Below are 72089 nucleotides of genomic sequence, written 5' to 3'. Positions count from 1 at the left end.
AGATGATAACATTTGGCTCACATGTTGACCTACTCTGATGTAAGATTCTGTTTTTGAGCATTTTTACAACATAGCTAAAATTTGCTTTATATTTCAAAAGGCTTCTGGCTGTCTTTAATAATATTTCTGTATATGGTGATTACTGACATACTGCTAGTGCAATTTGAATCTCTGAATTTTGCTGGCTGGTGAGCGTGTGCCACCAAAACATTTTTTTCTTTCCCCTGCAGGCTAATTTCCTGGGAGTGAGATTTTAAAGATAGCTCTGTAATTCTTCCAGGAATCTTAAATGTGGTTTGACAGCTATACCTATTTGGAATAGATGATGGGCCTGTGAATGCTATGACAAGCAGCAAGACTTAAGGTAAAGTGCTAATGAGATACTATCTCTCATTTCAGGTTTCAAAAGGGTTAGTGGCAGACTGCTTGATAAAAAAAAAATCAATTTATGATGCAGTACATCGAGCAATCTCAAAAATATAAAAAGAAAGCTTTGAGGTCTAAATTTCAACAAATTTTTATGTACTATTTGCTCTCGCTTATTATGTGCTAATGCTTGAATGACTGTAGAATGTTCTTTCTTCCTGAAATGTGCTAAATGCTTAGCATTTGAAACTTCAGCCACATATGTGATTTTGTTCTGATTAAAAAAACAGTTTATCTCATTCCTGTTCTCGCTTTCAGAATGTTTTATGTAACACATAACACTACATTTGAATTGCTTGACATTGCTAAGAGCAAAAGCGGCACAGAGTAAGGGTAAAGCCTGATAAAGAAACCTAAGCTTGTGTATCAACACCCCGTGTGAGTAGGCATGGGCCCATTTTTTTTTATAAATCTTTGTTTTGACCTCTTTACATTCTATCATTTTCATTTCTAAATTTTGTTAAATTTGCTTTTATTTGGGTTACCTGTAAACTTTATTGTTATATTTCCTACAGCATATTGTATTCTGTTTGTTGGATGGTCTCCACCATTTTGCATGGCTACAGCCATATTCTTTACAATCACTAAGCCTGTTGTCTCTTATGTGGTGTGTTTTGTCATCTATCTTTCCCTATTTAAGATGGTAGCATGTTGTAATAGACATCCAAGTATTCAGATTCACTTTCAAAATTCAAAAACTTGTGTGTGATTTAAAGCAAATAAAACAAGTTAGCAAGAGGATCTTAATTTGGCTTAGCTTTTCTGTAATGACGACGTTCCGTACTTTTCTGACTTGAGTTTTGAACGTATTTTCGCTTGCCACTTTTGACACCTCCTAACTGCTGATCTTTTTTCTCTCACCTGTTTACTCTTGGCACTTTCAGTGCGCATAACACCGGGCAGTAAATCCTCAAAGGAAGACTGACAGGAAAAAGCCATTGTAGAGTATATAACAAGGGTGAGCACTTATGATGGAGGGTAAACATCCCAAGAAATTTCAGGGATGTTGTGTAGCATTTCATATGTGTGTTTCTGTCTGGTTTGTGGTTTTGGAATGTAAGGATTTCATTTCTGACCTTAGTTTTTTTTAGTTCTTGTTTTTTGATTGATGTTATTTTTCACATTTGTCTACTTTATGTACAGTATTTACGGGTTACCATTTTGTCTAATCATTGTCAGTTTCCCATTCTCGCTGCTGCTTGAGCTAGGATCTTTCAGCTATAAATAATATTCCTTGGTGGATTTTTACTAAACAACTTTAAAAATCTTAGTGGTAGTTAGCTTCCTTCTCAAGTAGGCCCTAGAGTTGTATTTTGGCTAAGACTTATTTTCTGCTTACGATCTTTGGATTTGTGTGGTGGCCCGGGGTAAGAGACCCCAACAGCAATTTATTTTGGTTTATCGTTTAAGTTTGTTTCAACCCTTTGGGACCTCCTGGAGCACAACAAAATAGAGAGGGATCACACACACATGTAGCGGCAAGTTCAAATACATGTTTATTGAATGCACAGAGTTTTTCTATCCAGGTGGCAATTCTCTCCCCCCTTGGTCCGGGCCCCCCTCCCAACACACCCGTGGTGGACACAGCAGTTCAAAATAGCAAAACACGACACTCAGTTCTTTTTCACACAGCACTCAAGTTATATCACTCTGGGAAAGCACAACACACTATAAATACTATTAAGGGGTGGGGGAAACAACATAAAGGGGGCAAACAATAACCCAATACTCAAACATTAAGAAATAAATAAATAAACTTAAACAGTTCTTGGGCCTCTGTGCTCTCACCACGAAGCCCTCACTTAAACCAAAATAATCAAATACCAAAACCTCTGGCAGCGCCCAATGTCCCCTGTGCTCAGGTGCTCAGTTCCCATGTCTCACAAGTCCCAATTCTCTAATGCTGAACACATTCCCTACATTCCACATCGGAGTCCAGTTGCAGCAATCCGGTAATGGCGTCCTTCCTTTCAACCAGCCGATTACTGTTACTGCACCACACTGCTGTCGCCGTCTCTCCTCCGTTGCATCACGGACCCTACGGCAAAGAGCCAAATAACCCTCAGACCCTCTTTTCCCCCTCCTCAGCCATAAGGCCAATGCACACACTTTCAACTAGCTATTAGCCACTTCCCTTTATGCTGACTGAGGATCGCGGGGGTCTGAGTCGCTCTCTCTCCGTTCTGGTCCACTCGCCATTCGTTCCATCAGCCTGGTTCCACTCCCGATCTCTCTCGCCGTCACCCGATCAGCCTCCGGGTTCTCATTCACTCGCCTCGATCGGGTACCTGAACACACAAAGAGAAAAAGGGACAAATATCCCGAGGCCGCTACCCCTGCCACCGACGCCACTTTTCCCTCCGTACTTGGACCACCGCGCCATAGTCCACTCTCTTCAGGTCCAGTCGACATCGCCCTTGCAGCCAGCAGCAAAACCACTTTACAAAAAGTCCAAACGTTTAGTCCCTTCGCAGCATTTCGGGACACATTTTCCCCAAGTGAGCACACCCAACAAAAAGCAGCAGCCATCTTAAATCCTGCCTCAACCCCGCCCCAACTAGCTCATCAGTGATCATCCAGCAAATCGATTGCGTTAGGGGCGGGGTCACACAAGACCCGCATTGCTGTCCAAGGCGCTGCCAGAGTAAAACAAATTAAAGAAACACACACATAATATTTACACAAAATATAACAAAAAAATTATGGCACTCATTGCGCCGGGACACAACATTTGCATTACTGCTCGTTTTGTGTTTCTGGCTTTGATCCCGGTTTGTCTCTGGCCACGTCTTTAGGCACACAAATTATTATCAGTTCACAATAACCCAAGACAAGGTTCTAGTGTCCATAACGGCCTGAATTTCTGAGAGATAGTAAAGCCATTTAGAAACCTTTCTAAGATGGCAGCAGAGATATCTCACCTGGTACAGGTATGGTCCTTCGCTCCAAGAGATACCACAGCTATTCCAGAAGCTGCCTATTACTTTTTTTCCTTTTAAGGTCTAGTCAGAGGTGCAAGAATCACCACAGAAGGCACTTCAACCTAATAGCTCTTTTACTTTAGAGGCCAATCCATGTCCTAGAAGAGTAGGCCTAGCCTGGAAGTAACCCAGAATGAGGTATAAAGCTCATTTCCCAGTAGTCCTAGATTGGGAAGGGTGGTGAGCAAAGTCTCTTGAGTTTTAGGGTTTAAAGACAATGCAACCTGTGTAGGTGGGCTCAGTGAGTTTTTATTTGCTTTCCGCACGCTTGACATTGTGTTTATTGTTTTTCATTTCTCTTTTGTTCTTGAAAAATTGTTTGATACAGATCCTTATTGTAGCTGTCATCTAACACAGTGGTTCTCAACTTTTATTCCTACACAGGATATGAAGCTTACCTTACCTTGTTTTTAAAGCATAATAGAAAATTAATAGTCCATCTAAAAGTACAGACTTTATTAAATAAAATTTACTTTTTATTATTGCCTGAATTTCTTAATCATAAAATAACACAAGGAGGCATTTCTAGGGATAAACAATAACCAGTAATTACCAAAATACACAATTTCTCACAGTAGATATTTTTGTTAATAACAAAAGCTGCTCTCTACTCACTTGATTTACGTATTACTTTTTAAAATAGGAATAAAATGATGACATATTTCTAATAATAATACATCAAAAGTAATTTTTAAAATGTAGAAATAGTCACTGCAGACACTTTTTCATGACTTAATTATTTTCTTATCCTATGAATGCAGCACTGGAACATTTATATCAGCAATAGCCACATTTAACATGAGAGCAAATACAAATGTGTTTTCTCTCCACATACAACAATCACTTCAGAAGAAAGGACTAGAAAAAACGTTAATGCCCTGGCACTGGCAAACAGCTTTGGTTTTATATTTGATTTGATTACATTAATGTTTAAGTTGAGATTTAAAAGAAATATTTTAACTGCTACTATGTAAAGGGAATACTGCTGTTAAAAAGCACCTTATTTGTTTAAAGTGTTTGCAAACCAAATACACTGCTTTTGAGCTCATTATTAAATTTTGCACATAACAATGTGATTGTTGTAATATATGTACATGGAATCAAATAAAAAAATTAACTAATTAATCACATCACTATACATACTTAATTGTGATTAATCACATCTAACATTAACATATATAATCATAAAATAAGTACTTAAATCATGAAGTAAATGCACACTGAATCACAAAATAAATTTAGAATCAACACAAAAGAATTACAAAATTTTAATGGCACAGCTTAACCTTAAACAATGACCTTACACCTGAAGTTTTAACAAAATAATACTTAAGCAATTATGAGTGCCTACAAAAATAACAACAAACAAAATCTTGTGTTAATTCTGATTGGCAAAATATATAAAACACAGTCGTGTCAAAGTAAAACAAAACAATCGAAATGATTTGATTTTGAATACACTGCTAAAGACTGATTTAATTGAAATTATAAGCATCTCCTAAATCGGCATACATTAAAATTTTGTTAAAACTATGCAAACACCATCCTCAATTGTTCATCACTATTAACAGCTTAATAATTATACTCTGCAGTGTTCTTCAACTGGTACTCTTTGGAAATAACAGTGTGGCACCCCTGGGTAGTGACTTGAATGAGACACGCTCCTTATGTGGTTGAGATCCTTATGAGAAGGATGGAACTACCTGGAGAAGACATCATAAAAGCAGCTCTGCAATTGCTGCTTTGCAGACGCAGTACAATGCAGCAGCCAGGAGATGTGATGGGGGTGCAGCTGCCAGAGTGCATGTTCACCAGCAAATCTCTCAGAGCTCAGGGTCAGTGAGCATACAAGTGCTCACTAAGTGCTGTGTCTGGGAGAACCACCGTCCAAACTGATTTTTTGATGGCATCTCCATTAGTCAAGACTCTTTGGACAGTTTAGCACATGTACAGTATGACATTTAATGTTTTTGTAGTTGGTAGAATTGTGGTGTGACTCGAGATTTTTTGGGTTACTAAAAGTGTGTGACTATAGAAAAACAGCTGGAAAACAATCCTGTACCTACACCGTTGCTCCTGGCATACTGAAAAAGTTCTCTATAGTAGCTATCTTGCCTGAAAACTGACACCGTGCATTACTTGATAATGTTGTGTTCGCCGTACAAATTAGCGAAGAAACTGCAAACTAGAATAATGGTTAGGGATAATCATTACACTCCTATTTTGTAGCATTTTGTCATTATACTAGGACAGTGAGCACTGTGAGCTATCTGACAGACTGGAAAGTTAAATTCAGAGGTACTAGAGACTTATTTTAGTTTTAGTGCCTTGTAAAGATATGGTATGATATCGATTCAATGTTCTTACAGAAACATGAAATGAAAAAAAAAAGAGAGCATAACTTTTATCTTTGTGACTTTTCAATAGGATTGCACTAGAACATTATTTGCAAGACACCTTTCTCACCTATGTTTTTTTACTTGCCATCTTTGAAGGTGAGTCTCTTGGTATAACCTTTAATCATCCATATGCATCTTACAATCTCACTTCATATTTTGTGGCCAAACTGACCAGTCACCCCAAAGACAAACTGACCAATCTGATTGCTCTGAGAAACTTGACACACAGACCATAGCATTTTATTATATAGTAGATCTGGGCTATTTAAAGTAGGAAATTCATGAAAAGAATATGTAAATTGGTTATTTCTCAAAGATAACTTGTACTTCCTGTGCCTAGATATATTATTAGCTACGTTACACCGGGTACATCAGTAAATTCACATTTAACAACAATCTTTTCAAGGTAATGAAGTTGTCTGTCAAAAGATACAATGAGCCGTTTGCTTGACCTAAATAAAATGATTTCTTTTTAATCAATCAACCAATTAATCAATTTGCCACATATAAGCTAACCAAGCAAAGTGTAAAAAAAGAATGCCATTGAGCTCATCTGACATGCACCGTCCTGCCCCTACAATGTCCTCATGATCTGACATTGTTAACACAACTGAGAAACCAATTTAGTTTGACTTCATTAAAAATCAATTTCTCAATTAACGTCTGCCTTTAATTTTAGTTCAGTATCCTCCAAAACCAATTTCAGAGTTTGCTGGGATGCTCTTGATCATTTAACACAACCTTTTGTGTCCTTTTCTTTACTTTCCACTGAGCTTGTTTTATTTTATTTTTTATTTTTTGGAAAGGACAGTAAAAGAGTAACTGCACAGCACCTGAGTTTTTTTTCTTCTTCTTCTTCTTCTCTTTTAAAATGTTTCTTGAGAGCTCATAGCCCAGAGCTTAGAGCCTTAGTTGTTATTCTCAGTACTTTCTACTAGTATTGCAATGTCTGTTATTTACAGTCAGAGAAGGAGCTAAAATTTCACACAGAATTCAGAATTATGATCTTCAAAGGATGCTGGTCAGGATCAAGAAGACTCTGCCTTGTGACTGCTTATTTATTAAAATATGATTTTCATTTCTCACTGGTTTAACTTTTCTAAAATGCTACAACTCAACCTGACTAATTGGCATTGTAGATTTTGTGGTTATATGAAAAAACCATATCATTTTCAGCCATTATTGCCAAATATATAAGTAAAGGTTCAAGGCATCCATTTTCACCATGCCTGTCCGTCTGTTTGTCCCTTGACATTTCCACTGAGCACCACTTATCAGTTTCCTCATTTGTAACTCCCTTAGCACTGAGGACTGCCATATTGGTTTCTGTTCTGATTGGACATCTTTAGAATATGTCTACGCTGAAAACAGTTATTTACTTTAAACATACACTATAAATAGACCGTGGAGCCAGGCACAGAATACTTTTGGCCTATTGTATTCTGCAATGGCCAACAAAGACTCTGCTTCGTTAGGAAACTGAAACAGGCTTAACTCCCTCAACAACTCCTGGTGAACTTCTACCATAGCACTATCAAGAGTGTCCTCTTCTGTTGTGTGGCTTTTGGGTATACAAGAAAAACGCTCCGCATTGTGTGGTAAAGGTGGCTCAGGGGCTCATCAGGACTTGCCTTTTGAATTCGGACAATGTCTGTGCTAGCCGAATGGAGAAGAATGATAGCTACATTAGCAGACACAACAAAAATACCCTGGCCATTTCCTGTTTGAACATCTGGTAAGTGGTACTGTCTGGCAATTCAGTGCCTACTGCAAGGTTACAATCCTTTTTTATCATCAATCTTATGTCAACCTCAATGATGACATCTCATTTTATCCTCCTGCACTGAGCCTTTAAAAACAATGCTCTTTCACATTGTGATGAAGTCTCATTCCATCCACCCATGTTGTAAGTTTATGTATTGCTAATAAGATCTGTGTAATAGTTTGTTAATATTAATGTTTGAACATTGTTAAATATTTATGTCTTTGCACAAGGTTTCTATAATAACGCAGCACAGGAAAATTAATACTTGCCAGGTGGCTCTTTGTGATGCAACTGGTTAAGGAAACGCATGTGATTATTTCTTCAGTTTTACAATTTAAAATGCGTCTGTAGTGAGTATGCTTCATTTGTAATATTACTTTAACATCATTTTATTTTATGTATGTTTTTTTAAGTTTCACAACTAATTTCGTAGCATCTTTCAATGATATAAGAGGTCTAACTTTTGCTATGTTTCTTAAGAGAAAAAATGCTGTCCTAGTGATCTGATTAATATGCGATTTAAAATTCAGGTTACAGTCAACAGTTACCCCTATATTCTTTACCTCCGTCTTGATTTTTAATCCTAATGCATCAAGTTTATTTCTAATAACCTCATTATATCCATTATTGCCAATCACTAAAATTTCTGTTTTCTCTTTACTTAGCTTGAAAAAATTACTATTCATCCATTTAGAAACACAATTAAGACATTGTGTTAGTGAAACAACTGAGTCGGGGTCATCAGGCGCTATTGATAAATACAGCTGCGTGTCATCAGCATAGCTGTGGTAACTCACGTTATGCCCAGAGATAATCTGACCTAACGGAAGCATGTAGATCAAAAAGAGCAGCGGACCCAGGATAGAGCCTTGTGGAACACCATATAGAATATCATGTGTTTTTGAGTTGTAATTACCACAACTAACAAAGAATTTTCTACCTGCCAGGTAGGATTCAAACCAATGTAAGACACTGCCAGAGAGGCCCACCCATTGACTAAGGCGATTTCTAAGAATATTGTGATCAATGGTGTCAAATGCGGCACTCAAATCTAAGAGGATGAGAACAGATAAATGGCCTCTGTCTGCATTTACCCGCAAGTCACTGACTACTTTAACGAGTGCAGTTTCTGTATTGTGATTTTTTTTTTTCTAAAACCCGACTGAAACTTATCAAGAATAGCATGTTTATTGAGGTGGTCATTTAGCTGCATAATGACTGCCTTCTCTAAAATTTTACTTAAGAAAGGCAGGTTAGAAATAGGTCTAAAATTTTCAAAAGCAGAGGGGTCAAAATTATTTTTCTTGAGTAGGAGTTTAACTACAGCAGTCTTAAGACAGTCTGGGAAGACCCCCGTATCTAATGACGAGTTTACTATGTCAAGAATATTATCAATTAGCACGCCCGAAAAAACTTGTTGGTATTGGGTCAAGGACGCAGGTGGAGGGTCTCAGTTGAGAAATTATTTTATGTAAATCAGGTAACTCTATCCTGGTGAAATAATTAAATTTGTTTATAATGGAGTACTGGGGCTTAAGAGGATCTGCAGTGTTGGGGAGATATACTATATTATTTCTAATATCATTAATTTTTTGATTGAAAAATACAGCAATAGCCTCACAAGTTTCACTGGAAGTATTTTGGAGGCATTCCTTTTGAGCTACCTGGGTTTAGCAGACGATCAATCGTAGAGAATAAGATTCTGGGATTGCTAGCATTGTTATTTATAATCTTAGAGAAATAGCAGCGCCTCTCAAGACAGACTGTGTTATTGTATTCTGTTATTCTAACCTTCAATATCTCATAGGGGCAGCATGGTGGGGCAGTGGGTAGCCCTACTGCCTCGCAGTTAGGAGATCTGGGTTTGCGTCCTGGGTCCTCCCTGCGTGGAGTTTGTATGTTCTCCTCGTGTCTGCGTGGGTTTCCTCCAGATACTCCGGTTTCCTCCCACAGTCCAAAGACATGCAGGTTAGGTGCACTGGTGATTCTAAATTGTTCCTGGTGCATGCTTGGTGTGTGGGTGTGTGTGCCCTGTGGTGGGCTGGCGCCCTGCCCGGGGTTTGTTTCCTGCCTTGTGCCCTGTGTTGGCTGGGATTGGCTCCAGCAGACCCCCGTGACCCTATGGTTGGGATATAGCAGGTTGGATAATGGATGGATATCTCATAGTGGATAGTTAGTTTAGTTTTTCTCCATTTGCGCTCAGCTCTACGGCATGTTCTTTTTAAATCAGACACTCTTTGGGTCTTCCATGGTATAACAATGTTAGAAGATTTTTTAACTGTCTTTTCAGGTGCAACTAAGTCAACAGCCGCTCTCACCTTAGTATTAATTTTTTCTTCCTTACTATTTACCTTATCCTCGCTATTATAGTTAGCGCTATAAACGGACTAGTTGCTTAGAATGTTTGTAAATTTTAAAGCTGCTGATGAATCAAAGAAGCGTTTTTTAACAATATGCTTCTCATGAATGTTTTCTATCAATATTTCTACATTAAATAGTAAAAGAAAATGGTCTGATAGACCAATATCAATGATCTGCTTTACATCAACTTTTAGTCCTTTGGTAATTACTAAGTCTAACGTATGACCTGCTTTCTGTGTAGGCTGATTAAAGAACTGTCTCAAATCAAAAGAGTCCAGGAGGTTCATGAATTCTTTTACTTTTGGGTCACACTGATTATCAATATGAAAGTTAAAGTCGACAACTATTAGGAGCGCATCATAGCTTGTAATTATAATTGACACCAAGTCTGAGAATTCCTCAAAGAAAGACGCATTTAATTTAGGAGTGTCTATACACAGATAATACTAGAAAGTGAGAATCTCCATGAATAACAATGGCAAGATACTCAAAGGACTTGAATTTACCAAAACTGACATCTTTACACTTTAACCGGCACGAGCAAATGTTTGCTAAACAGCCGCCTTTCTTTCCCTGGCGATCCGCACGAGTAAAACTGTAATTTGGAGGTCGCAGATTCAATTAAAACAGCCGCACCATCTGAGCTAAGCCACGTTTCACTTCAAAAAAAAAAAAAATCAATTTTTCTATCACTACTAAGATCGTTGACGAAACACATCTTGTTGGTTAATGCTCTAACATTTAATAATGCCATATTTAATGTTTCGGAGGAGCAGAGCTGAATTCTATGTGCGTTATGTGCTGCTCTGTGCGTATTTTTTATTTAATTTATAATCCATTTTTATAGATTTAATACATTGTTCATCTAAAGGTGTAATTGTAATTAAATTATTAGTGTTTATGCCTAGATTTTTTACATGCATTAAGATTAGTTATTAAAGTAGTAATGCAGTGCACTTTTGCGGAAGTCTTTGTTAAAGAATTATCATGTCCTAGCAAAGCATTACGGAAAGGGTTAAGAGTAGAAATAGACAGTCAAGAGAGACTAATTACCTTAGCGATGTTTTCAGAGATGGCCCAGGTGCCGAATCAATTTGGATGCAGTCCATCCCACTTGAAGTTCATGTTCTCTTAAACACGTTATAGAAAATCAATACATAGGAGCAGCACTGGTGTTTCCTAGTTTTCATCCTCTTTCTCTGTACATTTAGCATTCGCTTGCTCAGAGGCTGATGCACTTGCTGCTTCCTGAGCAGCTCTTCTTTTCTCCACCCTAACGGCCTGCTTCTTCTCTTCTTTTGGAGGGCATCTTTTTGCGTTAAAACTGATTAAGTCAGTGTTTGTGTTGCAATTACTTTGTAGGTTTTTTTTTTATTTTTACATAAGCTGGCACTTAAGTCTTCAATCTGCCTTTAACAATGATTTAAGATATGGAGAGGTAGGGGAAGTGACGGCAAAGGTGTTAGGGGTGGATACAGCGCCCGTACGCATACACCACATGGCCGCCTTGCTGGTTGATTCTACAATAAAATAAAATAAAAACAAAAAGAGGAATAACTTTGGAGGTCAATCATCACCCCGAAAGTGGATAGGAGACGTCACACAGTATATGTGTACCAAACCTGTATGGTTTGCGAGATACAGGTGATTTAAAATCCTGGACAGACAAATGAACAGCCACAGTAGCATATTATATATAAAGATTCATAAGGGATGCATACACTTTGTGAAGCATCTTGCAATTGCAATGGGGCTCCATGGGCAGCTTAAGCAAAAATAGTGCTTCATCATTAGATGATTCTCCGATGAGGACACACCCAAACTTCAATGACAATTCTTCAAGGATGAATTCGGGCCTAAGACTCGGCGAGAGCCCAAATCGGTATGATTGTTGAAGACAATTCTGGGTATTGAAGACACAAAAAAGGCAAAATTGGGTCACAAGAGAAAAAAGATTAGGAACCCCTACTCTAAGGGACCAGACACGTTCACAGCCCTTAGTGTTTTATTAAAAAGTAGATTGCCAGTTGTTATTTTATTGCTCTTTTTGTGTATATATAACAATTTCAATTATTTTTCTTTGATATATTGCTGCTTTTATGAGAGATGTCATATCAAATTTCATTGTATGAAAGTATAAGGATAATAAAGATACCTAACTTTTACAAAACCTGCTGAATGAGATTCATGGCACTGGAAAGTGGCACGTGTTGTATGTTGGTCAAGCAGGCAATAAGATTTTCATTGTATACTGTACGATGTGATATTAAATCTGAACTGAACTGATTATAATGCATTACATATTTGTCAAATGAAAATGATAAATTTTGAAAGAGTCAATGCCTTTGGCTACCTACATGTACTCAGAAAGTGCGTAAAACCATTCTACACTCAGAACTCTGCATTTTCTATGGTGAGGAGTATGCAAGCACAAAATGAAAAATACTGAGGAAATTAAAAAATGCAGATTATGCCCAACAAAGCATAATCTGTCTTTTTAAAATGGTGCATTCTAAGTCACTTTTGTTGAGAATTTTGTTGAGAGAGAGAATATTTGGGGACAACCTGTTTGAGTGAGTTAAAGTAATTAATAACTTTTAATACTTCTTGCACACAGACATACATTAAAGCAGATACTGTGATTAAGAAATTCTGCTTTTCAGACACTGATGCTAAAGCAGATTTGTGATTTTTATCAATTTTAAATAAACTTTAAATAATGTTTAATCATCTTTATATCATTAAGAATGGTGTTTCCAGTCCTCTGATACAGAAATCTTGAATCAGAACACCCCTCCCTGCCCCACCACCTGCCCTTCTCCAGGGTGCTGCGCAGCCCCCAAGCTGCACATACTTTCTGTGATCCATGACAGTATATACCCTACAGTAAAGATCCACATTAATAAATAAAAAAAAATCTCAGATACTCTAATTAAATGCAATATACATCACGACCTCTCATGTTCTCTTAAACAGGCTATAGAAAATCAATACATAAGAGCAGCATTGGTGTTTCCTACTATTTTCAAATAGAAATATATCCAGGAGTGGTAATGAAACTCGACACATCAGGGTGCTGTTCTGTGAATTCTGCTATAGAAAGAATACATTCCTACTGGAATCACCAATTATTTATTTCTACTCAGATTCATAAGAGTGAATACATTTTTCAGTGACATCTGTGTCTCACAAACAATACTAAACACCATTATGTGTGTGTGTGTGTGAATGACATGCATGGCTTGTGCGTTCATCTCTAAAGATAGAATGTTCAGGAAACAGTCATATTGAGAAGTAAAACTATGACCCTCATTTTTTTTGCAGACAAGCATGAAACAATAACAGAAAGGACATTTATCCATATGCAGACAGTCCTGTTTTTTCATATTTAGGCAATTTCTATTGTTCAAAAATAAGTCATGAAGAAATTTCTGTTGCCTTTTGATTCCTAGATAAATGAAAATGGAAGAACACGTTGTCATACAGAATATAACCCAAGGGGTCCATGGTCCTAATAAAGGAAATGGGTTCTTTGAATGATGAAAACATTGACAACAGCAGTTCACCAGATTGTAGCTTTGATTGTGAAGGCATTTGGCAGTGACTGAGTCCTGCACTCTGCATAATTTGTCTCATAAGAGTTGGGTGGATTTAGGTTTACTATTTGGCTTTAATATTGAATATCTTGTTTTTTTCATGTCAATTTATTTGTGTCAGTGGACTTGTTAGATACAACTTACAACAGCACTATGGCTTGTTTGATGTTAGAGAGTGTTAGGTAGTGCCATTTTAATTACGTATGAAACTTGGCAAGCAACTTAAATTCATTTGCTTAAATAACACTAGTGCTGATTCATCTAAATAGTTTTAAAAAAGTCACCATAGAATCTGCTTCAGCTAACTAACTTCAAAGTTAGCTACAGATTTCAATGATTCTGTGTGTAAAAAATCATGATTTCTAGTTTTCATCTTGAATGCATTCATTTTCACTGGTGCCGTCGAGTCTATGATTCACTGTTTAACTGCTTAAACTTTTTACAGAATATCAAAAAATATTATGACAAAAAACAACACTATAAAAACTCAAATACACACAAAAAATACAAAAGAAAACTTCTGACATGGCTAAATGTAAGTTAGTAGACCCAGTGAGGCATTATAAAGGCACATTGCTTTTGGCATGTAGGAAGCCCAGAAACGTTTCTTGACACACTCCTGTTGGATAATCTGTTCTCTAAAAGTCCTCAGTGTTAGTGTGTCAGAAGGAAGGATGTGCATCATTGTTCATTTTGACACTTCATTCTCTTCTTCGCTACCACCTGAAGTGGGTCAAAAGTGTATCCCATAACTGAAGCTGCCTTCTTAACTAGCTTGTTGATCTGGTGGGTCTTTCTTGAAGTGATGTTACCAGCCCAGCACGCCACAGTATAAAACAATCACACTGGCCATTGCAGAGTTGTAGACCATGTAAAGGAACACAGCCTCCTAAGAAAGAGTCTACTCTGCCCTTTCTTATCTAGTTCCTCTGTGTTCTGAGACCAGTCCAACCTGTCATTGATGTGGACCCCCAAGAACCTGTAGGAGAGCACCCACCTCTATATCCATATATATATGTTCCAACCTCTTCATTAGCAATTTCTACTGCCCCTTCATTTCCCACAGAAGAATCAAAGATCTCTGGGGCACTATTTTGAGCTCCTTGGGAAAATTCCAGAGACCTTACTGTATCTCCACAATCATCACAGAATTCCACAGCAGGACTTCTTATGTTGAAGCTCTCAGACTCCTCATCCGCAACTTGATCTCTAGCATTCCCTACATGCTCTGATCCAACAGGGTCTAAACCCATACAGGAAGGTTCCGGGAGATCATGACCACTAGCACCTCTGGAAGGTGCGTAAATCCATTCTCCATCCTCATCATCTTCACTGTCCGAATCTTTTCCAGAACCTAGCAAATTGACAACTTCTTTATCTTGGACTTTTTGCACATCACTCATCTCCTGGTTCAAACATTGGGTTCTCTCTCTGCCCTTGTTCTCTCTCAAAGTTCTTTTCTGGGAGTTAGCATTACTGTCAACCTCAGGCAGTAATCTCAGATTCTGTTCCACTGGAAGCAGATGATTTTGGTGAAAAATTTTTACAGGTCCCTCACCATCTTCTGGCTTCACTCGAAAAATGGGTAAATTGAGCATTTGGCTTTCAACAATATATGGCAAAGAACTCCATTGATCAGCTAATTTGTGCTTCCCTTGCAATCCAAGATTTCGATTCAGTACTCTATCACCGGGAGCAAGATGAGAGTAGTTGATTCTTTGGTTATGTCTCTTTTTATTTCCATCATTCTTTTTCCCAGCAGCAGCTTTGGCCAACTCATATGCTACCCTCAATTCATTTTTCATATTCCTGACATACTTCTGATATGACTTTACTAACAAACTGTCACTTGAAACACTAAAACTTAAATCAACAGGCAGTCGGGCTTCCCTCCCAAACATCAAAAAATAAGGGGAGTATCCAGTTGCTTCATTGCGGCTGCAATTACAGTAATCCCTCCTCCATCGCGGGGGTTGCGTTCCAGAGCCACCCGCGAAATAAGAAAATCCGCGAAGTAGAAACCATATGTTTATATGGTTATTTTTATATTGTCATGCTTGGGTCACAGATTTGCGCAGAAACACAGGAGGTTGTAGAGAGACAGGAACGTTATTCAAACACTGCAAACAAACATTTGTCTCTTTTTCAAAAGTTTAAACTGTGCTCCATGACAAGACAGAGATGACAGTTCCGTCTCACAATTAAAAGAATGCAAACATATCTTCCTCTTCAAAGGAGTGCCCGTCAGGAGCAGTGACTGTCACAGAGATAGAGAAAAGCAAACAAATCAATAGGGCTGTTTGGCTTAAGTATGCGAAGCACCGCGGCACAAAGCTGTTGAAGGCGGCAGCTCACACCCCCTCCGTCAGGAGCAGACAAAGAGAGAGAGAGAGAGAGAGATAGAGAGAGACAGAGTTTGTTTTTCAAGTACAAATCAATACGTGCCCTTCGAGCTTTTAAGTATGCGAAGCAATGTGCAGCATGTCGTTTCAGGAAGCAGCTGCACAAAAGATAGCAACGTGAAGATAATCTTTCAGCATTTTTAGACGAGCTTCCGTATCGTCTAGGTGTGCGAACAGCCCCCCTGCTCAATCCCCCTACGTCAGGATCAGAGAAAGTCAGCGCAAGAGAAAGAGAAAAGTAAGCTGGGTAGCTTCTCAGCCATCTGCCAATAGCGTCCCTTGTATGAAATCAACTGGGCAAACCAACTGAGGAAGCATGTACCAGAAATTAAAAGACCCATTGTCCGCAGAAACCCGCGAAGCAGCAAAAAATCCGCGATATATATTTAAATATGCTTACATATAAAATCCGCGATGGAGTGAAGCCGCGAAAGGCGAAGCGCAATATAGCGAGGGATTACTGTATAGACATGTACAAGATGCCCAATATGACAACTCCATCTACATTTTTGTTTTGGGTCCAGAGTTCCCAACATGTCAAGCAGAGTCCGGTTAAACCTCTCTGGTTGAGGGTCACCCTGAGGATGATATGGAGTGGTTCTCGTTTTTTTCACACCCTAATAAATCCAACAACTCATGAATTAGCTGACTCTCAAAATCTCTTCCTTGATCGGAGTGTACACGCTTGGGTAGACCGTAGTGAATAAAGTACTTTTCCCACAGTACTTTAGCCACAGTGGATGCCTTCTGATCCTCGGTGGGAAAAGCTTGTGCATATCTTTTGTAATGGTCTATAATGACTAGAACATTGCAAGTGTTACTGGAATCTGGTTCAATGGAGAGGAAATCCATGCACACTAAGTCCATTGGTGCACTGCTGCTCAAATGACCCAAATGTGCAACTCTCTTTGGAAAAGTTTTTCTCTGTATACACCGAGCACAAGTCTGACAGTACTGCTCCACATCAGTCTTCATATGGGGCCAATAGAACCGATTCCTAACAAATCCATAGGTCTTCTCAAAACCCAAATGTCCAGAATCATCATGCAATGATCGTATAACAATCTGGTGAAATTTCTGTGGCAAAAGCAATTGTTTACACTTTGGTTTGTTGGGTGGCTGAATGTAGCGGTACATCACTCCATCTTCCATTTTCAACCTTCCCCATTCCTTCAAAAGTAAAGAGATATATTTGTGTTTTCTCTTGTTCACCATGTGAATATCCCCCTTTCTAAGTGCGTTCCACAGCTCACCCAACCAAGGGTCTTCCTGCTGTGAGGCTGACAGATCAGATAGGTTGAATTGGGGCAGTGATGCACTGCTTAATGTAGCTAGGTTGCAGTATGCTGCAGGTACTGCCTTAACGGAGCATCCTAAACAGTTAACAATTCTGTTGAATGAAGGACAGTTAAACTTATTAACCTCCAACAGCTGACACAGGCCTCTCACTCCATTAGAAGAAATGCTTATCCAGTCCTCATCCTCCACTGGGCTCTCATGGGTACGCCAAGACAAAGCATCCGCATCTGTGTTTTGCTTGCCAGGTCAGTATTTGAGGCTGAAATCATAGTCTTATAGAGCTGCCAACCATCGATTCCCTGCAGCATCCAATTTGACAGATGTCAGTATGTAAGTAAGAGGGTTGTTGTCAGTTTGTACCTCAAACTAGGACCTGTACAGATAGTAATGGAGCTTTTCTACCACAGCCCATTTTAATGCCAAAAATTCTAATTTGTGTACTGGGTAATTCCTCTCAGTGGGTGTTAGGCTTCTACTAATGTAAGCCACTGGCCGCAAACCCTGCCCCTGGTCTTGATATAGGACAACTCCTAATCCCTCACAGCTTGCATCAATGTGCAACACATAAGGTAGTTGAGGATCCACAAAAGCCAGTACAGGTGCCTGAGTAAGTTGAGCTTTTGGAATTTCAAAAGCTACTTCACATCTCTCATCCCATCTATCTCCAAATGGCTCAGTAGGCTTAAAGTAGACCCTTCCTGGCTCTTTCTCCTTATGTTTTTCTGCTGCCTTCTTCTTAGGCAAGCAGCCTTGCAGTAATTGGTTCAGTGGGTAAGAAACTTGGGAAAAGTCTTTGACAAACCTCCTGTAGTAACCACAAAAACCCAAGAAGGAGTGCAGTTCTGATATAGTCTGGGGTCTGGGCCATGAAATCACTGTGTCTATCTTGGAGGGATCAGTTGAGATTCCATTTTGAGAGACAATGTGTCCAACATAGCTGACAGATATTTGGCAGAACTTGCATTTATCAAGTGATAATTTTAGTCCTTCACTTTTCAGGCGATCCAAAACCTTAAGGAGGCGCTCTTCATGTTCTTCCAATGTTCACCCAAATACAATGAGGTCATCCAGATAGTATCCGCTTCTAAGGTCCAACACACTAAACCACTTGGTTCCACTAAGGCAGGCAAGAGGGTCTTCAATTCTGGGGACAGTGTACTGATCTGGAATTGTAAGTCGATTTAGGGTTCTGTAGTCTACACACATCCATATTTGTCCATTCTTTTTACGCACTACTACTATGGGTGATGCATAAGGGCTCCTGGACTTAGTAATAATATCAGCATCCTTCAGTTTTCCCAAATGCTGTCTTACATCTTCAATGTCAGCAGGGGCAAGCCGGCGAGACCTCTCCCGGAAAGGTTTATCTTCAGTTAGCCTGATTTTGTGTTGAGCACTCTTAGCACAGGCCATATCAAATTCATGACAGGAGAGAACATCTTTCCTCTCCAGCAGCTTTTGAGTTAGTCTTTTCTTCCAATCTCCAGGCAGAGAAGAATCACTAAAATCAAAGGAGTCCAAGGTCAACTGATTCTCAGCAGTCATCTCAACAGGGGAGGAAATATGTGGCACAACCTCTACTGAGAAGATTGGCATACCCCGCTTCAAAGTAACAGCCTGATCAAACATATTCCGAACAGTGACTGTGATCCTTCTTGAGTGTTCAACTGGAGTGTTCTGCACTTCTGGCCTCACCAATAATGCCTCAGGAAACCGTGGCTGTTCAGGATGATCCACTAGCAAATTTTTATTAGAAGGTTTTCCTAAATATTTTGGAATCCCCTTAACTCTTGCCATCTCACCAGGAGACAATATGACAGGCTTTGGGTGCGAAAACCACACTGTACCTTGGCTTAAATCATCTGTCTGGTCAGCTGTTATCCTCATGACCCTTTCAAATGCGTCTTTCATTACGGGATGAACCACTAAAGTGTTCAGGAAATCTTTCCCAACCTTTTGCTTGCATGCCTCAATCAGTTTTTTCACCACGGATGTATTTGTTCTTACTAGAATGGATGCTTCACCCTTCATTACTGGATCCGGACACACCAGCACCAATGCATCAATGGCCTCAGTTACTCCAGTTACAGATCCTGGAAACTCGAGCCTCAAAGACAAACAACTATCATAGCGGTATTACTGAGGACTTAAACTCCAAATCTCCTCTCATAAAAGGATTGATAGAGAAGAGTAACTTGAGGCCCACTATCAAGTAAAGCATTGGCATAAATGCCCTCTATCTGTATAGGAAGGATAGCGTTAGGCCCAACTAGCCCTGATGGGAGCACAGCTGTCTTTTTGTTTAGTTCATTGCACTGGGTGGAATGTGTCTTTTGAGAAGCTTCAGCCCGTTCCTCTACTGAGCCCCGGGGTAGTTTCCCGTCACCCTTCTCATTTTAATGAGTCGTTGATTCACTTTTCTCAAGTTCTCCTCATTTGCACAGTCCCGTTTAAAGTAGCCATCCTCTCCACATTTATAGCAGAAAATGTTTTCTCCACCGCCTGCTTTGCTTAGAACACTTCTCCCTGTAGTGGCAGTTAAGCTATGCATTTTGGGAGTGTCTGATGTCACTGGAGCAACAGCAGCAGACAGTAGACAAGCCATTTCACTGCTCAGTCCCCTAATTTCTTTCTTTAGCAGCTCAACCTCAGAGTCAGCTGAATCTGTTTTGTCAGAGGCCATGGAGGACACAGTTACACTGGCCTGAACAGTACTTCTATTATGAATTATATTCTCTTCTTCTCTCACTTCTTTTAGAAGTTCAGTGAAAGGAGGTGGTTCACAAAACTTGTGCGTCATTCTCAACCTAAGTGCCACCATGTCATCTGGAAGAGCCCCTCGAATTATTTGCTCAATACGAAGGCAATTCAGTTCAGAAGACTTCAGTCCCCCTTTTCGCAGAACACTGTGTAGTAGCTTATCTAGCTTGATTATATACACAGAGAGCTTTTCCCCTTTTTCTTGGAAGGTATTTCTGAACTTCACCATTAGATCAGATTCTCTGTGGGACCAAATGCTGTATCTACAGCCTTCAGGTAGTCACACGAAGTAGCTGAAGGATTTTCAACCTTCACAAACCTCACAATATCTGCTGCGGGCCCTCTAAGACATTTCACTAGTCTTGGTTTCTTCACATTGTCAGAACACTGCCATTCTTCGAGAATATGTGTAGTGTGTTCAGCTCATACCTCATAGTCTTCCTCCCCATTTGGTGTAGGAGTCAGTCCAGAAAATGTGCGCAGTTTCCTGTAATTCTGTGCTTCTACCGGTGAGGCAGTTTGGCATTTCTAAACTAGTGAATTAATTGCGCTAACTAACTCAGTGTTAAGTGTGAGAGCTGGGGAAGCTACATTCTGTATGTCAGCTAAAGATTTTCCCTCTTGTTTCAAGAAAGACATAAGCTTAGTATGGAACTCTTCACCTTTACTACTGCCAGATGAAGGGGATGTAGCACTAAGTACTTGAGTGGGCCATGGGCCTATTTCATCAGGAATTCCAATAACAGCCGGGAAAGAAGTCTCAGAAACCCTTTTAGAAGTCTCTACTAAGACAAATTACTCCCTACCTGTTTTATCACTACATCGACCATGCACTTTTGTCTTGCCAGTTCCCTTAACTGCGTCTAGCACCCTATACATAACTGTGTCTGTAATGTCCAGTGGCACATTGCTTAAAACAACAGCATTCTCAAGCGCAACATTGTTCTCTTTACACCAAGCAATAATCTCACATACATCCATACTGTGTACAAACTTCATCAATAAACAAACAAACAAGTTTGGAAATGGAGAAATATATATGCAAAACTGCACAGTCGAGCAGAAGTAACTTCAGAAAGGCAGAAAACACATCATGCTATACAGGAACAGTATTTATCACATTAGTGCCCACCAAAACAACCATTTTTTTTTTTTTAGTCCCGGATGAGCCCCCACAAATGTAGCCCTCCCCCATTCAACTGGCACGTTACCTATGACATAGGATGAAATTTCACTGGTGGGATCCACATTAAATACCTCCTAATAAATTTTAATAACCAATGGGTCCAATGAAACAATTTTATTTATCCCTAATTGTTACACTATTTCAAAGTAATGATTTGTAAACACTCACTCCTTTTATTAATTATTTGAATGTATTCACCATGTAAGCACTTCACACAATCATGGATAGAAAACAACAAACATACAAAATAAAAACATAAAACACATTTATTTAAACACACCGCTCATGGGATATTATCGCAGTTCAACTTAACTCAATTTTTCTGAGTTACAGCACAGGTAAGGTTCACACATAGAAATCAACAATAAATATATATGTGTATATATATCCATAAAAAAAATCGTTGTCGCGCTTAGTTGGAGCCCATATGCAGTACATAACTCCACATGTACTCACGGTGTCCTTCCAGAACTTTCACCGCACTTCTCATTTTCTTCCGTGGTTAAACACATGAATTTTACAGCTCCGTCTGGGATGACGCCAGCAGCTTCGTCTTGATGCGGGATTTATTTGCGTTCCCTTTTCATATAAAAAATGTATCTAAAGTAGGCGTCTGACTCTTCGTTTGTCTGTCCCTTTTTTTTTTTTTAAAACCAAGCTCTCTTTTTTTTCCCCGCGTTCCCATGAGCCAAACCTGCTCAATCCTCTCACGTTTAACACTCACCACAAAAAAAAAGTTTTCGTCTTTTTTTTCCCGCTCTCACGCTCTCCACAACCTTAGTACCAGCTTTCTCTTTTCTTTCCTTTGTTACATACTCGTCCAACACTCTCCTCCACCTAGCTCTGTCTCCACACACACTTCCTCACACCTTCTCTGTCTCCACACACTTTTCCCCTCAAAACCCCAAGAAAAACAAAAATCATTCGAGTACTAAGGGTGCGCTATACCTTGATCGGTAGTAAATAGTACCAATCCCATCTCTGTTCCTGTTTTCCCCAAAGCAAAAAAAAAAAAGAAACAAAACAAACTGTGTCACTGAGGCTTACTTCTGAGTTTACTATTATACCCAACTAGGCGGGTGCTACATCATATCTTTCTCACAAAAATAAACTGGAAACCAATAAGGCCTCTGAGTTAATCAGCAAAATTTCCAGAATATATCTAGAATATGCCAGGTCTCCAAATGAGGCACTTTATAGGAAAAGACAGGTTTTGCAATCACAATTTAACCTCTTGACTAATAAAGAAACGGAACAGCTTATCTTTAAATCACAAAATCATTATTATGAACACAAAGAAAAGGCCAATAAGATCTCAGCCCAACAAATCCACAAATAGAACTCCGTAATACAGAGCAATTCACAACAAAGTTTGAGATAAAATTATTGACCATAAAAATATAAGTGACACATTCAAAGAGTACTATAAATCCTAATCTTCTACTCAGTTTAAAGGAGATAAGACACAATCTAATGAGTTTCTTGATTCATTAGAGATACCACAGCTAGATACTCTTAGTGCTGCGGAACTGAATAAACCTCTGATACTTTAAGAATTACTAGATGCTATAAACTCACTTCAAAGTGAGAAAGCAGCCATCCTTGATGGTTACACAGTAGCATTTTATAAAATATTCTCAAATAAGTTAGCTCTACTGTTATTAGAAATGTTTATAGAAGCTAAAGACAAAAAAACTTCTACCTCAAACTTTTTGCCAAGCATTAATTAACATCTTTCCTAATAAGAACAAGGACCTACTACAATGTCATCATTCAGACCAGTCTCTCTGCTGAATAATGATGTTGAGATACTCTCCAAAGTTCTAGTCAGAAGGATTGGAAAGTGTTTCCTTCTGTAATATCACATGAACAAACAGGATTTGTTAAAGGCAGACACTTAACTTCAATCCTTTGACATTTGTCAGTCAGTCAGTCAGTCATTTTCCAACCCGCTATATCCTAACACAGGGTTACGGGGGTCTGCTGGAGCCAATACCAACCAACACAAGGTGCAAGGCATGAACAAATCCCGGGTAGGGCACCAGCCCACCACACGACACACACACACATACACACACATCCATACACCAAGCACACACTTGGTACAATTTAGGATTGCCAATGCACCTATCCTGCATGTCTTTGGACTGTGGGAGGAAACCCACACAGACACGGGGAGAACATGCAAACTCCATGTAGGGAGGACCCGGGAAGCGAGCCCAGGTCACCGTACTGCAAGACAGCAGCACTACCACTGCGCCACTGTGCCGCCCTGATGTTTGTTTAATATAATATATTCACCCATTATATCTAACACCCCAGAGATCTTATTATCTTTAGATTCACAAAAAGTATTTGATATGGTTAAATGGGCCTACCTATTCACTATATTCCATTAACATGGGTTCAGCCCAAACATATGTGCATGGATCAAAGTAATTTATACTATTCCAGAAACCTCAGTTCTTTGCAATCACCATTGAACCGTTGACTGTATACTTTTGAATTGCGTCAGAGATAAAGGGGATTTTTAGAGAAGAACTTGAACAGAAAATATTACTATATGCAAATGATATGGTACTATATACTGTATATATATCAGACCCACAAAATTCTGTGCCAGCAGTCCTAAAAGCATTAGCAGATTTTTAAAAGATATCTTCACTTAAAATCAATTTGAAGTGCTTTTTCCATTGAATTCCCTAGTATTTTAAGAAATTAGACTCAAGCATAACTTCATTTACTTGGAATTCAAAACATCCACACATCCAAAGGGTGACTCCACAACAATCTAAAGCAGAATTGGGCATGGCACTAACCAACTTTCAATGTTATTACTGGGTGGCAAATATACAAGCTATAAAGAACTGGGGCCTCATACATAACACCGTGTATAGAATTCACACTAAAACATGGTGTACGAACAAAAGTCGAAATGTGTATACGCACAAAAAAATTTAGATGCAGAAAACCGTGTGTAAGCCAACTTCCACACACTTCCACTACATAAATCCCAGTCTGCATGAAATGTAACCCTTCTGCACGTGCCACCACCCCTCCCAGACTCCTCCCATAATTATGCCTCTTTGAATATGGAAATCAATGTAAATATTCCCTTTACTTCAGCGTTCTGTGAAAAGACAATGGCAAAAGCACAGGGAAAAAAGAAGAAAACCAGTGAATGCCAAGTGGAGGCAAGGAAAAACGTACTGTTTGTTTGTTGAAGCAGTTGTATAAACAACAAAAGGAAGTTGATTGAAAGTTCAAGTTCAGAAAGTCACACAGTGCCCAAAATAAAAAAGAAGTGGTCAGATATCAAAGTCGCCGTGAAAAGGCAAGTTATAGCCAACCGTCTGAGTGTCATATGGAAGCTTATTAGGGTAGAGAGAAAAGAAAAAAATTGGGACACAGTGGAAAAAAAAGCTCTAAATGTCAACTTTAATCTCGAAATTTCCACTGTAATCATGTAGTTTATTTTATCATTGAAGTAGAACATCATAAATCTTTTAATTTAATAGTTTCTCAAATCCCACCGTAACTAAAGTACCACATTAAATGCTCTGTATCCTATGTGTTCTTCTATGTGCTCCATGTGTGTGAATCACTACTTGCTTCTTAAACGGGCTTTCTCTTAGTACACAGAATACATTACATTTATGATATTACAGCTCTCTGAACAATTTAAATACCATTTTCATGATGAAATGAATTAAAGCATGTATTAAACATGGGGCCACAGTGACACAATGGTAGCGACGAGCTGGCACCCCATCCAGAGATTGTTCCTGCCTTCTGTAAGATGCTTTCTGCGCCTTGTGCGACCCTCAATAAAATAATTTATTGCAGCAGTACTGTCTCTCTCAAATGTACTAACCCCCAATTCCTGTCGTTTCTTATCTTTCTCCAAGTAACCACTCGCCACACAATCAGCTCTTTAATAAATATCAATCCATCTGTAAGTTTAGAATGCAGATTCTTCAAAACTTTTAAGGAACATTGAAATATCTTTGTACTACATGTTTAATTATTCAGTTCATCTATCCATCCAGGGTCATGCCAGTTCCAGCAAGCATACAATCCCTGAATGGGGCACCAGTTCTTTGGTACCGTTGTCCACCTTGTCCACACATTTAATAACAGTATACATTATTTAAATAAGGTTAAAAATTTATCTGTATAATACAATATATATACTTTATTTCATTTCATCTGAAAAATGATATCAAGAGCTTCAAGAAGATAGCGCCTGGAAATCTAGACCGACTTAGAAGCCAGACAGCAACAATAATAATAATAATAATAAGTTTACAGTGAGGTAATTGTACTTATAAGTACAAACCGTTCAACCAGAAGCACTTGATGGACTGATGGAGTCCGTTTATATCTCTTGGGATGAAACTGTTTCTGAACCACGAGGTTTGTGCAGGAAAGGGGAGAGGTTCAAATAGACTGTGCACATGGCTGAGGCTGCAGTGTGTGCTACAAGCTGTACCCCGAGAATTCTCTCAGCTCTTGACACAATCTACCATAGAGCTTTTCGATCAGTTGCTGTAGAGCAGTGATTCCACACTCAAATACCATCCATCCATGCATCCATCCATCCTCTTCCGCTTATCCGAGATCGGGTCGCAGGGGCAGTAGCTTGAGTAGTAATACCCCAGACTTCCTTCTCCCCCTTCTTCTAGCTCTTTCAGGGGAATCCCAAGGCATTCCCAGGCCAGCCGAGAGACATAGTCCCTCTAGCGTGTCCTGGGTCTTCCCCTGGGCCTCCTCCCGGTTAGATGTGCCCGGAACACCTCACCAGGGAGGCATCCAGAAGGCATCCTGATCAGATGCCCGAGCCACCTCATCTGACTCCTCTCGATGCGGAGGAGCAGTGGCTCTACTCTGAGCCCCTCCCCGATGACTGAGCTTCTCACCCTATCCTTAAGGGAAAGCCCAGACACCCTGCGGAGGAAACTCATTTCAGCCGCTTGTATTCGCGATCTCGTTCTTTCGGTCGCTACCCATAATTCATGACCATAGGTGAGGGTAGGAATGTAGATTGACTGGTAAATTGAGAGCTTTGCCTTGCGGCTCAGCTCCTTTTTCACCAAGACATACCAATGCAGAGCCCGCATCACTGCGGATGCTGCACCGATCCACCTGTCGATCTCACGCTCCATTCTTCCCTCACTCGTGAACAAGATCCCGAGATACTTGAACTCCTCCACTTGGAGCAGGATCTCGCTCCCAACCCTGAGAGGGCACTCCACCCTTTTCTGGCTGGGGACCATGGTCTCGGATTTGGAGGTGCTGATTCCCATCCCAGCCGCTTTACACTCCGCTGCGAACCGATCCAGAGAGAGCTGAAGATCACGGCCTGATGAAGCAAACAGGACAACATCATCTGCAAAAAGCTCAAATACGTTGGGTTAAAATATTCAGTGGTGTACTGTAAAGCAGCTTGGAATAGTTTGGCTATTCTGTGCATCTTTATATGGTTACAGGTTGATTACAATCAGATGGCTTAAACTGAAAAACGATATGCGGTTAATGTCAGTGAATTTGATAAAGCCGCGTCAGGGATGTGAACCTAAAAAATAAAGGGAAGCCACCCTGGAACAGTAGCACTGCTTTGACGCTGGGAGCTGAAAACTTGTGTACGCTATGGTTTGACCTAGCATGAGAATGTGCTTTGCTTTACACTAAGTTTAGTTTTTATACATCGTGATGTGGGCATGGAAACGGGCATATACAACATTTTTGTGCTTAAGCACCATTTACACATTAGGCCCCTGGACATCGTTACAAATTGATGAATATCCACAAGCCTGGTCTGCAATAGAAATAAAATCTTGCAGTACTTCTTTATATTCCCTGCTCTGTGCTCCAGTTAATACAAACTACTGTTATTTCACTAAAAAATCCAATTACCCTTCATTCTGCCAGAATATGGAGTCAATGTAGGAAGCACTTTAAGACAGAAAAGCTTTTATCTATTGCACCGCTACATAACAACCACCTTTTTCCACCTAAACATATACAGTATTCAATGTGTGAAAAATGTCCGGGATTTAAACACTTAGAGACTTGTACATAGATAATCTTTTTGCAGCCTACAAACAATTACACTTCAAATACAACTTCTCATCAACACAATTCCTCCACTACTTTCAAGCTAGAAACTTTGTTAAACAGAACCTGCCCAATTTTCCTCACCTCCCACCTAGTTCTGTTCCAGAAGAATTATTGATCAGTATTGAAGACTGTTCAAAACTTTTTAAAAATATTGCAGGATCTATTCAATAACATTTTAGAATAAGTTTTCATTTTGGGAAAAAGGATAGCCTTCATTTTTTTGCTCCTTTTGTTGAGTAGTTTCAGTTGCTGCATCCTCTCTCTTTCTCTTGGATGGGGGTGGTTGAATTTTGCTTTGATTTGTTAAATTTGTCCTGACTGTACGGAGTGTTATCTGTTTCTAAGTAAAATCAATAAAAATATATTAAAAAGAAAAGTCATTCCAAGTTCGTCAGTCTTGCTTTGGCATTCCCTTTCTTCTTGGTCTGCTCAGTAAATATGACCTCAAGAGTCTAAAGGGGTCTCCTTTACTTTACCGTACTGCTTTCTCACATGCTGGCTTCCACTTTTCATCCATCCATCCATCCATCCATTATCCAACCTGCTGAATCCGAACACAGGGTCACAGGGGTCTGCCGGAGCCAATCCCAGCCAACACAGGGCACAAGGCAGGAACCAATCCCGGGCAGGGTGCCAACTGTTGAATAAAAAAAAATACAAAGAACCTTCCATTTTTCAGTAGGGCACAGCAAAATCTGAAAAATGTGTACGTGACATTTAGCATGCACAGAATTTAGGTTTGTATAAGCAGTTCAAAGAATCTGGTTTCGTAAGAACATCTGTAACCGCACTTTGTTCTTTTTTCTGTTTTACCATAAGCTAAATCTATATACTTGTCTGTAACCTCTGTCTAAAAATTAACTTGTTTTTGCTGAATATCTGTAAAGTTTGCACGTAATCAGATGATATAAAAGAGCTGAACTCCTGCTCTTCAGGGCAATTGCCACTGACTCCAGTCTGGGTATGTATCAATAAAGAGAAGGCTTATGAACATTTTTTCTGGTGTGAGACTCTGACTCTTAATCACGGGTTAGTGATTTTTCTTCTTCCACAGTTTTCTGGCACCCCAGATGGGACCAAAGACGATCGGTTGACTCCTTCAGCGGAATTCGGTCCGGTGATCTGACCTAGACGGCAGACTGTCTTTGAGCTCCGACAGCAGGAAAAATCAGTTCCGGCAAACTTTAGGACTGCCCTGCGCTGGTCGACTTCTGTGAAGGGAGTCTCCGGTCTCCTTTGGACGTCCCAGAGTACAGGTCTCCTTTTTACTACACCAGTCATAAATATCTAGACTGGGGTGAGTACCCCCGGGGGAACCGTTGGGTAATTTGGGAGTTTTTTAGGGGTATTTTTGGGTAATATTGAAAATTAAATAGAAACTGACTGACGGAATCTGGAAATAATCTACTCTAATAAAATAGTGTTAGGCGAAACAGAAAGATAGATTAGATATCCTTATCGGAATAAAATAAGGGAATAGTGACGGGACATTCGGTGCGTGGCACACCAGGAAGAGAGCCTGTTTCTATTAAACGGCGATAAGGCGTTAAGAGTGGGACAATAGTTTAACACAGGAAAAATAGACTCTTAAGAGGAAATAGAAATTAAAGTGTACACTGGAAAAGAGTAGATCTTCATAGAAGGAAAATGGGTTCTGTCAGTAGTAAAGAAAAAATAAAAAATAATGAACAATTCGGGGGGAGGGAAAAGGGGATGACATTGGAAGGATTATTTTTGGAGGATCAACAGACGCCGAAAAAGGGGTCGCCGAGGAAATTAGTTGAGAAAAGCACAGGTTGAGTGAGAAACAGGAAATTAGAAAAATATTATGTAGAAATGTACGAGGATGTTGTAACAAAGGTCCGTGTTATGTATGACAGATGGCAGTTGGTTATTAAAGCCTGTATTTATTATAAGGCAGTACAGAAATGAGCTATTAGCGGCAGAAGTTAAAACGAGAAAAGAAAAAGAGGAACTACTGCTGGCATTACAGAAAGTGCAGTTAGATTCGGGACCACAGTCCACAGGCAAACGAAGAAAAAATTACAAAGATGACCCTGCATATAATATGGCATCAGCCCCCCCCCCACCTCCACGTCCAAATGCTCCTAATTTACAGGATGATCCCCCAGGAGCAGATTTTTTCGATCAGCAAGCTCAATATGACCCATCCACACATACTGATTCAGAAACAGATGATCCCAGTCCTATAAAATTGTCAGGGCCATCTATTTCTCAACGCACTAGAAGCCATACACAATCCCGACAGAATCCCACCCCCTTCCCGAAAGACAATAATTATTCCCCTTTCCGACCGCAAACCCCATTCCATCAGCCCCCTAATCAAAACACCACCTTTCAATCCCCCTTAAAGTCCCCCAAACCCCCAGGCCCCTTATTCGAATGCCCCCTGATTGAGATCCCAAACCCCCCCCGACATGATTCAATGCAACCTGCAGGAGCCAATAACCCCACTACTGTAATGGTACATCGTAACTGGGACATTCAAGAGCTGAAGGACATTGTGTCCGAATTGCCTGATCCCAAAGTCATCGGTGGGTTAAAAAAAAAAAAAAAAACAACTTCATAGAACAATTGCAGCAGCTGTATCATATGTATAAGCCCAATGCCACAGAATGGACTCAGGTGCTGCGGAGAAAGCTTCTCACCACATGGGCAACTGTAAATCATGGACAACATAACGGAAACCTGTGGCAGTGGAACAAGGCGTTGCCTCAGGGCCGAAATGAAGGTCCCTTTATTACGCATTTTGAACATGTTAAAAATAACATTAAGGACAAGTATAAGAAAGGCACAGACTGGTCTCTTATCTCGGCTGCCAAACAGAAAAAGAAGGACGAGACAGTAGACGAATGGGCACATCGTGTTCAAGATTTAATAACAAATCACTCTGGCTTAGACAATCCAGACAATTGCAGTAAAGCTGCAGTTCCCCTTTTCGTGTCTGATCTGCGAAGTGACATTCAAAATAAAGTACGCAACTCCTGTATTGGATGGGAGGCTGCCGCGTTTGAGGAAGTACAATGTCACGCAGCGCATGCTGAACGACAGAAAAAGCAGAAAGAGTCAGACACCCAGACAAAGCTGATTGCAGCACAAATGAACTATTACACTGGTGGGGCCACTCCCAGCAGAAGTCCTGGACGTGGAGGATTTTTCCGGGGACAAGGGCGTGGACGGGGACGAGGTCGCGGATATATGTTACCTAATCCAAGTGGATCACCCACTCAGTTGCCTCCCCGTCCAGATCCAAACGCTACACCTTATGCTTGTTTCGGGTGTGGTTAAATGGGACACTTCCACTGCAATTGATTATTGACTTTAATGGTGAATGGCACTGAAACTGTTTTCCTCGTGGACACAGGAGCCACGCGCTCAACCCTTTCGTTGAAGGAGGTTCCTGCCTCTCAAGAGACTGTTACTGTGCTTACTGCTTCCGGACAACCACATGTTTTACTGGTTTCAAAGCCTCTTCGAGTTCAGCTGCATTCCAGTGGTTCCATTTTAACACACCGATTTCTTTTTAAATCAGCTCTGTCCAGTTAACCTTTTAGGAAGGGATCTCATGACAAAACTTTCTCTCTCTATTTCTATGACTGAAAAAGGCTTTTTCTGTTCAACCCCCAAGTTGTTGTGTCAAATCACCCCCCATCCTAAACCCTCCTTTGCAGCATGGACTTTAAATATTTCCCCACACACCATTCTCCTCAAAGCCCTACACTCTTTTCCCTCCTGTCTTTTTCCCCATTTTCAGGTCCCTGACACCTTACATTGCACTGCCCAATATTTTCCTACAGAAGTAGACACCCCCTGGCTAGAATCTTTCCTTACTTCAGGTACTTGCCCCGAAACCCTTCACATCCCTGTATTTTTATTTCATCCACAAAGACAGCTGCGTCTGTCCATCTCACATGCTCACAGAATATTTTCTATCTAGGCGGCTCAGTGCCTCATATTTCCTTAGCCAAATCACGCACTGTTAAATGGGTGGAACTAGGACCATGGGTAGAACAATGTCTTAATAGAACAGATTGGTTACCTGTTGCTCCAGGTATTTTTGATACTTCAGACCATTTGATAACTAAAGTGGTGCTTCAAACTGATTTTTTAGTAAATCGTGCTTTGTGCCGTTCTTCCTCTTTTGCTTTTTCATTGCAAACCACTTCCCCTTCTTGGTTATCTATGCTCCCTGATTCACTGTGGTCACAGGAAAAGAATGATTATGGAAGGATAGCCCATTGTGAGCCTCTGGTGATCTACCCAAAATCCTCCTTCTGCCCGATATTTCTCTGTAATTGATTTGGCCAATGCTTTCTTTTCTGTTCCTGTCCATCCCGACTCTCAGTTTTGGTTTGCGTTTACTTTTCAAAATCGCCGTTGGACATGGACTGTCATGCCTCAGGGGTACACTGAGTCACCCTGTGTGTATGGCCAAGCGCTTGCACAAAACTTAGAGGGTTTCTGGCCAGAAGGGGGAAGCATACTCATACGATATGTAGATGACATTATGTTATGAGAATGGCCATAAAGTTTCTAAAGCTAAGCTGCAGTTAATTCAAACGACTGTAAAGTACCTAGGTCATGACATCACTTGTGGAACAAGAGCTCTCTCTAGCGATCGCATTAACACCATTCAAAATCTTCCCAGACCTGTCACAAAACAGCAGGTCATGTCTGTATTGGGCATTCTAGGCTACTGCAGACAGTGGGTTCTAAATTTTACTGAAAGAGCACAGCCGTTGCAACAATTGGCTAATACACCTGGCGTTCTTCTTTCGGGCCAGGTCCAATGGAATGAACAGGCTGAGAAGGCTCTCCGTGACTTACAAAACTGCTCTTCTTTCTGCGCCTGCGCTTGTTTCCCCTGATCATTCTTGTCCATTCACTTTGTTCGTGGACGAAAAGCAGGGAGTCATGAATGCAGTATTAATGCAACTGCATAGACCGGTGGCCTATTTTCCTAAAAAAAACTGGATCCAGTAGCCGCAGCGCTTCCTCCGTGACTTCGTGCTGTGGCTGCAACAACAGAAGCTGTATTAGCAAGCACGGATGTAGTTCTCATGAGCCCCCTTACAGTACAAGTACCTCACGCTGTACATTCCATATTAATACAGGCTAAAACCTCGCATCTCACCACTGCTAGGGCAATACACTATCAGAATGTACTTTGTACTTTGTCAAATGTTACAATAGAAAGATGCTCTACTTTAAATTCTGCCACCCTCCTTCCAACCGAAAATGAAGGTGAGCCACATAATTGTCATGATGAAATAGCAAAGGTTGTAAAACCTAGAGTAGACCTACAGGAAACACCCTTCGAAATTGGAGAAATAATTTTTGTGGATGGATGCTCTTTAAGATTAGAAAACGGAGCACCCTCGACCAGTTACGCAGTGGTCCAAGGGGACCGCCTGCTGGAAGCAAATCGAATTCCATCAAGCTTAAGTGCACAAGCAGCTGAACTCATAGCACTCACTCGAGCATGTCAGCTGTCCGAAGGAAAGATCGTAACAATTTATACGGATTCCAGGTATGCTTTTGGAGTCTGCCATGATCATGGAGCACTATGAAAACTAAGGGGATTTAAGACCAGTACTGGCAAACCCATTCAACATCAGAAATTGATCGAATCTCTTTAGAAGCCATAACCAAACCATCGAAGCTAGCAATTGTTAAATGTCAAGCCCACACAGGAAAACAGGATCCTGTTAGCAAAGGAAATGAATTAGCTGACCACTTTGCTAAAAAGGCTGCATATAATAACACACCAATTTCTTTATTCCAACAGAGAAATGACCAGGGCCCTGATAACCAAATTATTTCTTTACAGAGTGCAGCCACGGACATCGAAAAAAGAAAATGGTCCAAAGAAGGATCCCTTTCTGATGGAGTCTGGACTCATAAACACACTAACAAACCTTTTCTCCCAAAAGCCTCTTTCCCAGGAATGGCAAAAATAGCTCATGGTCTCGATCACGCAGGTAGAGATGCCATGGTTCGAGATGTAGAAAAACATTGGGAAGCTGTAGGTTTCTCTACATATGCAGAGCAACTTTGCAGACGCTGTGCATTATGTCAGAAGTTTAATGTAGGAAAGGGCACCCAGGTAAGTCCCGCCGTTACCCCTAACTCAATGTGTCCGTTTGAACATCTCCAAATGGATTTCATTGAACTAACACCGTCTAAAGGTTACCGTTATTGTCTAGTAATTGTTGATGTGTTCTCCCGATGGGTAGAAGCTTTCCCTTCAAAACACAATGATGCCAAAACAGTACCTAAAGCACTAATTAAAGAGATTATTCCAAGATGGGGTATCCCTCAAAAGTTACAAACAGATAATGGCACTCACTTTGTGAATTCCATTATAAATGAATTAACTACCTGGCTTCAAATCAATATGCACTATTATTGTAAATACCATCCCCAAAGCGGAGGCATCGTAGAACGATGCAATGGCACCTTAAAAGCTAAGCTCGCAAAAATTTGTGAACAAACTAATTTATCATGGCTGGATGCACTACCCTTGGCTTTAATGGGATTTAGAGGACGGACACACCGACAATTGGGACTATCGCCATTTGAAATTCTGACCGGACGTCCCATGCCCGTTGGCATGGTTATAGGTAATGTGAGTTTGCATACTGTGGACTATGATCTTCTCTCTAGTCTTGCAGGTCTCCGAACCTCGTTGAAGGAACTCCACCAGCAGGTTAATCAGGCCTGGAGGACCAGCCCACCTTCTAAGGATTCACCAATTCCCTTGGGCATCTGGATCCTGGTTCGAGACACTCGGAGGAAACACTGGCATCAGCCTAGGTGGAGAGGACCGTTCCAAGTTCTTCTGTCCACGCCACACGCTGTGAAAGTTGAAGGATTGCCCGCCTGGATTCACGCTTCACACTGCAAAAGATGGCATCCCTAACATTCATACTCATTTTGATTACAGTTTTACTGTTCTTCCTTCCATTATCCATTTTACGAGTGACATTGACTTTCCAGGTGGGGAAGACTGCCTCATTCCAGGTTGACTTTTGTGTAATTGTCCCCTGTAGTGGCAAACAAGAACAATGGAAAGAGTTTGACAAAATATGTCTGTGTGAGCTACCCTTATTATGACTCTGATTCAAGTTTTGATTCATCTGACTCTGAATGTGCCTTCTGGAGTGATGTATTTGCAAATACAGGACCACACGACTGGGGTTATGAACCCTGGCAGGCCATACAGTATGGCCTAAGACTCGATTTTCTATTATAAAAGGACACGCCCCTCATGACTGTGCTGAGAACCATTGTAACCCTTTGATTATTACTTTAAAAGATCCCTCTTTGCATGATTCAAGAACTTATGTTTTAGCTGCATACGCAAGTGGTTCTGATCCACTAGGACTTTTTCAAATTAAGGTTACTAATAATTCCCATGCTACTAAAACTTGCCAGCTTTCTCTTACCCTTTCTCCTGATTCACAACAGATTTCTTTTAAAATAATGAATGTTTCTACTCTTTCATCCACCTTTTCTACTGTGTCCAAATATTTCACTGCTTCCATGGCTAAGGCTTATATGTTACATGAGGAACGTACTCTTTTCTTTCAAGCTGAAACCGCCTCTCTTTAAACACAGATTCTTTTTCTGCTCAAAAGGGTCGAGTGTTGAATAAAAAAAAATACAAAGAACCTTCCATTTTTCAGTAGGGCACAGCAAAATCTGAAAAATGTGTACGTGACATTTAGCATGCACAGAATTTAGGTTTGTATAAGCAGTTCAAAGAATCTGGTTTCGTAAGAACATCTGTAACCGCACTTTGTTCTTTTTTCTGTTTTACCATAAGCTAAATCTATATACTTGTCTGTAACCTCTGTCTAAAAATTAACTTGTTTTTGCTGAATATCTGTAAAGTTTGCACGTAATCAGATGATATAAAAGAGCTGAACTCCTGCTCTTCAGGGCAATTGCCACTGAGTCCAGTCTGGGTATGTATCAATAAAGAGAAGGCTTATGAACATTTTTTCTGGTGTGAGACTCTGACTCTTAATCACGGGTTAGTGATTTTTCTTCTTCCACACAACCCACCGCAGGACACACACAAACACATACACACACCAAGCACACACTAGGGTCAATTTAGAATCACCAATCCACCTATCCTGCATGTCTTTGGACTGTGGGAGGAAACCGGAGCGCCCGGAGGAAACCCACGCAGACACAGGGAAAACATGCAAACTCCATGCAGGGAGGACCCGGGAAGCGAACCCAGGTCCCCAGGTCTCCGAACTGCGAGGCAGCAGCGCTACCCACTGCGCCACTGTGCTCCTGTCTGGATGACCTCTGCAAGTTTTGCTCCTGTGATGTCTCAGGGAGTTTACGGAATGCACATGTAGTGTTTTTGTCCTCTTGGTCTCTAATGTCTTGTTTGATGTTATAAGTTACTATTACTTCCTTGCCATATATCCATGGATGGATTAAGAACTTTAGAGGCCATAAGCACTTAAAAGATTTTGGTGCCCCATATATATAAGTTGCACTCACTCTCAGTGCACGACTGAACAGGACAACCAACATACAGTAACCAAGATATAAACGATCACGTGAGCCCCGGTGGACAGTGTGGCAGTTACCACACTCTAATTTTGTTGTATTCCCAAGATTAATATATATCATTAACCTCTTGTTATTACTATTTTATTATTATTGTACATATATATGTATGTAAATTTTTCATTTAATGTGTATATTCCTAGACCTTATTTTCTCTCTCTCTCTCACTGCACCAGAGTAGGTTAACCTGCTTGTTTCACAGCATCTGCTAAACTTCTTCCCTCCAAATGGAAAATCACTAATCTGATCATGCTGAAGAACTGGTTGTCTTCATTTTATTTTCTGATTCTTCTAGAACAAATTAATGAAGTGTCCAGTGACTCTGTTGAAAACAGAATTCTGCTGCTTCTTGGGTAAACTTTTTCATGAACAGAGACTTGCAATACAGTCAGTCCCTTGATCAGGTGTAGTGATGTGGTTGGTTGGTAGTGTTGAATTTCTCGGTTATGTGGTATAGGAATAGGCATTGCAGGTGAGGAGCCGCGTTTGGTTTATTTCAAATATTGATTGCTTTTCGTTCTGTGATGCTTATTCCCTGTTGACTTTATTAGTAAAAGTCAGTCAGTCATTTTCAAACCTGCTTATTGCTGAACAGGATGACGGGGGTCTACTGGAGCCTATCCTAGCTAGCATAAAGCACAAGGCAGGAACAAGTCTATGTCAGGACAAACACACACACACCCCAACCATACTTTGGACTGTGGGAGGAAACCGGAGCATTCAGAAGAAACCCATACAGAGATGCATACAAACTCCACACAGGAAGGACCCAGGACAAACCATGGTCTCCTTACTATACGGCAGCAGCACTTTCACTGCGCCACAATTAGTAAAAGTTTGATCACAAAAAAAAGTTAATGCTGGGTCATAGGTCACAACAGATAGAGCCTATCTGGTAGTTGAGTCATGGCAACTGGACTGCTTTCTTGTTAGGTAGATACATTTCACTGCTCATCCAAGCAGCTTCTTCAGTCTGAGGAATGTTGTTAGAGACCACAATTTTATCCTCCAGGTTAGTTTCACTTCACACCTGCCCTGAATAGGCTCATTGAGTAAAACAAAGGAAGGGGGAGGTGTGGGTAGATGTAACCGTCACACCTTTTAACAGCCCCTCCTACCCCCATAGAGTGGGTCGTTTAGAGTGGTCCACCTGATGGAGGTGTGAATTGGGCCTGATTTTCCTGGCGATGGATGAAAAGGGTGAGGGAAGCTTTGCATGTGCAAATCAGCAACTCCTCACTAAACAGAGGTGGAGGCCTTAGGCATAACCTGTCTTCAATTTATCATTCTGCACTTTTGAAGCTGAATTGATTCCTTTTTTCTAAAACAGTACCTAAACATAAATTTGATGTGAAGTGAGCCAACAGATGACCAACTAAGTGGTGGCCTCAAACTCCAACCAACTTCACTTCATTTAGTTTCTTAATTTGAAGCCAATTCTTGTTGCTAATTAAACCCGTTATTTAATTCCATGGCGCTCATCCTGCCATGGCAGACATTTCTAAAACTGTTGATTTTCTTTTTTAAGAGCGCTGTCAAAATGTTTTGTGGACTTGAGCAGATCAACATTACTGAGGCCTTCACCATTCTTTAATTTCAGTTATTGTGTGATGGACACAGGTTGTTGTGTCTTAATATTGTTTGGTTGCTAATTAAGGAAAAAAGAAATAATTAAGGGGCCTGAGTCTTAAGTTGTGCATCAATTAAAATTAAGGCAAACAGTTAATTAGCAGCAAAATCTGGTCACTAATTAAGAAAAGGGTTAGAATGAAAACCTGCAGCCACTGCTGCCCTCCAGGACTGGCGTTGGAGACCCCTGTCTTAGAGCCTTTGATTCAGATCACGTGGAACTCCTGGAGGCCACGATAGAAAACATGAGATGTTCTAGCGACAAGATCATCCACTGTGGTCAGTAAGACAACATATCCCATGACTAGAAGTCGCATAATGTGACATTGACTTTAGCAGCTGAATTTGGGCCATTTTCACCTGTGTGTGTACATCATCAAGCATCTGTTTTAAATAAAATAATTTTAGAAGACAAAATAGAAAGAAAACGTGAGAAGGATGAGGGGTTCTAATCTTCTCTAGTTAATTGTATCAAGTTTCACAGATTATGGCTAGAAAGACACATAAGTAGAATATCCAATCAACCAGCATGTTCCATAAAGAAAAACAACTGTTGTTTTTAAAAAGAGATATTAGTTTGAACAAAAACTTGAAGACAATGATCAGGATTTTGGAGCCTTGTATAAAAAATTGCCATTTTCATTTAGTCTAGTATGAGCAACACTCCTCTAACAGTCTGATCTCAAAGGACAATTCATTTACAATTACAGAAAACTGGACTGCCACTGCTAATTAGTTAAAGTGAGCAAAAGCTTGGTTAACTTTATTAAAGCATCAGCAGTCAGCACATCTGGGCAAAAATGAATTAAAGTAACTTGAACTGAATATATCATGCATTCTTTATAACTTAACATGCAAAGTGTAGTGACCTGTCATAACAGAAGCAGCCCACACTTTACAGACAATTTCATCAAAGTTGTAGTCTACTTTAACTGTTTTTCAGACATTAATATTGAATCTTTTAGAACAAATGAAAAGTAAATCAAAGAGAAAATAGAAGTGCTATATCCCATGTGTAGTAATTTGTGCTTTGTGGCACTTAGCTGATGTGCAGAACCCTTGCACTTAAATGGAATTGTTTTCTGTAATGGAGGAGTGCAATTGTTTTTGAAGAATATATATACACCTAGATACAGACATTTTCATGAATCTTCTTAAGTATCCATTGTTTTTCTAAATCTTGCTTTTTTTGTTGTTATTGTTTTTCTAGATGAGACAGAGTCCTGCCATTTTCTTTTTAGAAACTACATACACACATTTGGTGGAAATGTTTGGTATGCACATTTAACTAAAAGAATTAAAGCACATTTCCATTTGTTAAATTTCTTAGCTTATTGCTTAGTGCAAATATTTGGGGTGGTGATCCTGTTCCCAATACCCACTTATCGGCTCCAGTGACATTCTAACATATTATTTTCTCATTTCTTTCTAATTAGGCGTTTTTCTCAGCTATAGTGCAATTTCATAACTGAGTATGACATATTTTGAATGGGAGGAAGAAAATAGTCAAAAAGCAAGTGACATACTTCTTTTCCATTTCTTCCAAATCTGCTTATTCCATGTCAAGTCAATAACAGAAATTGGTTAAATACAGATGGCCATTCTTACGCACTTCACATAACCAACACATTTTAAAAAAGCTTCTTGTTTGCAATTGGTTGAAGATGTCTCATTCAAAATTATATTTAGCAAAGTATAGAAAAGAATGGAAGCCAAACCCTCATTTCAAAGGATGGCTAAAGCCCTGCATCAGTATTGATTCTAGGACATACTGTCTTTACAGCAAGACAGACTTCAGTGCTAAATAGTGTGGCATAAAAGAGCACATGTCCACCCAAAAACACACTGAAAACCATGAAACTCTTCAAAGCAAGCCCACAGCTATTCATAACTAAATAAATGGATCATTCTATATTACTTTTACTTAATATGTACACAAAACTGTCTTTTTTAAGATTCTCCAATAAACAAATGTGTACAAACTATAATCTACGCAATGAATGTTACTGTTCATCTAGTACAATTACAGCTAAGCTTAGCTTATGTTGTTTTATGTCTGCTGCTTTTAATCTTTCCTTTTTTAGAATGCATGATTTGAGGTATAAATTAGGATTTTATTTTCCGTTCTTTTGATTCAGTTTATTCTATTTTAGTTAATTTCATGAAATTATATTTGTATGCACAATGCTTTATTAAAATTTTAGTAAATCATTTTTAGCTAGTCCCTTTTAATATTGATATCAAATGAGGTAATGATATTCTCTAGCGACATCTGGTGATGTTTAAAGCATGTGTTTCTATTGAAAATATTTGGCAACGCTGCCATTCCTTCCCTGACTTGTCACATCAATGTAGATTCTAAATTTTCTCTTCCAGCTTGCATCGATTACTCTGTAGGTTACCTTTGCCTCCACTTAAAGCACTAAGAAGTGCTGCTAAGCTTAACTGGCAACACTAATATGTCTGCTGTATGAGTGATTATGGGTAAGTCCAAGGGTAAGACTGATTTGTAGCCTGTCTAAAGGTTTCTTCACATCAGAATTGATCACAACAATGTAATCAAAGAATCAACCTCAGAAATGGGATGTTGTGACTGGTTTTCATGTGGCCACCTTTATCTCTCAATTCATACTTCGATCCATTTGCTACAACTGTTTAATTTAACTTTAGGGACATTATTATGCAGAGCCTGACACTGAAGTTTTGAATAAATATCATGGACCAAGACTGGAGATGTTAGAGATGGAGAGCCAGTCTGCCACAGTACACTCTTGTCACACACATGTGACTATGAAGGAGCTGAGTGGACCAAGTGGCGGTAATTACCTGCCAGGCCAGGGGGTGGTGGGGTGCACTAAACCTAACTCTGTTATCTCTGCAGGCCAAATAAGGGAAAACCTACCTGATTCAACATCACTTCCGGTTCTGGCCAGATGACATCACTTCCATTTTTCGGCTTATAAAGCTGCCATCTTTCTTATTCTCATCAGTTCAGCTCAGGACTCAAAACGTTGCACATGAGTGCCCTTAAACAACCCTTTTGCAGCCAAAGACAATATGTGAGTGGCTACCCTTTTTGTGTGTGTCGAGGCTATTCATTTCATAACTTACAGATGGCCAGGTTGTGTCTAACTAGTATTAGTTTGGGTTACAGGAAGAATGAGATGCAATAGCAATTGTCACATTTGAGGAGTTTTGGACCTCATTTTTCTACTTGTTTGGCAATTATTTTTCCATTCCTCTTCTGAGCTTCACATTGTCATTTTATTATGGTTTATTCATTTTGTATATTTTTCATGATGTTGGCCACATTGTTGGAGTTGTGTTGTGTGATATCAATTAGTCAGTAGAGTTGGCCCTTCGTATTGGTGGGGGATTGGTTCCAGGACCACTCTCGGATATTAGATATTGTGGATGCTCAGGTCCCCTGTATAAAATGGTGTAGTATTTTGCATATAGCCTACACACATCCTCTGTATACAGTAATCCCTCCTCCATCGCGGGGGTTGCGTTCCAGAGCCACCCGCGAAATAAGAAAATCCGCGAAGTAGAAACCATATGTTTATATGGTTATTTTTATATTGTCATGCTTGGGTCACAGATTTGCGCAGAAACACAGGAGGTTGTAGAGAGACAGGAACGTTATTCAAACACTGCAAACAAACATTTGTCTCTTTTTCAAAAGTTTAAACTGTGCTCCATGACAAGACAGAGATGACAGTTCTGTCTCACAATTAAAAGAATGCAAACATATCTTCCTCTTCAAAGGAGTGCGAGTCAGGAGCAGAGCATGTCAGAGAGAGAGAGAGAGACAAAAGCAAACAAATCAATAGGGCTGTTTGGCTTTTAAGTATGCGAAGCACTGCGGCACAAAGCTGTTGAAGGCGGCAGCTCACACCCCCTCTGTCAGGAGCAGAGAGAGAGAGAGAGAGACAGATAAAAACAAACAGTGAAAAATCAATACGTGCCCTTTGAGCTTTTAAGTATACGAAGCACTGTGCAGCATGTCGCTTCAGGAAGCAGCTTACACAGAAGGTAGCAATGTGAAGATAATCTTTCAGCATTTTTAGACGAGCGTCCGTATCGTCTAGGTTTGCGAACAGCCCCCCTGCTCAATCCCCCTACGTCAGGATCAGAGAAAGTCAGCGCAAGAGAGACAGAGAAAAGTAAGTTGGGTAGCTTCTCAGCCATCTGCCAATAGCATCCCTTGTATGAAATCAACTGGGCAAACCAACTGAGGAAGCATGTACAAGAAATTAAAAGATCCATTGTCCGCAGAAATCGGCAAACCAGCAAAAAATCCGCGATATATATTTAAATATGCTTACATTTAAAATCCGCGATGGAGTGAAGCCGCGAAAGGCGAAGCGTGATATAGCGAGGGATTACTGTACTTTAAAACTACTCTAGATTACTTAAGATACCTATTACAATGTCAATGTTATGTAAATAATTTTTATACTGAATTATTTTGGGAATAATGACTTTGGCAAGTGACAACACTTTTCAAAAGATCTAAGATTATTTTTATGCTCCCTTTTAGCTTTTGAGGGATTCGACTTTGACTACTTAATTGCTTCTTAGGATCCATTTTGTCAAAGAAACACTGGGTGTGCACAATATGACGCCAAGGGCCTTACAGCTGGGATTGCTGACTGAATGGCTTTTGTTTAAAGAAAGGTGGGTCAGCATTGCACACGTGTCTCCCTCTCAATTTAGTATTTGATTTACAGTGTACTAATTACCTACAGTCACTCTCTCTGTGTCCAAGCTGTTTCCAGCCTGCACAGCCTTTTGCACACACATGTGTATAGATAACCTTGCTTAAGTTTAAATCCAGGTGTCTGCAGGCTGATGGATGGGCTCACTTTCATTAGCTTGGAGAAAGGCAACAATTTAAGGAAGACCAATTCCAGTTTAACTTTTTTTTAGCAATTGTTTAATCTCCTTTGTTTGTGTGTCTTCATTTTCTAAAATATGTGCATGTCTTTTGTGTTTTGTTTAAGAGCTGCAGTACTTCAGGAACTGTAAAGATGGAAAGCGTTTCCCACCTTGGCAATTGGCCTCATTCAGAATTCAAGGTAGGCTAGATGAACAAGAAAGAGCTTTCCTTATTATAAAGGCGGCGATTGCCAGAGAATGGGGTCGATCAAGCTGCAGAGTATAGCAAGGGTGCTTCATGTTAGCAGAGCTAGCCGACTGAAGGGCAGTGTGGTGCCTCATTAAGTGGCTGCCTTATAGGAGCTGTAAGTTTACCATTATGAGCTAATTTGTTCAGTGCCTATGATGGGAGGCTAAAAGAAGGTATGCCTACAGTTCACTCCATTTGTGTGATTTCAGCATAGTGTTCGGTGTGCAGCAAATTCAAGTTTTGTTTTTCAGAACATTCTGGATTTTTTATCAGATATTTTCGATCCGATCAATTGGTTGAATATGTGCATGTGGATCCTGCAGATACAGAGAGTCAACTGCACCGTATACAAGATGATGGCATACTATTTCTGGTATCCAAGATTCTTGATCAGCTTTACAAACCTTTATTTGTGGTGCTAGCTAGTGCAAAATCACAGTTCACACGGCTTTTGTCTTTGAGTTTTGGTTTTTGTGTTGGGCTTTGGTCTTTTTGATTTTGCCCTCTGTCATCGTTTGCCTTCAAGTTTTGCCCTTTTGCCTCCTGATCCTATTTTCACTTTTTTTTCCTCTACTGTCATTCACAGATCTTCTAGGGTTGTGAGGCCGTAGACCTAACCACTAAGTAACTGTGTTACACTCAAAATTCAAAATATTAAAAAATAAATAAAATAATGCAGTGAAAGCTTTTTCTGACATTAAGGCGTTACCTGAAACTAAAGAATAGAACAAACACAATTTTCAGGTCCGTAATTGTTCATGGCTTGTAACAAACATTTGAAATGTTTATATTACATTATTACATTTGAGCAATTGGATTATTTAGCTCTTTGAACATGAGGTTTGACTTAACTCGCAACTAACTGAGCCTGTTGAGGCACGACATACAAGATAAATCATACCTCATCATACAGCTTCAGTAGACACAGCCAGAAGATTGTGTTAAACATAGGCAGTTCCTAGCTATGTCACAGTGAAACACATACTGTATAAAGCTGCTGTTGTTTTTGAAACAACTAGATTTGTTACAAGATGAGTATTTCGATGATAATTGCAGGGATCGAGATAGTGACAATCAATTAGATGATATGGAACCTGTTGGATCTGGCACTAACAAAGACACCCAGCTCATCACTTATTCCAAAAACACCCCTCTGGTAAACACTTCTGGTCAATTAAAGCTACAAATAACAGACACCTCAATAGTTTCTTTCCCAGAGCCATAACCGTCTCAAACCAGTAACTTAGCCTGTCTTATTTGTATATTCATGTGTTCTGTCATATACTGCATGAAGGTATGTGTGTGCAGTGTATGTACATGTATGTGTGTGCGCATGTGCATACACATTACACAATCACACGTTCATTTGCACATCATCATTTGTACATCTCCTTTACAATTGTGCTATTTTGCAACTTTATTTGAAGTTTTTCTTTTTAACTTATGATATTAATGTTATTTCTGTGTGATGTAATGATCTGTTATAAGCCAAATTCCTGTACATTAAGTACTGGAGAATAAAAGTGATTCTGATTCTATTTGTTTCTCCTCTTAAAAGCATCCTTCTGTTAAGGAGTATGTAAGCACTAATAAAAGTTCTCATTATCTGGTTGGTCAAAAGCTGCCAGCAGTCATGATGTGTAAACGTTTTTCCATTTAAGCCTCTATAAAGTAACCATGCTTCTGCAGTAGCATGGCTAAAAAGGCATGTATAGCAATTAGCCTTGTAAATTATAGTGATCCACTATTATCTGCCTTTTTCACATTATTCATTACGTTGATGACTTTTTTCCTTTGGCCCCAGTGGGATTCACCCTTTGTTTAACTGAGCTCCTGTTTCTGGAACATGATGGACTGCTACAATAGTTTGGAAACTGGACACCAACATTAGTCTTTTTAAGTGCCATTAAGCTGCCCTATTTCACTAATGACTCCAAAGATCAATTAAGAAAAAAAAAAGGACAGGGATGAATGGAACTCCTTGTAACAAATCCCTGTGTGGTCACACAGATAGCCTGTGGTTTCATCTGTCTGCTAGTAGGGCAAGGTCAAACATGTCTAGATATTTTGGTGTGCCATGGTGTCTGTGACTTTTCATTAATCAGTGCTGACTCGAACTACAACTCTTAAGCTCTCTCATGGAAGAACAGTGTCAAGCCTGCAGTTTCCTAGAGCTGTCTGGCTTTGAAAAGTGCTGACTACTCATAACTCTTTAGCATTTTTCACTATTTTTAACAGTGATTGAAATCCTCCGATTCAGTGCCTTTGGGGGAGGATTTTTGAAATGCACCTTTAATTCTCTCTTTTTTTTAGTGAGGGCAGTATTAGGAATGTGATGTATTGGCATTAGCTGCAAACATTCTAAAATCTAATACAGAATTTGGTTGAATTTTCTTTTATATAATTAAGTGCTAATAAATACTTTGCTTCTATTTAGGCTCAGCACAAAGGCCAATTAAATGGCTTAGTAGAAAAGCAGCATTCTGAAATATCAGTAATCTTTAAACTTGTTTTATTTTAATCTACTTATAGCAAGCTGTAATGCCACATTAAGTTAGGCAGCCTAAATTTGTCTGGTTTATTATAGTAAGTGGCAGAATAGTTAGCATTGCAGCCTTACATGTTCTTCTTATGTCTTTGTGGGTTTTTCTCCAGGTTTTCCATTTTTTCTTTCATATCATAAATGCATGCAGGTTACATTAATTGGCAGCTCTAAAATGGTCAGTTGTTGGTGTGCACGGAGCTGTGCTCACTCCAGGATGAGATTTCTCTCTTGTATTTAGTTCATCAAGAAGCTCCAATGGAAAACACTGGGCTGGAAAATTGCTGGATGGAAGTAATGTGTTGAAAGATTGTATTGTATTTTTAATTTTATATATTTAAAGAAAAGCATTAAACTCTAAATGCAACTATATTTTGCTAGTGTTTACAGACTATATTTAAAAAAAAAAAATTATTTTATATTTAAATGTTTTTATATTTTTTATACTATATTTTTCTAGTGTTTACAACTGCCTCCAAAGGGTCAATGGCAACCAACTCACAGGAGTTCTACTTGTGGTTAGTACAAAGCAGCAAACCAAACTTGTGTTCCATGTGAAACACTACTGCAATGAACAATGATGCTGATCTTTATTCCGCAGCACCATACTAAACCAGTTCTCAACTGCAAAACACCCTAAATAACAGCTGCTGACCTTTAGACATGTTCAAAATAGTAGGCTAACCTAACTCTACTCTTCCTAAGGTTTCACCAACCTTCTACCATACTACAATTAACTGGGATCACTTTAGAAGGATCCCAAAAATATCTGAAGTAACATCAGCACTACATACTTAATGCAGGCATTTGTCTGTTAGAAAATTACATTCATATTTGTTTTAAACTGCATAATAGTCATACAGCACAAATTAATATTAAAGTTTATTATAATTCAGGCAGAGTATACTCTTCAAGCACATAAAACTTTATCATAGTTGCTGAATAACCTCACAGGTTTTGAGTGACTCTCTTCATATCCTGTAATAAAAACTCTATTTGAGTGAGTCATTTCTTCCAGTTCCTGGGACTGTGGAAGTTAGAAGGTCAGGACTGTTAGCAAGATAATTAAGGAATGAACTAGTTTATTCAGTAAATCTGCAACTTTTGATGCATATTATTCAAGATTGGAAAATACTGTATTGATGCGAAAATATTTGCTACACAGGCAGTAAAACTCATTCATGATGTCCAAGTATTGTCTTATAATTAATTCACACTTCAAAAACATTAGAGTGCAAAAGCTTTGTAAATGATACTAATTGTAAGATCACCGCTAACTTTAAAATATCATTAGTGTAGAGCATACACATGCCTTATTCTCTTTTCAAGAAAGAAAGCCTCTATAACTATTCAAGCTCAAAACTACGTAATTGCTCAGAAAACATATTTTGTTGAGATTATCAAGGGTGTTGTGCATACTGTGGAAGTTAGAAAAAAAAGAAAAACTTCATAACAGCATTTTGCTGCCACTCCACACTTTTAATGACAACTTCCAGGCTAGACAACCAAACATCTTGGGCCTCATGTGTAAATGGTGCATGTTGCTTATGTCCATTTCCACGCTCACGTCTTGATGTATAAAAACTAAACTTGCCGTAAAGCCACACACATTCTCACGCCAGCACAATCCCTTGCATATACACGTTTTCTACTTGGTTTTGCAAACTGGTGGCACCTAGTGTCAAAGCAGTGCTACTGTTCCTGTGTGGTTTCCCTTTCATTTTTACTTTCTTGTATACGAAGTATAGGGAAAGTATTGTAATCGTCCGAAAATTCGATGTGAGATTTTAATGAATGTCGACATTTTAGACCTTCCTGACTTTCTCATATATGAAGTATAGGGAAAGTATTGGAATCCTCCAAAAATTTCCTTTTCAAGATTTTGATGCATCTCAACGTTTTAGACCTCCTTGAGTCCAAAAATACCATTTTTGGAATTATGTCTGTGTGTCTGTCTGTGTGTGTGTATTATGTAAACACAATGACTTGAGTATGCTCTCACTTAGGTCAACCATCTTTTGCATACAAGTATTAAGTAAAAATGAAAATTTCTATCAACTTTTAGGCTATTTCTGTTAACCAGAAGTGGTACTTTACCTTTTATTGATGCAGCTGCAGAGTCCGATTTATTCAACTTTACTTTTATAATATTTGTGCATTATTGATTTGATTTGTTGTTGATGGTTATTTAATGTACATAATATAAAAATATAATCATTGCCTTGCAGTTTACTCCTCAAATATCCATCAACATATCTGATTATTCAAGAAAGTCTAGGGGAGACCACTTCCAATTTTTAGATTCACATCCCTGATGTGGTTTTATCAAATACACTGAAATTAACTGCATATTGTTTATAAATTTAAGGCATCTTATTGTAATCAATATTATTATTGTTATTATAATAGAGTATTTTAACCCACTGTATCTGAGTGTGGAATCACAGCTGTACAGCAGCTGATCAGAAAGCTCTACGGCGGATTGTATTGAAAGCACAGAGGATTATTGGGATACAACATCTAGCCATGGAGAACATTTATAGCACATGCTTCTTCAGCCATGTGCACAGTCTATTTGAACTTCACCCATTCAGCAAACACTTCAGAGCCTTTCCTGTAGGGACCTAGAGGTTCAGAAACAGTTTCATCCGAAGAACTATAAACGCACTTAATCATTCCATCAAGTGGTCCTGGTAGAACTGTTTGTACTTATAAGTACAATTATGTCACTCTGAACTTGCACTACAGCTGTAATACTGCACAACCTGAGCCACTTTATGAACCATTTGCACTATCTGCACTATATGTACATGTAAAATTTACTTATGCTTTCATATTGTATATTTTTCATTGTTTTCTTATCGTATTATTAAAAGCTAAGGATAGAGCTGCCCTGGCAAGAGGAAAAAAGGAAGGCCTAACAGAAGGTTTATGGATATGGTGAGAGAGGACATGCAAGTGATGGGTGCTACAGAGCAAGGTGCTGAAGACAGGAAGATATGGAAAAAGGTGATCTGCTGTGGCAACCCCTAACAGGAGCAGCCAAAAGAAGAAGATTATTATTAATATTGTTGTTGTTATTTTATCATTTTATAGGAAAATAAGTTTATGGAGGATTTGCATATTGAATCTCATTGTATCATACAATAACAATAAAGGAATCCAATCCAATTTTAAAAAGAGATGATGATGACTGAATTCTAAGTCGATTTAGATTTCCAAGAACTATCTTCTTGAAGTTCTTGATATCATTTGTAAGATGAAATACATTCAAATATGTATATTACATTATACAGATAAATTTTTAACTTCATTTAAATAATGTATTGCGTTGCGTACGTCTCAGGAACCATCTTGCAGGAGGCAGGAACAATCTCTGGACAAGGCGCCAGCTTATCATTACTACTGCACCACCGTGCCCCCATGTTTAATTCATGCTTTAATTCATTTCATGATGAAAATTATATCAAGTATACATCTTAATATTTAAATTGTTCAGAGAGCTGTACTATCATGAATGTAATGTATTCTGTGTCCTGATGGCATAAGAGAAAGCCTAATTAAAAAGCACATAGTGATTCACACACATAGAGCACATAGAAGAACACATACAATACGCAGTTACTGCTTTAGTTAAATGGGATCTGAGAAACTCAAGTAAATTAAACATTGATTTTAAGATTAAGTTTATGACATTCTACTTTAATGACAAAATAAACTACAAGATTAAAGTGGGCATTTTGACCTTTTTCTTCAATGTGTACCAATTTTTTTTCTTTTCTCTTTATCCCAATATGCTTCCATATGACACTCAGATGGTGGGCTACAACTCACCTTTTCATGGCAACATTGATATCTGACCACTTCTTTTTTATTTTGGGCACTGTGCGACTTTCTGAACTTGAACTTTCAAGTTTCTCTGCCACCGTGTATCACTCGATCAACTTCCATTTGTTGTTTATACCACTGCTTAAGCCAACAAATAGTACATTTTTCCTCGCATTCGCTGAATTTTTTTTTCACTTGCTTTTGCCATTGTCTTTTAACCAAATGCCAAATGGAAGATGATATTTATGTTGATTTGCGTATTAAAATATGCAAAATTATGGGAGGAGTCGGGGTTGGACGGCAGGTGCATGTACATGCATTACTTTTCATGCTGACCGGAATTTATGGCGCTGAAGTGCATGGAAGTTAGCTTATGCATGGTTTTGTGCATTTGAATTTTTTTGTGTGTATGCACATTTCCACTTTTGTCATTTCGCCATGTTGTAGTGTGAATTCTATACATGCCATTATGCATGAGGCCCCTGGTGTGGCCAGCTTAAAACACCTTTGGAAGTGGATTAAACTTGAGCACCCCAGGGCCATGACACAGAAACATGGCCTTCAGTCTGCTGGCAGACCAGTACCTCCTCTGATGCAGCTCTGCACAGGAATACAGTACAGTCTTCTTACAGAAGTGGATGGTTCTATTGAAAGTGAATGCACTGGAATAACACATAAGGTAAGACTTTGGAGTCTTTTCAAAACTTGGATGGCTTCTTCAGAAGTCCAAGATTTTTTTTGTTAATGTTAAAGTTTCCAAAATTTATCAATCCTCTCTCAATGTAGATATCTGAAACCATGCAATGCTGCTCACATTAGCAGGTATTCAACTAAAAATAATAAACTAGTACTGTTTGGTGTTTTTACAAGTGCTATAAGAGACCTGGGAGATAACTAGTTAGATCATGTCGCACAAGTGCGTCAGTGCACCACTCTCTGGGCTTATCAGAGGTATGTAATACTACTCCAGGTTGAGAGGGGGCACAGATGCTAATATGCTCCTATCTTGTTCCCACAGAAGCACAGAGAAGACACCTAGTGAGGACAACTGACTCCGTCCCTTCCAGCCGCCAAGCTATAAATCCTGCTTCTGCTGGGAGGAGATGTGTACAGTATATTGCACTGAACCCCACATAGGACAGTGTTCCTACCTGACGACTACCATTTAGGTCAACTAGCCTGACAGCAATCTTAACCCAGCCACAGGGGATGCACAAACCAGTGTGTTTCTTTGTGCTGGTCCCAAGGCCAGATTAATAGGGAGGGTTACATCAGGAAGGGCATCCGGAGTAAAATTTTGCAAAATCAATATGCGGACAACAATACAAATTTCCATACCGGATCGGTCGAGCCTCAGGTTAATGACCGCCAACAGGGTGCTGGTGGAAATTGGGCTACTGTTGGCTGAAGAAAGAGAAGGAGAAAGAAGAGGGGGCAGACATGGAGAGGCGGAAGGTAAAGAGAGTGGAACTGAAGGTAGGAACTTTGAATGTTGGCAGTATGATTGGTAAGGGGAGAGAGTTAGCAGATATGATGGAGAGAAGGAAGGTTGATATATTGTGCATGCAAGAGACTAAATGGAAGGGAAGTAAGGCCAGGTGCATCAGAGGTGGATTCAAATTGTTCTATCATGGTGTGGATAGGAGGAGAAATGGAGTAGGAGTTATTCTGAAGGAACAGTATGTCAAGAGTGTTTTGGAGGTGAAAAGAGTGTCAGACAGAGTAATGATTATGAAGTTGGAAATTGGAGGTGTGATGATGAATGTTGTTAGTGCATATGTCCCATAAGTTGGGTGTGCAATGGATAAGAAAGAAGATTTTTGGAGTGAGTTGGAGGAAGTGATGAACAGTGTACCCAAGGGACAGAAAGTGGTGATTGGAGTGGATTTCAATGGACATGTTGGTGAAGGGTACAGAAGAGATGGGGAGGTGATGGGTAGGTATGGTGTCAAGGAGAGGAATGAAGAAAATCAGAGGATAGTGGATTTTGCCAAAAGGATGGACATGACTGTGGTGAATACGTATTTTAAGAAGAAGGAGGAAAATAGTGTTACGTAAAAGAGTGGAGGACGATGCACACAGGTAGATTATATCCTATGCAGAAAAGTCAATCTGAAGGAAATTGAAGACTGGAAAGTGGTGGCAGGAGAAAGTGTAGTTAAGCAGCATAGGATGGTGGTATGTAGGATGACGTTGGAGATCACAAAGAGGAAGAGAGTGAGGGCAGAGCCAAGGATCAAATGGTGGAAGTTGAAAAAGGAAGACTGCAAGGTTAAGTTTAGAGAGAAGGTGAGACAGGCACTGGGTGGTAGTGAAGAGTTACCAGACAGTTGGGAAACTACAAAAGATGTAGTAAGGGTGACAGCAAGAAGGGTGCTTGGTGTGACATCTGCACAGAGGAAGGAGGAAAAGGAAACCTGGTGGTGGAATGGGGAAGTACAGGAGAGTATACAGAGGAAGAGGATGGCAAAGAAGAAATAGGATAGTCAGAGAGATGCAGAAAGTAGACAAGAGTACAAGGAGATAAGGCACAAGGTAAAGAAAGAGGTGGCGAAGGCTAAAGAAAAGGCGTATGATGAGTTGTATGAGAGGTTGGACACTAAGGAGGGAGAAAAGGACCTGTATTGATTGGCTAGATAGAGAGACTGAGTTGGGAAAGATGTGCAGCAGGTTAGGGTAATAAAGGGTAAAGATGGAAATGTACTCACAAGCGAGGAGAATGTGTTGAGCAGATGGAAAGAGTACTTTGACAGGCTGATGAATGAAGAGAACGAGAGAGAGAGAAAAGGTCGGATGATGTGGAGATAGTGAATCAGGAAGCACAACAGATTAGCAAGGAGGAAGTAAGATCAGCTATGAAGAGGATGAACAATGGAAAAGCTGTTGGTCCAGATGACATACCTATGGAAGCATGGAGGTGTTTAGGAGAGATTGCAGTGGAGTTTTTAACCAGATTGTTTAATGGAATCTTGGAAAGTGAGAGGATGCCTGAGGAGTGGAGAAGAAGTGTACTGGTGCCAATATTTAAGAATAAGGGGGATGTGCAGAACTGTAGTAACTACAGGGGGATAAAATTGACGAGCCACAGCATGAAGTTATGGGAAAGAGTAGTGGAAGCTAGGTTAAGAAGTGAGGTGATGATTAGTGAGCAGCAGTATGGTTTCCTACCAAGAAAGAGTACCACAGATGTGATGTTTGCTCTGAGGGTGTTGATGAGGAAGTATATTGAAGGCCAGAAGGAGTTGCATTGCGTCTTTGTGGACCTGGAGAAAGCATATGACAGGGTGCCTTGAGAGGAGCTATGGTATTGTATGAGGAAGTTGGGAGTGGCAGAGAAGTACGTAAGAGTTGTACAGGATATGTACGTGGGAAGTGTGACAGTGGTGAGGTCTGCAGTAGGAGTGACGAATACATTCAAGGTGGAGGTGGGACTACATCAGGGATCGGCTCTGAGCCCTTTATTATTTGCAGTGGTGATGGACAGGTTGACAGATGAGATTAGACAGGAGTCTCCATGGACTATGATGTTTGCTGATGACATTGTGATCTGTAGCAATAGTAGGGAGCAGGTTGAGGAGACCCTGGAAAGATGGATATATGCTCTAGAGAGGAGAGAAATGAAGGTCAGTAGGAACAAGACAGAATATATGTGTGTAAATGAGAGGGAGGTCAGTGGAATGGTGAGGATGCAAGAAGTAGAGTTGGTGGATGAGTTTAAATACTTGGGATCAACAGTACAGAGTAATGGGGATTGTGGAAGAGAAGTGAAAAAGAGAGTGCAGGCAGCATGGAATGGGTGGAGAGGAGTGTCAGGAGTGATTTGTGACAGACGGATATTAGCAAGAGTGAAAGGGAAGGTCTACAGGACGGTAGTGAGACCAGCAATGTTATATGGGTTGGAGACGGTGGCACTGACCAGAAAGCTAGAGGTAGCAGAGTTAAAGATGTTAAGATTTGCATTTGGTGTGATGAGGATGGATAGAATTAGAAATGAGTACATTAAAGGGTCAGCTCAAGTTGGATGGTTGGAAGATCAAGTCAGAGAGGCGAGATTGTGTTGGTTTGGACATGTGCAAAGCAGAGATGCTGGGCATATTGGGAGAAGGATGCTAAGGATAGAGCTGCCAGGCAAGAGAAAAAGAGGAAGGCCTAAGAAAAGGTTTATGGATGTGGTGAGAGAGGACATGCAGGTGGTGGGTGTAACAGAACAAGATGCAGAGGGCAAAAAAATATGGAAGAAGACGATCCACTGTGGCAACATCTAACGGGAACAGCCGAAAGAAGAAGAAGAAGAAGAAGCGTAACAGCAATCTTGTTTTGGAGATTTTCTGTTGGTACATACAGCGGCCCTAATTTTTGTTGACGTAAAAAACAAAATATTTTTGTTGGAATTAAATAAGGATGACCGGTTTGGCACCCAAATATTTTCCAGTGGCATCTTATAATTTCTTTACTCAACCACAATAGATGGATATACTGTATGCAGTAGATACAGAGACACACAAACTATGGCCTGAACACACACCAGAATGACTTTATAAAGAGGATACTTCTCATTATGGAGCTTGTTCCAAAGAATTTTGAGTAACTATTGTGGCGGGCAGCCTGCTGCTCAACCTGGCTGGAACGCCCAAAGAAGAGAAGGAGGGGGGAAGGCTGCTACTGTGGGACACTGCCTCCCCCAAGATGCCAGATCGCATGTTCTCTGCAGCATAGCGGTGCCCCAGATTCCATCAGGGCATCATTGAATCTGTAATTTGGCATCACAGCCCTGCTGGGTACATTGGTTGCTGCCAGGAGATGCTGCAGGAAGGTCTGGGGATTTGTATTTCCCATATAGCCCTGAAGTACTCCCAAGTCATGGGGCCAGAAGCCCCAAAGTACTTCCAGGTTGAAGAAAAACCTCAAGTCCTCCATCTGATCCAGAGGTGCTGGCACGTCACAGGGACGGAAGAACATTAGCACTTCCAGGTCAAGGACTACAGTATATAAAGGACTGCTGAAGACCCAGCAAGCGAGCTGGAGTTGGGAGGTAGTATGACAGAGCTTGCTGGGAGGAGTGGAGGAGAGATTTGTGTTGTTTGTTGTAATTATTGTTACTATATTTGTTACTTGCCTGTTTATGGTAGCGGAGGTGCTTTTGGGCACTATAAAATCAAGAAGAATAATTAAAAACCTTCTTGGTGATTTTACCCTGTGTTCAGTGTGTCTGTCTGTTGGGTTGAAAGAGGCAACAGCGACCTCTTGCATCTTACACTATATCATATAAGGTTTTGGGTTTGAGTGTATCCACCTATTTGTGAATTTTGTTTTAAGAGCACATTGTAGTGGGGAACCTAATGTGGAAGCCACTGAAGCCTCTGCAGGAAACTCTGCCTCCTTCTCCTTCACTCTGACAACAAGTTTACTTTCACACACCACAGATCCATCATTTGTAGCACACATAACTTGACCCTGGAAGCACATCCCTCTGACCTGGACAAACACTTAAAATAGTGTTGTGGAGCAGAAGCTACTGATGTGAAGGGAAGCAGTAGGAAGAATTTCAACAACAAATGAACATGACAGTGAGCTCTCCCCATTATCTTAAAAGTGCTTCAATTACAAAAGTAAGCATGCTTAATTTCCATAATAATTGAAAAATATTTTTAAAATTAACAATATTGAAGATAAATTCAAAGACCTAAATCCCTCACCTTCCCAGTCTGTTTGCTAAGACCTACTGAAGTCTGAATATTCTTTGGATAATGAAAATTAAACTACAACTTATAGCAACAACAACAGACTACAACTAAATACATCACAATATAGGAAATATAAATGCTACAAGCAGGTACTGTAACCTTTTTATATTGAGATCACAGGAATGCAATACATATGTAAAGAACATTAAAAAAATAACTAGATGGCAAACATCAGAGGAAAAATATTGAGGAGACAGGCATAAAATGATATTATTATAAAAAAAACTAACAATAATGAAATGAAAATTAGACACAAATACCGTCAGTCTGGCTGCAGACATACACTGTGAAGCCCACAACAACATTTTATGTCTATAGCACATTTGCATGCAAAGGGTGCCGCTCAAAGTACTGCACAGGAAAATAAATAAAATGAAAATTACAAACCATCCATCCATCTATATTGTGAACCAGCTTATCCAGGCCAGGTTTGCGGTGCAGCAGGAGCCATTCTCAGAAAGCATTGGGCACAAGGCAGGGACAATACTTGGAAAGTATGCCAATCCATCACAGGGTGAACACACACATTTGCACGCGGACCCACGCTTATATGCACACGCACCCATTCACACATCAGGGCCAGTTTAGCAACGTCAGTTCACCACCCTGCATGTCTTTTGGACTGTGAGTGGAAATTGGAGCACCTGGGGAACATTTACAAGTATTACAATAAACTTGGATCAAAGATACACACACACTGTCATAAACTATTATCACCATCACTCATAAATGTATAATCAACAAAGAATTATTAGAATTATTTAAAATGAGATAAAGACAGGTAGATATTCTTTGCATAATCAAAATGAAATTAGTCCTAATAAAGATAAAAAAATTAAAATATACACATAACATATGAAAAGGAAATGTTATATAAAATGGACTAATGGAGAAAATGCAAGCTCCACATGGGGAGTACCTGGGATGCAAACCCCAGTCTCCCTACGGTGAGGCAGTAGCAATATCACTGCACTACTGTGCCATCCAAAATTACAATCCCAAAGTAAAATAAATAAATAAATCACATTAAAAATTTTCCAGAATAACAAATACGCAGTATGCTATACTCAGTGTATTTAGTTTCTCAGACTATAGGCTTATTTGAAAATTAGAATAAAACATACTTATCATTTTGTCAGCTTCTCCAAGGAAAGGGCTACTAACCTGACGGTGGATGTGGCCTGATTTCCACAAACAAAATAAATGCCACTTTCAGCAGGACAGTGGACTTTTGGTCTCACAGTGGATGTCTGCAGCCAGACTATATTGCTTCATTGGTGCCTTCATACTGTGTTAAAAGACAATCATTGCATTCAAAAACTCCTGCTCTTGTGCTCCGCTATTTATAAGGTTAGACTAGGTAATATATAGTAGATAATGACTATAATACCCCTTTTTAACTTGCATTTGTAATATTATTAAAAAGATGTGAAGTGAAACTAATATCTGCATTAGGGAGGCTATAACACACGGCTTCGATCTGTAATGCTTTCTAGTCAAATCCAAAAGTCCTCACTATGCCATGGCGCACCACCTAGTTAAAGAAGACTTGCATTTAAATCCTGTTTCACATAAATGGCGATTCTCCCGCCATTTTGATTTTGTCTGTGTACTTGTCTATATTATACTAAACTCGGTCTCTATTACTGTATTTAGCCAGTATTCTATTAATCCTATTATATCATAATTATGTGCATCTACATATAAATCTAATTCACATATTTTATTCTTTATTATTCTTATTCTTAATACCCCGGGAATTAGGGCAAGCATGCGGTTGCCCTGGCAATGGATAAACTGTTTTCCACAGACGTGGCGATCATGCTTTGGGACGCTGTTTGGCGTGTCGTCCCAAAAGTGTTTAGAAACCTTACAGACAGGCGGACACAAAATGTTCCAAAACATACAATTTTTATTTACAAAGTCTAGCACACAACACAGTGCCCATGCACCAAACACCTTTGTCTCGTCAGTTCTCTCCCTTCCAGAGTTCTCCTGCCGCATTTCCACCTATCCTCCCAAGCGTTGCCTTCTTCCTCCCTACTCCAGCTCCATCTACTTGAGGGAGGCGGCTTCTATTATAGCCACCCGGATGTGCTCCAGGTGCTCCGTGAGGGTCTTCTTGTTGGAAGTGACGCATGAGAAACCAGAAGCACTCCGGGTGTCCCTGGAATTCCTTCCGGCACCACTTCCAGGTATGGTAGAAGTGCTGACATCCAGGGCTCTCTAGTCCTTCGGGCACCACCCTGTGGTGGCCACAGGCCCCAATAGGGTTGAGCTTCCATGCTCAGTTCCCGTGGCCCCCATACAGACCAGGGCGGCTGCCCTCTCGTGGTCCAGGGGAGGTATAATCCCTCTCCTGGTCCTTCTAGGCGTCCCGGACGGGCATGGGTCGTGGCCGTCTGCCACAATATATATAATGAAGTAAACAAAAAGAGTACAGATAAAGGTACAAAGATAAGAAAATATGATTCAATATCATTCTTATCTTATAATGGTACTAATACCTGGGACGAAGCCTGTGATTGGTCCTGCAACATGTACAGGGTGGTCCAGATCTAATTATGCAATTATGTAATTTTCATTATGCTATAACTTATTAAGTTTATTACATAAAGAATTCACAAAAACTTCTTTTTGTTGCCGATAGATGGCAGCACCTGCCCTGCATTCATTTATTACAAGATATTTCAAAAAATTCTTTTGTCTTGCATTGTTTTCCTGCATTGCATTAAAAGTTGCATAATTAGATCTGGACCACCCTATACTTGGTTACTCACCCCACTCTTGGTGAGCTGTGTCCCCTGTTTGCCGACCTGGACCCACAAGGACTGGATATCTACTCTCATGTCGGTAATGATGGTAGAAATGTCTTGCTGTTCATTCATTTTCCAGCAAAATACTGCCGACTATGCCACTGTGAAATAAATACAAAGAGCACAGATAAAGATTTAGGGTAGCTAACCTGTATATTTGGCAAACCAGTTGAAAAAAATGGTCTTTACAGACTAAGTTTAAAACAGAAATGAATACAATAGACAAGATGGTGGTTATATGGTGAGTTGACAGGAAGGGTGGGTCCACAGGAACCGGAAGTGTCATCAGCGGTACCAGAAGTGACATCAGAGTACTCAAGTTCAATCTGCTAGTTTACAGAAGGAAAAAGAGGGAAAAGATTAGTGGACAGCACCAACCCCTGGTTCTGTGAATTAAGTAACATTATTCCCATCCATTATCTGTGTCCCATGTGCACATGTGTGAAATTTACACATATACAGTATATCAATATGCAAGACAGTTACAAGACAATTTTAGCAAAACCAGAAAAAAAATATGATACGTTTATAAGAAAATTTACAAAGATGAAAACAGCAATGACCTTTTTTTTCTCCAAAACATAATAACTCCTATGATATGAATAAATATATATAGAGTGAATTACACACCCCAGCCCTTCCCAAAGTTTTCGCAATAGTCCACAGTTCGAACAATCTTATTTTACTGGCTGGATGAATACGGAAGCCGGGCAAAGAAAGAATCTGAATGTTTTAAATGTAAAATGTTTCCATAGTCAGCATTGTGCCATAATAAAAAATGCAATGAGCTCACAGGGATCCACTGGACATTACAGGGGCAATGCAGGATTCAAGGAACTATTGCCCCTGGAGATGAATGCTCATCTTCCCCTATCTAAGTAGTAGCAGTACTTTCTCTAACTGCCCAATGCAGTTGCTGATCTGTTTAGATAGTCTGCAAGTCTTTTCCCTCAGATTGCTGTTCTCTTTCTCCCTTTTGAAAATGGTGCAATTTATGCAAATTACAGATTCTGGAAACAAGACGTCCTGCCTTCAGGGGTGGTATTGTCAGTCACCAGTTTAATTCAACCCAACATGTAAGGGCTGTCCTTTTTGCCCTCACAAGTAAACCTGAAAAACAAATGGCAAACACATAATGTTTCTCTGTGCCAGTGATACAAGGAAACCAACATCCTTCAGTCCTGCAGTTGTTTTCAAAGGTCATATGAGACACAGTGGCAGAGTTTGTGTACTGGTAATAATTTCAGCAAAAGAAAAAAAAACAAAACATGACAGAAGTCAATTTTATTTCTCCTGCTTGTAAGAACAAAGTCTTGCAACGATAACCAGAAAAGAGTTTAAAAATAATAAGGGCACTGTACAAGTTCAGTTGTCTGTTCTGTTTGTTGCCCAGATCATTTTGCTATCTATATACAGTAATTCTTTTTATAGGCCTGTAGGTAAAAGGCAGCATTTTTGTTAGTGTACACAATAGTAAAATAATTAATTTTGTGGGATAAAAGTACAATTGAAATAAATCAATAAAATTAAAAGGTGTTAACAAAGAATATGGTATTCTTATTGCTATATCCACTCCTTTTGTGACTTTTCCAAAAAAAATAAACCAAGAGCATTTAAAATGTCTAATTGCCATGGCACTAAACTGTCTGTAGATTTTTTTTCCACCTGAATAAAAGTAAAGTAGTTACTTCATGTAAAAAAAGTTCACAGATAAATAAAATTTTTAAAAGTGTAAATTTGAGAAAACAAAGTTAATTTAAAATGAACCTTGCATTGCAGCTTACTTGTAAGTAGATTTTTGTTTAGCACATTGGCCTAGCGCATGTTTTTTAAGGCTAGAATAAATATTATTAAAAGTTTTGGGGTTAAATGACTAAAATAAGATGAGCTATTTCATCAACTGTGGTAGAAAGCTGTTTAATTTTGAAGCAGGTAGATGTTAAACTCAGATGAAAAGGTTAGAGAAGGAAACATGATTTTTCTATCTATAGTACTTTTTAAAAATGCACAGTTTTCACACCTAAGTTGACTTCTTCTTGTAACAGCAGAATAATGAATGAATTTCCCTAAAGGCAAACATCATTTTTTTAATTAAAAGTAATCAGAACATGGATTAATTTCAAAGAATGACAAAACAGTAAAAATGAAACTAGGGAAAGGTATTTATTGTGACCTGCCTTAAATATAGATAACAAATGAATAAAAAGTATGATAATAATGGTTCTGATATTTTAAATCAGACCCAAGGACATGTTTATACAGTACATGAGGGTGTATACTGTATATGGGGTTTTAAGACACTCAGAAACAGGTCTCATACTTTAGCTATTATTTGTTTTAGCAAACATGAAAGATTTATTTTTTAAAAAGGATAAGAAAATAAGCTCAAAATTTACAAACGTTTAACTGAAGTCTGATTCTAATGTGTTAAGTTTAAAGCCTTTCCCAGCTTGCATCTCCACTTCATTTAGTGAGCCCTTTATTCATTCTGTGACAGTTGTTGAGGCTTCTGCTTCAGCAAGTGCTTTGCTGTTGGCTTTTCTCACTCTTCAAGGTTCTTCTCCACTTTTATCAGCAGTCCTAGAGTCACGTGACCTGAAGGAATTTAGGCAGAACTCTGTTTTGTTGCCCTTATCAAGTGGTCCCTAAGGGCTTTCCCTTTCCTAACTGCTCTGATGCTGAGTCTAGTAAACCATAACAGGATACAGTTAGGTCCATAAATATTTGGACAGTGACACAATTTTCATAATTTTGGCTCCGTACGCCACCAGAATGGATTTAAAGTTAGGCAATCATTATGTGACTGAAGTGTAGACTTTCAGCTTTAACTTAATGGATTTTCCAAATATAGCGCATGTGCAGTTTAGGAATGACAGACATCTTTCTGCATAGCTCCCCCATTTTCCTGAGCTCAAAAGTATTTGGACATTTAACTGACAAGCTGTTCCATAGCCAGGTGGGAGCAGTTCCCTCATTATTTCATTAACTATTAAGCAGGTGAAAGGTCTGTAATTGATTCTAAGTGTGAAATTTGCATTTGGAAGCTGTTGCTGTGAACTCTCAATATGAGGTTCAAAGAGCTGTCCATGCAAGTAAAAACAGGCCATCATTAGGCAGAGAAAGCAAAACAAACCCTTTAGAGAGATAACAGAAACACCAGGAGTGGTCACATCAACAATTTGGTACATTCTTAAAAAGAAGGAACACACTGGTGAACTCAGCAACACCAGAAGTTTGAAAAACCACAGAAGACATCAGTGCTGGATAACTGCAGAATTGTGTCCTTGCTGAAGAAGAACCCCTTCACAACATTTAGCCAAACCAAGAACACTCTTCTGGAGGTAGACCTATCATTGCCAAAGTCTACAATCAAGAGAAGACTTCATGAAAGTAAAAACAGAGGGTTTAGCTAAAGGTGTAAACCACTGGTAAATCTCAAGCATAGGAGGGACAGATTAGACTTTGCCAGAAAAATATTTTTAAAAGCCTGTCCAGTTCTGGAACAATTTTAAAGATCAATATATACCAGTATGCTGGAAAGAGAGGAGTATGGAAAAGAGAAGAAAAGGGTCATGATCCAATGAATACCACATCATCTGTGAAACATGGTGGAGGTAGTTTTATGGCCTGATCATGCATTGCTGTGAATGGAAGTCACTTATTAGTGCTTATTGATGATATGACTGTTAGCACAAGTATCAGGATGAATTCTGAAGTTTATAGGATAATACTATCTGCTGAGTTTCAGCGAAATGCTGCAAAACTGATGGGACGACACTTCACAGTACAAATGGACAATGGGCCAAAACATACTGCTAAAGCAAACCAAGTGTTTGTCAAAGCAGAAAAGTTGGAGATTCTTCAATTACCCAGTCAATCAAGTGACCTCAACTCAATCGGACATGCATTTCAGTCTAATGACCAATCAACAACTGAAGATAACTGCAGTAAAGGCCTGACAAAAAATCACTGGGGTGGAAACTCAGCACTTGGAGATGGCCATGTGTTCCAGACTTTAGTCAGTCATTGACTGCAAAGGATTTTCAACCAAGTATTGGAAACCATCATTATATTTATGATTATGTTAGTTTATCCAAATACTTTTCAGCCCCTGGAAATAGGGGGACCATGTATAAAATTAACATATATGATAAAAAGCTAAAAGTCTACACTTCAATTATATCTTGACTGCTTAATTTCAAATCCATTGTGGTGGCGTACAGACCTAAAATTATGAAAATTGTGTGACTGTCCAAATGCTTATGGACTTGACTGTAGATATACATATACATACAAGTGGAATATGAACCTGAATATAAGAGATACTCAAATAGAATATGCCAGATCTCTCAGATATTTCTTTAAATTTACTGTTTTAAGTATGGGTTACATTCCCATTGTGCAACATCTGAAACACAACACATAATGGAAGTTGGATGATTACCTATTGCTTTATGTGAAAATTGTAAAAGGTAAGCAATGTCCAACTCAGTGTAAACTGAATAACATGTTGATTTTAAAAATATATTGCTAAAATATTAAGGAAAAATATTTGTAGGGACAACAGGTATGAAACTTAAAATCAAAGTGGTTCAGAAAGAAAGGCCTCAATCAATTGTCAGATCATTGTATGATTTTACCATAGTTATGAACATGTAGATTATGTATAAAATGCTCAGCCCAAGTCAATTAGGCTGTCAGGTTGTTCATTCCAAAAGGAAGACGTCAAAATGTATTTTCCTTAAAAAATTATTTTTCTTTTACTTTTTAAAATTCCCACAGATTATATCATTGGTTAGCTACATTTACATAGTTCTTAATTTTCATGATTTGAAACATTAACACCAATTAATATACAGTAGACAATTTCAGATATATTAATCTACATTATGAGAAGGATCTATGAGTTGTAGAGTACTGTTCAAGTGGCCTACATAAGCCATTAAGAAAACTAATAGGATGTTTGGTTATACTGCCCAATGTGCAGAGCACATGTCAAGTGACATTATGCTTAAGCTATATAGCTCACTCGCAAATCCTCATCTGGAATACTGTGTATAGTTTTGGCCACCATATTTAAGAAAAAAAAAGATAGCAGCGCTACAGAAAGCCCAAAGAAGGGGCGACTAGGAATATTTCAGGAGTATGTTTTATGAACTACAGTATAAGGAAAGACTAAAGGAAGTTTTTAAAATTTTGAAAGGAATTAGTACATTGGATGCCAGCTGTTAAGATAAATTCTTCCAACAAAACATGGAAGGTAATTTGTTAAATGCAAATTTGTCAAAAATGTTAAAAATCTTTCTCTTTACACAGAGAACCATAGTCACGTGGAATAAATTACCCATTAGTATTTTAGTTACTTTAGGGACCATCAAAACTCAACTCAATGTTATTTTACAAGACTAAGGTCAATAGATTTGCCTGTTCTCATTTAAACTCTTCTAATGTTGTATCTACTGACTGTTCACAAAAAATATGTGTATGACTGTGTCAAAAGGTGTTGCATCCTCTGTTAATCCTTTTTTTTTCTGTAAATCTGTGTATGTGATGTGAGAAAACTACTTCTCAAATTGTTAGAATGAATTAATGCAAAAAATACAGAAACTGGGGTTTTCGTAGCATGGTGTGATATTGTGACAGTACCCCAAATCCTAAACTTTCCAGGTTCAAAAATGAGTATTTATTGGACACAATACCTTTAACAGGTCTCTTTCCGTTAACACAGTGCTGCAGTGCAATTGTTTTTCTTCTCTCTTTCTCTCTGTTCTCCTCTACTTCTCCCCAGTTAGAGTCATCCATCTCCTCTCCGACTGTTTCTGAGGGAGGCACAGCTGTTTCTCTTGTACAAGACCCAGAAGTGCTTCCCCCATAGGAAGTATGTGCAGATCAGATAGAAAGCCTGACAAAAATAAGGGGCATAAGTTCCTGCAGCACCCCTTGATGGCACCCGAGGAACCTAACATGGCCAGTTCACGGGACTACAATTCCTAGCGTGCCCTGCAGGTGTCTGTATGGGTATCATAGTCGATATAAGTCCATAGTTCATATAAGTTATCTCCTCCTGTTGTTCCAGCATGCTGGTCTCCCAACCGGGTAAGGATACTTGTCTGAGCCCTTCCTGGATGCCAGTATCTCTGTTGTGGTGTTGGCTCCTTCTACCAATCCTCATCCTTCATGTCCAAATATTGGAGTGTCTCCTGGCCAGGTAAGGAATATTGAGCTATACTGTCTGGGATGCCTGCCCATGCTTGCTGTTCTTTACAGTGGTTAATGAATATTGAAGAGCAGGCTACATTTGTACCCCACTTATTTTAATATACCGTATATCAAGGCTAATTTTAGCAAAAAGGAAGTGTTGCTTAATCTAATTACAACTTTGAGTAAAACCACAGCTTTCAGACAAATGTAATATCAATGATTCCTTTCCGAAAATCTGCAATTTGAATGTCTGGGCACTGCCAAATAATTTTCTATCAGCAGTGAAACAAATTTGACATTTGCAGGCAAGAAATGACACACATGAATGTTCCAACTGTTTTGTTTTATAAAAGTCTTGGATTTATTTTGGAATAGGATTGAGGAAACACAAGGTCTTCATTTCCTATATGCTTAGAAATACAGGTAATGAATGTACTCTGACTGTTTTGTCCTTGCTGCTTAATTTTATTCTCATACAATGTTTTAAGCATTGGGTTCCATTTAAAACAGAATCCATTACTTGGAAACACTTTGGGATTTCCATTCAGCCAGAGGACTCCCTGCAGCAAGAAGCAGTCAAAAGTATGCTAAAATCCTTGGAGGCTCCAGGTTAGTACGCTTCCAAATTTGACGCCTAATTAAAACTTTGCAGATCAGGTAAAGTATTCTTAATTCCTACTTCTACTGACACATATTTCTAAAACACTATCAGGCATTTTGCCTGACGTTCTTTTTAAATCTCTAAAATATTTTTAATAATTATTTAAGATTTGAAAATTCAGACTTAGAAATATTCACACTGTAAGATATATTGACTTGTAAAACACTTGTGAAAAAGATGTGAGACTGGAAGTTTACTAGCATTAATATTTCATATTAACAGAGTGAAAAGATAAACAGATTTCAAAATATTGTCTGGGCTTCTTTAGAAGGCAGAACACAAATGGTTACAATAGTTGTTGAATGAGGAATGCTATTGCACAGACAACAACATGATATGTCACGTCAGTTTCAAACCTGCTTAATCAAGACCAGGGCCATATTGGGGTTTGTTGAGAGTGCATGTCCATTGCTGGGTGAACACATAAACCACACACAACAAAAACACACTAGGGCAAATTTAGCATCTCCAGTTCACCTAACCTGCATAATTTTGGACAACAGAAGGAAACTACAATACCTGGAGAAAACCCACACAAACACGGGTAGAACATGAAAACTCCACACTGGGAGGACCCGGGACAAGGACCCTGGTCTCCTTATTGCGAGGCAGCAGCATTACCACTGTGCCACCCAATATTATATGTATTGCCCCTAATATTAAAAACATCTGGAGGCATTATATGAAGAGAAAAAATGTGTGTCCACCAATATAAAGCTCAGTACAGTAGAGGGCAGGCAACCCAATTTGTGCTAACATTGCAGCTCCTATAAGCAAGTTCAAATTGAACAGGCTGGAGGCCAGTACCCTTTCTCCATGTTGCTCACAGTTGAGACAAGTGAGAATCTTCTGAGGTAGTAGTGGTAAAGAGACCAAGGTTAGGATGAGAGAAAGAGAGGAAGAGATGGGAGATGAGAAGGATTTTTAAAACATGGACAGATACAGTGCCCTTTTTTACTTGATTTACCTCACTGCTCCACAGCTTAAAAAGACCAATCAAATAATTTAGACTTGATTAAATTGCACATTGTATACTTAAATTTAAGGGTATTTGCATACATTTCAGTCACACCATGTAGCAATGACAACACTTTTTTACATGGTCTCCCCATTTCAGGGCACCATAATGTCTGGCACAATGTGATTACTGTGTTTCATTGCTTCATAAGAGAAGGCATACAATACCTTAACTTGCTTCTACTCTTTGGAGCCTGTAGTTGTCATTGTTCACCTTAGGACAATCGCTGTGCCAATGAAAATCGAAGAAGCCATTATGAGGCTGAAAAACAAGAATAAAACCATTCAAGACATCAGTAAAATTACCTAAATCTACTGTTTGTAATGACATTAAGAAGAAAAAACACACTGCTGAGCTCAGTAATTGCAAAGGAACTGGTAGGCCAAGGAAGACCTCCACTGCTGATGACTATGGTAAAGAAAAAGTCCCAAATGTCTGTCCACCAGCTCAGAACTAGCATTCAGGTGGCAGATGTATGTGTGTCAGAGACGACTATCCACAGAAGACTTCATGAATAGAAATGCAGAGGCCACATATGCAAGATGCAAAGCACTAGTTAGTCACCAAAACAGGATGACCAGTTATAGTTTGTAAAAAACGGACTTAAATGAGCCTGCAGAAGTTTGGAAAAAGGTCCTGTAAACAGACAAGACAAATAGTAACCTGTATACAAGTGATGGCAAGAACAAAGTGTGGAAATAATGTAGCGGGGCTACATAACAATAGTATGTTCTATGTTTGTGCTGAGTGCGTTTTGTTTTCATCGTCCCGTTTACTGCCCATTATATGTGTGTCAGTAAATGTTGTCCCCGTAAGTGCAGAGGGGAAGGATGATGTAGAGAGACTGCAGCCCCGAGACGGAAATCACTTGTTAACTCACCAGTTACATCCGGGACGTTCTATATTTAAAAAAGAGGAGCAAAGGCGAGAAGAGAGGAGAGAGAGAGAAGAGACAAATTGAGGAGCGAAAAGAAGACAATTTAACCATCCATTTATCAACTCATCACTGCCGATCATTGCTTTAGTCCACTGCTTGCTTTTTTCAACATCCGATTCTATATCACGACAGCCAGAGCCAAGTAACCCCAGGGTTCAGATTCATACCAGCCTTTGCCAGGACTTTTCACGATGAGGTTGTTTTATTGTCGGGAAGGAGCACAATAACACTACAGTCAGTATCAATACCGCCGGACTTTATTTTAGACTCATTTTTCACCACATTTTCAATTGTTATGTCCATATCTAATCCGTATTTGTATTTGTGGTACGTGTTTTTGTTTATTGTTTAAGGGCAAGGGAGGGTCAATGTAAATATTTGTATATTCGTGTTCTTTTATAGTAATTAGGCACTGGTGTTTTTGGGATAGTGGTGTTTTGCACGCACATATATATATTTTGGAATATTTGTCTTTTCAATCTATAATATATCCTTGTTTGATTTTACATATCTGTTTACTGTTTACTGATTATTTCATCGTGTCGGGAAAAGTAAGACAACTTGTAAGGAGTATGGCTTGTTTTTAGAGTAAAAAACCTCAGGTGATCCAAGGAATAAGTCTTGGTAGTGTAGTGGCTTGTCTGGGTAAGGGGTCGGCCGTTACAACGAAATGGAACTGCCCAAAAGTCCAAAGCATACCACCTCATCTGTTAAACATAGTGGTGCGAGTGTTATGGCTTGGGCTTGTATGACTGGCACAGGTCTTGGCACACTTCACTTCATTGATATTGGAACTGCTAATTGCAGTCACACAATGAATTCTGAGGTATATAGAAACATTTTGTCTGCTCAAGTAACAATATATTTTTCCAAAATCATTCTACAGCACTTTGTCCTACAACAAGCTAATGATCCTGAACAAACTGCTAAGGCAATACGGGACTTTTTGAAAGCTAAAAATTTGAAAATTCTTGAATGGCCAAGCCAGCCACGTTATTTAAATTCAAATAAGCATTCCTGTATTATGCTAAAGAGAAAACCTAAGGGGACAAGTCCCTAAAACAAGTAAGAGCTGAAGATGGCCACATTAGAGACTTGGCAGAGCATCACCAGAAAAGATCCTCAGCACCTGGCGATGTCTATGAATTGCAGACTTCAAGCCATCATTGCAAGCAAGGGATAAGTGACAAAGTACTAAATATGACTGTTTAATACACTTGCCATTGCAATGTCCAAAATATTATGGTGCCCTGAAATGTGAGGACCAAGTAAAAAAACAGTTTGAAATGCCTACATGATGTGACTGAAATGTATGTAGATACCCTTACATTAAACTGCAGTGTGCACTTTAATCAAGTATAAATTGTTTAATTTGTAATTTTAAAATATGGAGCAGAGGGGTAAATCAAGGCAAAATATGTCTTTGTCCCAAACATTATGGAGGGCATTATAAGTGAGTCGGTCAATCTCAAAGACGGGGACCAGCCTGTTAAGGGAAAGCAGCATTTTTGTGTGACATTTTCCAGATAAAATATCTACTAGACAAAACACATAAAACCCCATTTACTTAGGCAGAGTGGTTGCTACATTTTTCTTTTTCAATCGCACCTCTAGTGGCTATTTTCCTCTGTCAGAAGAATCAGTATCTGACTTCTGTCAATGCCAATGCCCTTTATGGGAAAAGAAAATGGGAGTGTAATGCTTATTAACTTGTTGGTGATCACCCAATTATAGGCTGGTTTGCTTGGGCATCCAAAAGTTATGCCAGCCTGGTCTAAACAATGAGGTTTTTTCCTAGCACAACTGGTTACCTCAAAAAGTTAATTTTAGACTACTGCATTCTTTTTACCTTATTGAATTTTTGTTCTTTAAGTTTTTTTAGTTTTACTTCTTTTTGGATAGGAATATGGGGGAAAAATATTACTTTTTATATTCAGCACTTTTTATATTCAGAGTTGTGGTATTGTATGAGGAATTCAGGAGTGGAAGAGAAGAACATAAGAGTTGTACAGGATATGAAGTGTGACAGTGGTAAGGTCTGCGGTAGGAGTGACTGATGCATTCAAGGTGGAGGTGGGATTACACCAGAGATCAGCTCTGAGCCCTTTCCTATTTGCAAAGGTGATGGACAGGTTGACAGATGAGATTAGACAGGAGTCCACGTGGAGTATGATGTTTGCTGATGACATTGTGATCTGTAACGATAGTAGGGAGCAGGTTTAGGAGACCCTGGAGAGATGCAGATATGCACTAGAGAGGGGAGGAATGAAGGTCAGTAGGAACAAGACAGAATACATATGTGTGAATGGATGGGAAGTCAGAGGAATGGTGAGGATGCAAGAAGTAGAGTTGGTGGATGAGTTTAAATACTTGGGATCAACAGTACAGAGTATTGGGAATTGTGGAAAAGAAGTGAAAAAGAGATTGCAGGCAGGGTGGAATGAGTGTAGAAGAGTGTCAGGAGAAATTTGTGACAGACGGCTATCAGCAAGAGTGAACGGGAAGATCTACAGGACGGTAGTGAGATCAGCTATGTTATATGGGCTGGAGACGGTGGCCCTGACCAGAAAGCACAAGACACTGCTGGGGGTGGCAGAGTTAAAGATGCTAAGATTTGCATTGGGTGTGATGAATACAGACAGGATTAGAAATGAATACATTAGAGGGTCAACTCAGATTGGACAGTTGGGAGACAAAGTCAGAGAGGCGAGATTGCGTTGGTTTGGACATGTGTAGAGGAGAGATGCTGGATATACTGGGAAAAGGATGTCAAAGATAGAGCTGCCAGGCAGGAGGAAAAGAGGAAGGCCTAAGCAAAGGTTTATGGATGTGGTGAGTGAGGACATGCGGTGATGGGTGTGACAGAGAATGATGCAGAAGACAGGAAAATATGGAAAAAGATGATCCGCTGTGGCAACCACTAATGGGAGCAGCTGAAAGAAGAAGATGCCTGTCATGTTCCTAAAGAGAAAATGTAAGGGGACAAGACCCCAAAACAAGTAAGAGCTGAAGATGGCCACATTAGAGGCTTGGCAGGACATAAACCAGAGAAGTTCCTCAGCACCTGGTGATGTCTATGAATTGCTTACTTAAAGCAGTCATTGCTTGCAACAAAGTACTAAATACAGTATGTCTGCTTTAATAAACCAACCATTGCTATCTCGCAAACATAATGGTGCCCTGAAATGTGGGGATGAAGTAGAAAAACCTTTTGAAATTTCAACATGGTGTGACTGAAATGTATGTAAATACCCTTAAATTAAAGTACAATGTGCACTTTATTCAAGCATAAATTGTTTGATTTGTAATTTTAAAATATGGAGCAGAGGGGTAAATCAAGGCAAAATGTGACTTTGTCTCAAATATTATGGAGGGCAGTGTAAGTGAGTCAGTCAATCTCAAAGAGAGGGACTAGCCTGTTAAGAAGGGGCTAGAGGGAAATCAGCATTTTTGTGTGACATTTCCAAGACAAAATATCTACCAGACAAAACACTGAAGATTCCATTCATCTAAAAAAAACCTGTGTCTTTATTACCTCTGTAAGAAGAGTCAGAATCTGACTTCTGTCAATGCCAATGCCCTTTATGGGCAAAGAGAATGGGTGTGTAACGCTTATTAACTTGTTAGTGATCCGCTCAATTATATAACCTGATGAGTAGAAGACAGAAGTACATCCCTCAACTATTTCTAACAACAGATGTCAAAACGTGCAGGTTTGCTTGGGCATTCAAAAGTTATGCCAGCCTGTTCTAAACAATGAGACTTTTTCCTAGCACAGTTGTTTCCTCAAAAGAAAAATAATTTTAGGCTACTGCATTCTTTTATTCTTACTGAATTTTAGGTGTGTTTTATACATTTGTTTAGTTTTAGTTCTTTTTGGATAGGAAAGGGTCATGCATAAAAATAACTTCGATGAATATGGGGAAAAAATATAACTTTTTTTATTCAGCACTTTTTATGTTCAGAGTTGTGGTATTGTATGAGGAAGTCGGGAGTGGCAGAGAAGTACATAAGAGTTGTAAAGGATATGAAGTGTGACAGTGGTGAGGTCTGCTTTAGGAGTAACTGATGCATTCAAGGTGGAGGTGGGATTACATCAGAGATCGGCTCTGAGCCCTTTCTTATTTGCAAAGGTGATAGACAGGTTGACAGACGAGATTAGATAGGAGTCCCCAGAGGCGTGACCACAGGGGGGCTGGGGTGGGCACTGCCCCCCCAGAGACAAGCCGTGCCCCCCCGTGAAATGCTCTGTCTGTCCAATGAAAACTCTGGAGAAGAATAACATTTGATTTTCAAAACTGAGTTGCTTTCCAATTGTCCCGTTTGAATTTGGGGTGTATCTGTCAGTGCCTCCTCCACTAGATAGGCACTGTGCTGCTCACAGTTCACTTCGTCGCACATTTTGCAGCACGTTTTGAACCTGTTGACCGCATTCTTTAATTAAAACAGTGTACACATTCCATTCTTGTTTTATTTTCTGGTTGGTAACACCAAAGGCTATGCATAGGTGGCTTATTAAAAAGCAGACATCTTCAACCTCTGTCCCTCCGCAAGCTGCTGGCTCCATGGTTGAGCCCAGCACCGCTGCTACCAACACGGAGCACAGCGCACCTACGTCGGGAACTGAAACTCCAAAAGATGTAGATAAGCCTACACAATCCTCCAGCTCTGCGCCCGTGTCGGGTACTCCAAACCTCTGCCTTCAACAAAATATACAGTCCGGTCTGCCTGACTTAAATTTGGATAGCCCATCCCAGCCCATTTTAATTAATTATCCCAAGCGCGCATTCGGAAAGACACTCAGATGTTTTAGTGCAAGCTGGTATCAGTCTCGACCATGGCTTGAATATTCTGTTGTCCGTGATGGCAGCTTTTGCTTTGCCTGCCACAAATTTAGTGTTTCCAATTTGGACCGCGAGGACATATTCACCAAACACGGCTACACTAATTGGAAAAAAGCTCTAGAAAAAGACGGTGGCGGCTTCCACAAACACGCGTCTAGTATCCCGCATGTCAGAGCCATGTCTGCATCACAGCACTCATCATTGGTGTGTCTTCAGCTGCATGTGAAAGCTCTTTCTCTACTTTGAACCGCATTCTCATTCCACTCCGCCGAACAATACTGCATTCAAGGAAGAGAAATTTAGTCATTCTGGCACATGAGAAAAGCATCACAGAAAATCTAGACAGGAATGAATTTATTTCAGAATTTGCCAAGAGTAACTGCAGACTGGTCCTGTAGATAATATCCAGGTTAAACACTGGAAACTGATGTCCTATAGCCTCCCATGACTACAATAAGCCACGTTTCTGTTCTTGCTCTCATATGTTGTATACATTTGACATTATTGATATTTACCTTGTAGATGTAGTTCTATATTTGTTCACAAAAAATAATAATACAAGTTCCATTACCTCTGTTAATTTTATTGAACAATAGGTTATGATTTATGCCACAATTTTTGCTTTTATATATTATATAAAACTATGTTGTTATTATTATTTGACCCCCCTACAAAAATGGGGATGGATGGATGGATGGATATTTTTTGCCCCCCCCAGTCAAGCCAAATGCCCACCCACACATGATGTTCTGGTCACACCTCTGGGAGTCCCCGTGGACTATGATGTTTGCTGATGACATTGTGATCTGTAGTGATAGTAAGGTGCA

General features: G+C 39.5%; 1 long non-coding RNA gene across 1 annotated transcript; it reads left to right on the top strand.

Annotated features, from left to right (window-relative positions):
- Positions 1–39877: 39877 nt before the first annotated feature.
- LOC127530084 (uncharacterized) lies at positions 39878–48371 on the top strand. The gene is made up of 3 exons (XR_007936616.1): positions 39878–40599; positions 42547–42621; positions 48090–48371. It is a non-coding gene; the product is annotated as an uncharacterized LOC127530084 (long non-coding RNA).
- The last annotated feature ends 23718 nt before the right edge of the window (positions 48372–72089 follow it).

This window comes from Erpetoichthys calabaricus, chromosome 13 (assembly GCF_900747795.2).
Source record: "Erpetoichthys calabaricus chromosome 13, fErpCal1.3, whole genome shotgun sequence".
NCBI classification, from domain to species: domain Eukaryota; kingdom Metazoa; phylum Chordata; class Cladistia; order Polypteriformes; family Polypteridae; genus Erpetoichthys; species Erpetoichthys calabaricus.
The sequence above is the reverse complement of the archived record's forward strand: the minus strand, read 5'-3'. Positions and strand labels throughout refer to the sequence as shown.